The 71,028-nt window shown below is 44.3% G+C and overlaps 2 protein-coding genes and 2 long non-coding RNA genes across 9 annotated transcripts in view; 2 read left to right on the top strand and 2 right to left on the bottom strand.

Moving 5' to 3' along the window:
- LOC111755940 (transport and Golgi organization protein 1 homolog) overlaps positions 1–14,920 on the top strand; it is a 16,554-nt gene extending 1,634 nt beyond the window's left edge. The window contains 16 exon segments of the mRNA XM_063249757.1: positions 1,162–1,183; positions 1,847–1,935; positions 2,156–2,193; positions 2,195–2,231; positions 2,320–2,430; positions 7,185–7,287; positions 8,894–9,124; positions 9,241–9,379; positions 10,082–10,183; positions 10,726–10,786; positions 10,916–10,951; positions 11,029–11,098; positions 11,191–11,292; positions 11,374–13,199; positions 13,329–13,478; positions 14,647–14,920. Of these exon segments, the coding sequence (XP_063105827.1) occupies positions 1,162–1,183; positions 1,847–1,935; positions 2,156–2,193; positions 2,195–2,231; positions 2,320–2,430; positions 7,185–7,287; positions 8,894–9,124; positions 9,241–9,379; positions 10,082–10,183; positions 10,726–10,786; positions 10,916–10,951; positions 11,029–11,098; positions 11,191–11,204 (1,053 nt within the window). The 3' untranslated portion in view covers positions 11,205–11,292; positions 11,374–13,199; positions 13,329–13,478; positions 14,647–14,920.
- A 2,950-nt stretch (positions 14,921–17,870) lies between these two features.
- LOC100723911 (axin interactor, dorsalization-associated protein-like) lies at positions 17,871–56,003 on the bottom strand. Of its 5 annotated transcripts, XR_010048233.1 has the most exons (7): positions 55,773–56,003; positions 34,787–34,893; positions 31,510–31,761; positions 31,272–31,403; positions 19,763–19,885; positions 18,720–18,837; positions 17,871–18,596 (listed from the first exon to the last, which is right to left on the bottom strand). XR_010048233.1 is itself a non-coding variant. In XM_023563827.2 (5 exons), exons 3-5 carry the CDS (start codon positions 19,863–19,865, stop codon positions 18,452–18,454), a joined length of 366 nt encoding a protein of 121 aa, XP_023419595.2. In that variant the 5' UTR covers positions 19,866–19,885; positions 34,787–34,893; positions 55,773–55,989; the 3' UTR covers positions 17,871–18,451. The 5 variants fall into 5 exon arrangements, 2 of the variants coding, with proteins under 2 accessions (XP_023419595.2, XP_063107284.1); XR_010048234.1 differs by lacking the exon at positions 31,272–31,403; XR_010048235.1 differs by lacking the exons at positions 34,787–34,893; positions 55,773–56,003 and adding an exon at positions 33,495–34,768.
- A 1,534-nt stretch (positions 56,004–57,537) lies between these two features.
- On the top strand, positions 57,538–62,462 carry LOC134476280 (uncharacterized). Its single transcript, XR_010047861.1, has 4 exons — positions 57,538–58,046; positions 59,910–59,931; positions 60,593–60,975; positions 61,064–62,462. It is a non-coding gene; the product is annotated as an uncharacterized LOC134476280 (long non-coding RNA).
- Positions 62,463–70,944: 8,482 nt separating this feature from the next.
- LOC106027049 (uncharacterized) overlaps positions 70,945–71,028 on the bottom strand; it is a 24,809-nt gene continuing 24,725 nt past the window's right edge. For both annotated transcript variants that reach the window (XR_001200619.3, XR_010048236.1), the window contains one exon: positions 70,945–71,028. This exon is cut by the window's right edge and continues 13,825 nt beyond it. This is a non-coding gene — a long non-coding RNA (uncharacterized LOC106027049).

The raw sequence follows: 71,028 nt of genomic DNA, 5'->3' as shown, positions 1-71,028 counted from the left end.
CCGCCTGGGCAACTTGGTCACTTACCAAGAGCCTGTCTCCAGAATTAATGGGAAGGCTGAGAATGTAGTTCATTGTGAAGGCCCTGTCCCCGGTACCCAAAACAACCCCAAAACAGCACCTTATTAAAGATTCCTGTGAGGACTTCTCGAATCTCACTGAACAGCTTCTTACATGAAAGAATACCTGGAAAGGTAAGCAGAAGTGTGTGTGGGTGAAAACGTGCTGTTTCCCCTGCTCCCCTCCTTCTGCTCCCCTGCAGCTGCTCCCCAGCAGGGCTCTCAGGCTCAGCCCTGCAGCTTCACACCCTGCACCTGGGCTCACTTCCTCCCACTCCCTGAGGTCCAGTGGCTCTGAGGCACTACTCCTCATCCTGGAGAGGACACTCGTCCCCCCACCCCCCACCCCATGGCCTCTGCGCTCTGCTGTCCTACACTTTTCTTTATAGCACTCGGAAGAAGACAGAGTCTGTATTACAGAGAAGTTCAGTGATCGCTGCTGTGCTCTTTAGTTAGTTACAGTTTAGGATTTATGACCCCAGAAGTCACTGGGAGGAAGAACTGGGTCTGTGCTCTTCCTAGAAGCCATTAGCTGTCATTTCTCTGTGTTCTTCTGGTGTCTTCCCTTCCGCTTAGATTTATTACTGTTTTTGGGGCCTGGGGAAATCAGATGATGAGGTGTATTAGATTATTTCTTAATTGCATCAATAGATCACTTGAAATAGGGTTTCTGAGGTATCTTGCAGTGAGTGAGAGGTGTATCTTAGTGCAAAGGTTCTGCTGGTAATCTCGCTCGCCAGTCTTCCATATGGTCACCATTTCTAGACTGCATGCTTGCTGTTCAGGATTGTCAAGTAATTCTGAGTAAATAACAATGCATGTATTATAAAAACAAGCATTTCACTGTTGAAGACAAAGGCTCATCTCATAAGACTGGTGTTCACTTGGTACTGGCACATAAACCTGTGTGTAGCTGTGAAGTAAGACACACTCCTTATTGTTCTTCTGTATCAGAGGCTATTTATAATACATTTTTAATTGTATGGATTTATCCTGAACTAAACAGTTACTTCATTTGGTTATGATCCTGACTTGTGTTAGGAACTATGTATTTCTTTTAATCAAATGTTTGACATCAAATTTAATTCTCTCTTTCTCTTCTAGGTCAGGAAGAGAACATACCAAGGTAAATCTCTTCCTGTTGGTGTTTGGGAGGACTTTTAGGCAGGCTAAGAGAGACAGTGACTTTGGTGTCTGATTTGACTTACTTACTGCTCCACATTTTACTGTTGCTACTTACCATGGTATAGCGGGGAGGATGATGGTACTGGCTGAGATAGGAGATGTGGGGTCAGGGGGGTGACTGCTAACATGGAGCAGACGGAGCTTGGCTGGACCACCACAGGTGTGGAGAGAGGACAGTGTGTCTGTGCTAGGGACACCTCGGCCCCTATGGGTTTATCAGCACAGGAGCTCAAGAGACAGCAGTGTGGATCAGTAGCCTGAAGTTGCTGTTTCTCTTTGCAAATGACATTCATTTGAAGTGATTCCGTTGTCAGAGAACAAGTGCCTTTTGTGAAGTGAGCCTCTCCAACTATGTAACATTTTACTGTATCTCCTGCCTTTTCAGTAAATTGCTGTCTTGTCAAAACAAGTGCTACTATCCTTTTCTTAAAGTTTAATACTGCTCAGTGCACTGTTGTTGTTAGCTGTGGGTCTCTCTGGAAAGGCAGGTAGCTGTGCGAAGCTCTGTCTCTCACGGAGCCTCACACGAGTCCTTGCTGCTGAGACACTGTGCAGCTCACTTCCATTTAGTGCTCCTAATACTGGCTTTTTCCTCTTTTTATAGTCACTGAACAGCAGATTGCTGAGAAGGTGAAGAATACCACAAAGGACAATGCAGAACTTGTCCAAAAAGTGTCAAGTTATAAACAGAAGGTAGAACCTGTTTCACGGCCCCTCCTCTAGCGTGTCTGTGGTGTAACTCACTTATTACGGTATTTTGAAGGCCTATGTTCTCGCGTCATCATTTCCCCTGAGCCCTCCAGATCTTACGCACCATCATGTATAAAGCAAACGCTCTGCTGGCTTCCTTGGAACAAGGTTTTAGTAGCACAGTGACTTCTGTTACTTAGTTCTGAATGTGTTTTTTACATAGATCAAGGAATCAAAGAAGCTTATTCAGGAGACCAAGAAAAAATTCAATTCCCTGTCATCAAACAATTAAATACAAGGTAAAAATCCTTCTCTTTTTGGGATTATAGTCTAAAAACAGAAGCAGGCATTAATGCGTATTGTTACTTTTAATATCTTTTCTTGTAGGCTGAAATCAAGATGCTTGAAGAAAGCAATAAATTTCTGACTGATATTGCCAAAACTCTTTATGTTATATTCAAATCTGAGAGGAAATGAAACGTGCAAAATCAGGATTTGGTGAGTTCTGCTGCTGGGTGTTACTACAGTTGTATTTTTAGCTATTTCATAAATTAGCTGAACTGTTCCCATGCTGTTAACTCCTTAAGATTAGGAATAACAGAACAGAACATGCCTGTACCCATTTTGTGGGTGTTTTAGTACTAACCCAGTAGGACCTTTTTATAGGCATGGGAAGTGTTTTGATCCTGAATCTTGGATAATTTCATAGCTGTGTCCTCCAGAACACATAGAGTCACTAAGAAATTAAGTAGTTGAGAAGTTGTGTAAACTGGTTTTGTTTCACAGCAAACTCTGTGCCTTTCGAATAGTTTTAAAATCCGCTAAGTGGAAATGTAGTGAGGAGAGTGCTCATGCTTCCCGCCTCCTGTGTGGCCTGGTCCTTTGCTCAGCACAGACCTGGTAAATTGCCCATTTTCAGTCCTTTGTGCACCATGCTCTTTGGCAGGAAGTCATGACACACAACCTGAAGTTAAGAGAACGGTGGGTTAGAGTCACCCCTTGAACCAGGGTTGTCATAAATATTGAGAAATTCTGCACATGAGATTTTTCTGTTCCCCCAGAAACACTTTTTCTGTGTTGTTTTGTTTTGTTTTGTCTTTTTGAGACTGGCTTTTGTTATGCAGTTCAGGCTGGCTGTGAACTCACTTTGAAGCCTAGGCAGGCCTAAAAGTCTCCTCTCCTGCCTCAGCCTCCCAAGTGCTGGGATTACAAGCATCCACCACACCCAGCATTCTTACCATTCATACAAGAAAATGTCTAAAGTGATTTTGGAGCTTTTTTTTTTTTTGTGCCAGGGATCAAACTCATGACCCAGTGCTTGGTGGGCAGGCACTTATGCTGCTGAGCTAAATCTCCAGCCCTTTTGGCCTTTTTTGTTTTCATGCCACCAGAAAAGCTGTTCATTTTTTGTGAACATTTCTTTGTTCATGGTTTGCTTGAACATTTCTTTATACTATGTTGAGTGGTCACCCCAAAGCTTGAGGATACCATGAAATTCTTGACCTCAGTTTTTTCCCTCAGCTCTTTTTTTTTTTTAATTTAAAGAAAGACTAAACAAAACAGAAAATGGGTAGAAATGATACATGATTTCAAAGAAAAAAATAAACAATTAGAAATCACTAGTTGATGATTACAGATTGTCTCCTTACAATAGTTATTGAAGATAGTAAAGTGGAGCTTATAAAGTGGGGATTCAAACAGTGAGATTGCAACCAGTTCTGTTCAACTATCCAACAAAAACCTAGAAATATGGTTATCAACCCTACACACTTAAACATGCATTCAGTCATTAATCGCTTCAATTATGTTGAGATTGAATAAATCCAAGCAGGCTAATATCACTCTGAACAAAGAATAATACTATTGCTGGGATTCACATTATGACACTCCAGGATCAGCACTGGGTATTTTAGTGTCTCTTTTTCTTCAAAGTATCTGTTCATTACATCATGTGTCATATGTTCAGTTCTCATAAACTGTTTATAGATTCTACACATGCATGAGTATTAACATGTATTTCTATCCTTTCTAAATTAGAGGGAGAAACAAAACAAAGCAAGGCAAAACAAAACATATTCCTATAAACACATGAAACAAAAAAAATATAAGACCATTGTACAAATCATTACCATAATTTCTGTGTTGTCTCTTGTTGTCTCCAATAGAAACAGCTATATCATCAGACATAGTATGAATGAATATGTCAGTACGTAATAGTGTTAATAAAAACACAACTTTGTATATAGTATAGAACTTCAAAAACTGGCAGTTATAAAACCAGAATGTGTATCATTGAGTCTTGTCATCTTCAGGGTAGTTGCCTATACTCTCAGACTTGATACTATCAATCATATCAGTTTTGAATGAAATCTTCTCTGCCTCATTTCTGTTATGCTCTTTTTTTTTGCCATCCGTTGTCTGCTTATCTTTTCATTCTGTTTTCTGCTCCATTGATTGAGGCCTCTCTGCCACTGTTCCTGGAGTCCTAGTACTTTTCTCTCTCTCTAGAATGCCCTTGAGTATTCTCTGTAGAGTTGGATTGGTGATTGCAAATTTCCCAAGTTCCTCTTTGTCTTGGAAGCATCTTGTTTCTCCATTAATTTCTAGAGACAGTTTATCAGGGTACATCAATCTGGGTTGGAAGTTATTTTCTTTTAGGGCTTGGAATAATTTGCTCCAGGCTCTTCTTGACTTGATGGTTTATGTCGAGAAGTCTGCCGTTACTCTGATGGGCCTTCCTCTGTAGGTTATCTGTTTCTTGTCTCTAGCAGCTTTTAATATTCTGTTCTTATATTGAATTTCTGGAATCTTGATTATTATATGCCTGGATGTAGCTCTGTTTTGGTTGTAGGTGGCTGGAGTTCTGTATGCCTCATATATCAGAATATCATTTCGTTTTCTTATGTTTGGGAGTGTTCCTTAATTAATTCTGTGAATAACCTTTGTAATTCCTTTGTTTGTATCCCAGATTCTTCACTTACATTCTTTATTCTCAGGTTATAGATCCTTCTGTCATCTTCTAGCCTTTGTATTGTGACTGCTTGTTTCCTTGTTATTTTTAAAGTTTTCCCTTTCATACTCCCACATTGCAAAATTGTCCTCCAGTTTGGATAATCTATCCTTAGTTTCTTTCAAGCTGATTTGTCATCTTTCCATAGAGTTTTTAATTTCCTGGTGATCTCTTTGAATCTCCTTCATGTATTCTATATATTTTTTTATATTCTTCACCAAATGGGTCTCTCCTGTGTTTGAGTTCCTCCCTTCTTCTGTCTGTGTCTGCTTGAGGGGTGTTGGGTATCTCTTTTATTAATCTTCTTATATCTTGCTTTATTTGGTTAAACGTTTCACTTTTGAACTCGTCTATAAGGTCCCGAATATATCTCTTTATGTCCACTGGCACTGTGTCTGATATTGCATGTTTGCTGTTCTCATTCTCCTTTGTATTTACCTGTCCTGGGTCAGTGTTCTCAGGGTTGGGGCCTGGGGCTTTTTGTTGTTGCTTCATCTTCCCATTTCTTTTCCTTCTTCCAGGAGGCCCCAGTTTCCTTCTTTGTTGGTTACAATTTTTCTGAAGTGTGTTGGCTAGATGACCCTTCACACTGCAGTGTGCTAGCGAGTTGCAGACAGGGACAGCGTGTGCTGGCCCCGTCCCTCCAGATCAGTCAAGCTGCTGTGGCCTGCACTACTGTATTACTATGCGTGGCCCCCCTCCAGACCAGCCAAACCTCCGAGGCCCCACTGGGCCAGTGTGGTTAGAGTGCGACACTGCTGCAGGGACTTGACCTCAGATAACTTATTGGGTCTCAGCCGGTTCACAAGACCCAGACCTAGCTCACTCCACCAATCCCATTCCAGAAGGGGACAATGGACTGAAGTCACTGCTGACCCTTGTACTTGCCAGTCCCTGCCAGGTTCCAGAATGTCATCCGCCAGAGCCCTCGTATTTATGGAATGGCTCCACTCCTGTCACTCACCCCAGGTCGATGTAGGTTCCCCACCAACTCAGCTCTCCTTTCAGCTCGCTGACCCTCCAACTCAATATAATGGCGCCTCCAGTGAGTCAAAGCAGCGAGACCTCAGACGGCTTGGCAAGTCACAGCAGGACTCCAGCAAGAGGCAGTGGAATGCTGGCAAGGCATGATAGGGACCCGGCAAGGTGTGGTAGGGACCTGGCAAGGTGCGGCAGGACCCAGCAGGGCACGGAGGGACCCTGGTAAGTCGTGGCAGGACCCTGGCAGGGTGCGGCGGGACCCCGGCAAGTCACAGCATCAGCCAGTCACAGCGGGATCTCAGATGGTTGGCAAGTAACCTTAATTTCTTCTTGGGATGAGAGAATTCATCTCCCTCGGTTTGGGGCTCCCCACTCTGTATTTTGTTGAATTCTAAGTTGACTATCTCAGGGAGCTTCCATAGCCAGTTGTTATCTATCCACCATCTTTGCTCCAGGATCTCCCTCAGCTGTTTAACCTGATTTTTTTTCCCCTAGACTGCATTGAACCCCAATTTTACCTAAAACATAGTGGATGGCTTTGCTAAGCCTCCTCTGATAGTTACTGCCTCACATTGGCCATTGGAAGGTTAGATCAGGGATCTGGGTTCAACACACCCACAATGAGGCCAGAATTCCCATGGCTAGCTGCCGGCAGCTCCCATTTTTGAATGGGACACACATGTCCTCCTGCTAGGGGGAACACACAGGATAGTCCCATTAGGTGGTATGGACAGTCCTGCATGCCCTGCAGTGTTTCATGCCAGTGGGAATTTGTTAAGCCCCAGCAATACATGCCCACATGTGCCATCTGGAAGTCAGGCATTGGAGTCAGCAGGCATTTTTCAGAAGGACTTGATGGATGGGGTCAGCTTCCTTTGACAGCTCAGGGTGGAAGCCACGTTCCATGGTCCTGAACTAAATCTTAGCCTCTGCAATGGGACAAGGAGGAACACAACTCCTGCTTCCCCATCCCACTTGCATGGTCCTGTGTCTCTGTGGAGTCCCCAGTCCACAGGGATCCTTGCATGTGACTTTCAGCTACAGCAGGAAGCTGAAGTCTGGGAGAATTTGCATGCTGAACTCAGGGAGGAAATCAGGTCCTTAGAGAAGTCTCAGAGGCATCTGGAAGCCGCTCTCGATCATAAGGATGATAGAATCAGTGTAAGTTGTCCTGGCCAACCCAGCCTGTTCATGAACGCTCCGGAAACAAACTCATTGTGAGGATGGAGAGGCTCTTAACTGCCTCTCGCTTCTCCGCTAGGCTCTGACCAACTGCATCATGGAGCTGAATCATTTGGAGAGTGGATCAGAATCTGAGGGTCCAGGTCCAGGCAGATGTGAATTAGCTGATGGAGATGTGGGAGGTAAGACTGGCCCTAGCCCAAGGGCCTTTTTTTTCTTTTCTTTGAACCAGGGATCAAACTCATGACCTTGCACTAGCCACGCAGGTGCTTGTGCCACTGAGCTAAATCCTCAGCCCTTCAAGGGCCCTTTTTTTGTCTTCGTCTCTTTACTGTTATTTTAAACAAGGTCTCTATGTAGTGGCTGGTCTTGAAACCACTGTGTAGCCCACACTGGCCTCAAACCCACAGCAAATCTACCTCAGCCTCCTAAGCATTCTTGTCTTTAATTCCACACATAGATGCTGCTTCTCAGCTGACTTTCTTCTTGCCTGACCCATGCAGCTCTTTAGGTTCCTAGTGTGAAGGACCACGAGAGGATGAGAAAATAGACAGACAAATCAGAGGTCCTAGGGAGCCCTTACCCTCCTGATGGGAAGAAAGGAACTGATCCCTCACTTCAGGGGTGTTTATTTATACCTTTTAGCAACTTAATGTCACATGACACCCTGTTGTCCTAGCAGCCCACTGTTCAGATTGTCTTGGCGCTTAGTGTTCTCTGGGCTGAGGAAGCTTCTTCACATGGCAGCCCCAGGGGATCTTTGTTCTTGGGACAGCCATGCCCTGGCCCTGCACGTGTGGTCAGTTTCCAGCTTCAGTGGCTCCCAACATCTGAATGATTCATACTTATGTCTGGGTTGCTGGGGTGAAGTAGCAGCAGGCAAGCGGGGAAAGCTGCTTTTCCACCCCTTGAGAACCGGATGTATACGCTGGAGCCTTTTGCCTTTGTGTTGGCCTCTGTGCCAGCGTCTTAGTTACTTTTTACTCATTGAGGAGACAAAATATCTGAAGCCTAAAGTTGAGGAAGGAAAGGTTTATTTCTTACAGTTCTGGAGGTTTCAGTCCGTACTCAGTTGGCTCCAAGGCAGGGTAGCATGGCATAGCCACAGTTCATGGCGGCTGCAAACAGCAAGGCTGAAACTGGCAAAAGACCAAGACACACCACCCTCCGTCCATTACATCACATCCTGGCTCCACCCCTTTGTGGATGTAGCGCCGACACTATCAATCCAAGTACTAGATAATGAACCAATCGCAAATGTACAATGCAAACTCATGAGGCCTGGGGGCCACAGGCATAAACCATGACAGCCAGAGAAGAAACTTTCTCAGCTTCCTGCAGATGACACTTGGATCCACGCTCACGGCCTCTGCTATTCTGCGGTTCTCAGGCCCTTGGCCAAGGGTCACCTAGAGTATGGGGATGGGGGAGCCACAGTCCAGGCTGTGAGGACAGAGGCTGGAGAGCAGCAGGGTCTGAGATGAGGAAAGTGGTCAGGGCACTGCCCCAGCTGCAGAGGGTGCTCAGGGTCCCACGCCGGCCAGCTCTCCCTAGACCATCGTGTGGCAGAGCTAGGCCTGCTCAGCCACAGCCCAGGTGGCATGCTTTCTTGGCAGGAGCTCACAAAATCTAAGGGTGCAGCTCTCATAAAAGTCAGTGTGCCAGTTCTGTTGGTGAATTGTTTTTCTTTACAGTGTTTGACGAGCATTAGTTTAGTTTTTGTGGAAGTCAGGACAACAGTGTTAGAAACGGCACAGGAAGAAACAGCCACACTTGTTCTCTTTGTAGGTGAGGAGAGTAAGCTGAAGACTGGCATGAACCAGCTGATGGATATCTCCGGGGTGAGTCCTCTCACAGCGCACCCCCAGGGGCCCGTGAGTCCTGACTGTGCCTCACTTTCAAGCCTGTGCCTCTCCCTCACAATTTTCAGACACAAGCTAAAATACATGGTTCAGGAGGTTCTCAAACTCCTGCAAGTGAAGCTGAGACCCTCCCTCTCTGCCAACTGTGACCTGAAAGGTAGGTCCCTGAACACATGGTGGTCAGGCTGAGCGCAGGCATGGATGAGGCAGGGATGCTGGGAGCCTGGTTCTGTGTCTTTGGTGGTGCCCTTGGTGACGCATCTCACCTCCCAGACCAGATCAAGAAGCTGAATGAGGACTGTGGCACGCTGCAGGCAGCCAAGGCTGGGCTGGAGGAGGAGTGTAGGATGCTGCAGCAGAAGGTGGAGATCCTGAAGGAGCTGTACCAAGAGAACGAGATGGAGCTGCAGAAGTGAGTCCGAGACATTTTGCCCAGTGTCTCGTGCTGGCCATCCCTGTCCCTTCTGATTGCTTAGCAGCTTTGATGTGCAGTGATCATAGAGGAAACTTGGGCCCCAGAGTACTGTTGGCTTCGCAACCCGTGGCTGCTCCTGCCTGTCGGCCGTCACCATCATCCAGCTAGCAATTCAGCCTGGCATCCCTGCCTCTGTAGACTCAGCTCCACTGCTTATTTCTTAAAGCCTAGGGATTTGTCGAGGGCTCAGTTCGGCTTCTTTGGCATTGTCCTCAATGTGTGGGTGAAGGAGGGCAGCACTGGCCTCTGGGGCCCACAGGTCACTTTCTGGCTGGGGCCACAGGCTCCTGTCCACCCATTCATGGCCTAGGTCTAGAGGAACAGCTCTTCCCAGACAGCATGGAGGATGGGGGGGGGGGGCTCCGCCCATTGCTTTTCCAGCCAGCTCAGCTGGGCAATCCTGGCTTCCCTCAGGGTGCACTCATCTCCCACACAGGCAGCTAGTGCCTGGCGCATGCTGTGCTCTTAGCTTGTTCTGTTTGCTGATTAGAGAATTACAAGGAGAGGTAAGAGAATACAAGAACACAAGCAAATGGCCGGAGCCTGGAGCTTCACCTCCCTCCTGAGACCCTGTGGCTGCTGCTGGGTGGGGAAGTGGCCTGTGGGCTAGCTCACCCCTGGCAGCTGCCTTTCACCTAGGAAACTAAATGAGGAGGAATATGAGCTGCAGCAACAAGACCAGCAGCTATTGGCTGCAGATGAGAAGGTGGTGCTGGCCACAGAGGAAGTCAAAGTCTACAAGTGAGTGTGGTGTCTGAGGCAGAGGAACTGGGCAGAGTTGCTTTGTTACCTAGAAGAGATGGGCACAGAAGCATATGAACAGTCCAAGGATGGAATGCATTTAACGCACATGGGGCGGGGGTCTACCTTAACAGACGGAAGCTTAACATCGAAGCTCTTTTGCAGATGTGTCCTGTGCCCATCTTTAGGAAAGCGGCATGCTTCTGTCACACATCCATGGCCCCCAGAGTCTTGGTGCCCCAACAGGCCAGAGGCAGCATTTTGGATCATTCTTGTGGCTATAATTTGAGGGAAAAACCTTTATGGGGAAGGTACCCTTAGCCAGATTATTTTGAGAACGTTATTACAAGGACAGTTAAGGAAATTTATAAGTTGTCAACTCATAATCTCTAGCCATTAAATGAAAAATCAGGAAACTGAAGTTGTTCACACTGCGCTCATCACGTTTTGAAATGTTTCTGTATGATGAGGACTTTAAAGATCAGACATGGTCAGATTGTTTCAGATTTTATTTGGTTCTAACTGCTACGTATTATTTTTAGACAGAGAATTCATGAAATGGAGGAAGAATTACAGAAAACAGAGCACTCGTTTAAAAACCAGGTAAGGAATAGACAGCCATGTGGTGACAGCATCCATTAATCCGCCACACAGACATTGGAGGGCTGCAGTGGAGGGCTGCAGCCATGGTGTCACGTCCCTCAACCTGCGTCTTGCCTTGTTCTTTTGCAGCTTGCTACTCATGAGGAGAAAGCCCAGGAGAACTGGGTAAGAGCCGCCTCCTCGCCTGGCCCCCTTCAGCTTCACTCAGCCTCTGTGCTGAGCTGGCCCCTCTGTCTCCACAGCTCAAAGCCCGCCACACCAAGCGCCTGATTGCAGCAGATAAACAGGAGGCTGCCAGCCTGCACGGTACAGGTGAGCAGCCGCGTGGCGTGATGCGCGGTGCCCACATTTCAGCCCGCTCGGAGTGGCTATGGTCACCCCAGCCCCTCTCTGTCTGCGTGCAGGCTCATGGAGATGACCCAGAAGCTGGCCATGGGTCAAGAGGAGCCTGAGATCCTCAAGCAGATGCTGGACCGGCCAGGACCGGCAGAACGCGCCCCGCAGAGGTGGGCACTCTGTTTCGAGTGCCACTGGGGAACTTAACCACTGCAGAGAAGTGGTAACCAGCACGTGCGTTGTCGCCACAGGTGCCCTGAGCCAGAACAGCTCCTTTGGCCCATGCCCTGTGAGTGGCTGTGAGTGCTCCCTGCCCCCAGGCACAGAGCTCCCCGCAAGGCAGCCCTCTGCAAGCCTGAACTGCGCAGGCCGCTACATTCGGTGAGCCTCTTCGGGGCCTCTTCGCGGCCCAGACTCAGGCACACCGTGCCACCTGCCCTGGGCACGGTTCCCTGAGCTCTGGTACAGAGCCAGGGTACTCCGGGCTCGAGGTTTTCACTTAGCCCTGGGCCGTGTGCGGGCCCACCCCGATTGCAGTGCGCGAGTAGGGTCCTGGGAGCCGGCGACTGCCTCGTCACTCCCAACCGCCTCCGGCCTCGGCATGGTAGAGGCCCGCGGTGTCACCCTCTCCCTCTCTGCACAGTACTCCACGTGTGTGTGCACTTTCTTCACCCGGCCGCCAGGGGCCGCTCCTGAGCTCAGCGGTTCTGAGTGTTGCCGGTTCTGCCTGCTGCTACTGAAGCGCATGGTCGCCGGGTGCAGACTCCATCTTCCGCGTCCCTGTTTTCCTCCTACACAGCCTGGGACCGAAAGCCGCCTCTGCCTCTGGCTGGGGCTGCTGCGGCGCAGCCTTCCCAGCTCCCCAGGTCCACCAAGCGCTGGCCTGGTTGATCCTGCGCAGGCGCAGAGGCCGCCTTCGAGCCCCCCCTCCGCCCCTTTGACCCCTGCCCAGTGAGCCTGGCGAGGCTGGCTCCCGTGCCTGGGATCCGTGGCCTCGCGCCTCCCATGGGCCTTGCAGCAGCCCGGTCAGAGCCGGTCAAGCCTCAGCTCCCTCCAGGGCCAGTGGAGGGGGCTCTGCCTTGTCCCCGAGCGTCCCCGAGGGCACTTCCAAGAGTGTGCGCGCGGCCTCTTCCGTCCACGTCCTGGGAGAGTCCCCTGAGTGCCTTCTCTGCCCCCAGATCCCGGTCCCGGGCCTGTGGCCTACAGCGACTCCCGCGGCTCCTCCCTGGCAAAGGGCATGGACGACGGCAAGGCGAGCCTGGGAGCCTCGCCCAAGCCACTCAATGTGCCCTCGGTTTCCTCTCTGTTCTTCAGCGGGCCTGGGCATAGAGACCCCAGGCTGACTCAGCTGTCGCCATCTGACTCGGGCCTTCGCTATGGCTTGGGGTCCAGGGCACGTGCTGAGTGCTGGGGCAAAGCACGCCTCACACCCTGGGCAGCCCGTGCCTTGTGTCTTTTGCTTGTTACTTATTTTGAGTCAGAGTTTCCTTATGCAGCTCAAGCTGGTCTTGACCTCACAGTACCCAGAGCTGACCTCCAGTTCCCTAGCAGTCCTCCCGCCTCAGCCTCCAGAGTGCCGGGATGACGGGTGTGTATGACCACACTCACTTTTTCTTGTTTTTTTGGGGAGCAGCTGTGAGGGTCCTCGGGGTCTGTGCTAGGCCCACCCCTTGGAATGATCGGAATGAGGTGGGTGTCAGCTCTGGTGGGAGTGGGATGCTAGTTCCAGGGACCATGAATCCAGCCCCAGGTGGCCCAGGCTGCTGTGGCTCCTGGGTCCTGACACTGCTGCCTCAGCAGCCTTCACACCACAGGGGGCCGCCTGTGATGGTCAGAGCTCTGTGGCCTGCCTTCTGGTCAGCGCAGGCACAGGCACCTCAACCAGCCACTCCCTATGCAGTGTCACTGGCCGAGGCAGCTCCCTGTTCTCCCCAGGGATCCCTGGCCCCCGGGAGCCCTTTCGTTGCCCCTGTCATGCCCAGGGCCGCGCTCGTGCTGACAGAAGTGACGCGAGCTGGTGCAGCGCTCGCTGGCCCTTCTGAAGCTCATCTCTCCACACCAGAGTGGGAACAGCGTGGTAGGCGTGCTCGCTGCGTGGCATGCTGCTGACGTAGGAGCTGGCAGGGGCCGGGATCCCTTGACTCCTCTCGGAATGGGCACCCAGGGTCACTGCCGAGCTGGGAACTGGGCCTGCTTCTGTTCGCAGGTGAGCATGGCCGAGAAGGGGCCCCCAGCCTATCCAGGGTCCCCGTTCCTGGGAGGCCCCATGACGCACCCCATGGACTGTGGGCCTCCGCCACCACCAACATTCAGGCCTTGGCCAATGCCTCCGCCGCCACCACTGACATTCCGTACGGTAGGACACTGGGGCTGGCACCACCACCTGCCCTGTCCTCTCCTCTCCTGTCCTGATCGGCAGCTGCAGCCCTGCAGACTCGCAGCACGAGGTCCAGCACTCTGAGCTGAGTGCAGCCTCCACAGCTACTCGCACTGGAAGGGTCCTTCCTGCAGAGCCGAAGTGCCAGTCCCACCGGGTTGTTCACCCAGGCCATCATGGGCCTATGGCAGCGGGAGAAGGAAGGGTCAGGCTGTAGTTGAGCCATACTGAGCCTCAGTTTCCCTTATCTGTGAAGTCCAATGCATCACTCGGCTTCCTAGCTTAGGGGAAGGGAAACACTTTGAGCAGACTTGGGCTGCTCCTCAGGACGTGTCTGCGTGTGCCTCTTGCTTTCCAGTCCCACGCATGGGCCCACCACTGGGCTTAAGAGAGTAGGCGCCTGGCATCCTGCTTGGATGCCGCGACCTGCTGCTGCACTCCTGCCAGTTCTTGCCCGGACTTGTGCCATTCAGGCTTCCAGGCCCGCTCGGCCCCCAAGAGTACTTCATTTCTGCTCCTGGAATGTCACCACCGCCCGCTGGGCTCCAGGACTACCCACAGATGCCTGCCACAGGGGGGCCCCTGCTCTCGGAGCCCAAAGAGGCCCCAGCCTCACCACAGAGCAGCCGGGAACCTGCCCCCAGCTTGAGGCAGAGCCCTTAATGGCCCCACTACTCAGAGAGCCAAGGTTTTTATGGGCTTTGGAATTCATTTTAAAAGGAAGTTCATTTTAGTAGGTTTTTAGTACTAAGCTCCCTTGAGCAGTGCGCATTTTTGAGCCAAACAATTCAGAAGTCTCATCTTCCTCTCTAAAATTGCCTCTTAAGCTACAGTGACATTCCAACTTTAAAATGTGCAATAATGATCCCTGAGTTTTAGTTAATATAGCATAGGTATGTGTAAAATGATTCAGAATGTAATAAAAATGACTATTTCCTCTGGAAATGCTTGAAGAACACATATTTCCATGACCATTGTTTAGTGTACCAGCTGAATACAGAGCCATGGTGTTTATAAGCTTCGCCCCATCCTGGTCGAAAAGACTTACTTAAAGATGTTTATTCAAAGATCACCCCTTATTCCCTCCCACCCCGCTGATGTCCTTTGTAGTAATAGCTAATAAAAACTTGTTTGTTAATACTCCCAGCCTCCACTGGCTCATTCCTTGCTGTGAGAGCTGTTGGAACTCTGGCTCCCTGGACTGGAGGTGCCAAGGCTTGCAGGCTGCGTCACTCCGGAGGAAGCCCGTGACCCCTGACCCACGGGTGACTTCTGGGCTCCAAGAGTGAGAGTTTACAATACAAATAACAATTGTTTGACATCAGGCTCTATTATTTTTCTTTTACCGTGATTGCATTAAGGAGTGTAAAAGAAGTAAAGCTGTGTCATGATTGTAAAAATAAATTTCATTATAAAATGCATGTCTTCTCTTTCTCACATCCTACAACTGACTTTCAAGGAATAGGAACCAAAAACTGGGAAGAATATAATAGCATAATCTGAGAAAAAGTGAATGAGGAGCATGAGGCTTCTACCCTGCTTGCGGTCAGCTACGCAGCTGTGGGCTGAGTTCTGTTTTGTCCTGGCAGGTTCTGCCCTGAGGTCGGTGTCAGCTTCAACCCCTGATGTCTCTGAAGCTGCAAGTGGGCCTGCCACACCATTCAGGGACCTGTCACTACACTGTCTGCACACTTTTCTGAGGCTTCGCTCTGCAAACACTAAGCACAGCAATTTTTAAAAGAACTTTCTGAATCAATTTTGCTGGTTTGTTTTCTGACCTAAGAGCAAGCCTAGAAAATAGCTTACAATTTATCAGATAGTGAGCTGATTCTAAACTTTGGCCATAAGATGCTCAAAGCCTTGCAGTCATTTCTGAGCTATAAAACAATATACTAAAAAGAAAAAGAAAACCAAAAAAACACTAATATACTGCTTTTACTTTTTGCTTCAGAGACTTATTTTCATGTCAAAAGGGAAGGGTAAGAATCCATCTGATCTCTAATGATAGGAGGTACTTTTTTTTTTTGGTACCGGGGACTGAACTCTCAACCTCCTGCTTGCCAGGCAAGAGCTTATACACTGAGTTATAAATCCCCGGCCCAGAAGGCGCTTTTTGTAAACAAAAGAAATTTATGTTTCTTTGCAACTCACAGTGAACCCTCCACAGGGTGCTATTTTCTGTCTGGTTCCCCAGTGGCACTTGATGGGAATGCCAGGTGTGGGGAACCACAGTCTTCAATGTTTCTCCTGCTGTTGGTTTTTCTGAGAATTTAAAAAGAGATCTAAGCTGGATGTGGTGGCACACACCTGTAATCCCAGTTCGGGAAGCTGAGGCAGGAGTGAGTTCAAGGCCAGCCTATGCTACCACATTGAGTCTAGACCTGCATAAACAATATAATGACACACCATCTCAAAAAAATTTTTTCTGATTCAAAACGCTTGTGGAGCACAGTAGCGTAAACCGCACATTTAATGTTAAGGTTAGGCTCCAGGGGAAGCTGGGATTATACAAGGCTCCTTGAGCTTTGGTTTACTGCGACACTCTCCTTTCCCTTCCTTTGTTTTGGGATGACCTTGGGGAGCCCAGAGCCTGGCCTCGCAGCTCTCTCGGTGTGGGATGGACCTCTGCCTCATGTACACACACACACGTATATTCACACTGCCTGAGATAGTACTTGGAAAGGTGAGGCCCCTGAAGTCAGGGAGACTCAGCTCAAAGGTGATTAAGGAATCCTTCATGAAAAGAACTCCATCCACCAGCCTCCATCTCAATTCATGTCAGGAGACCACGGACACCAGCAACACCATTGGCCATCTTCAACTCGAGCACAGCAGCACAGTATCACCAATGCGCCCTCTGGATATGATCTGTCAACCTCTTTGGTACCCACAGTCCACTTCCACTTCTAGATGGCCTGTTAGTAGTATGCAACCAGGAAGCAAGCACGGAAATTTTTTTCAAAACATGTCAATTGGGGTAAATCTACATTTTTATTCAGAATTACCCTCCTGTGCAAAGCCCTATGGGTACTTCATCCTGCCTCCTACTGGCAGCCAGGTCTGGAGGCCCCAGAAGGCCCAGCAGTCAGGGCCAGCCTGTCATCATCGCTCCCTTCACCCACCCCACCCCTGCATGGCCAAGGATGCCAGGGTAGGCAAAGCAGGATGGGCCAAGCAACCCACCCTCAGCAGTGCCTCCTCAGGACCTGAGAAGTCAGTTCCTGGCTGCTCCGGGGTTTCCCTGCTACCTTGCCTCGTTGAGGGTGCTCCCTGGGCTGGCTGCCCTCGCTAGAGCACCAGTTTTGGTGCCCGGTGGTGCGTGCTAACTTCCTGCCACCTCGCTGTCTGCACCCCAGCTCTGCTTAATACATGCTGCCCCCACCCTGCCTGCATGTACAGCTGTGCAGGACCCAGCCTTGCACTGCTGCAGGACCCAGCCCTGCAATGTGCCTTGCATCCCACAATGAAGGAGCATGACACGGCCATTTGGCTACATTTTAATAGTGGGTTTCCAAGCTTATGTTTTTAGGTCTCAGGAACATCAAACCAAAGGAAGTGAGGACCCCACAGGGCAGGACCCCACCACGCTCCTCAGAGGGTGTGTGGAGACAACACAGATGGCTCTTGCCCCACCCCAAGGGGCCCACAGCCTGGAATTAGACACTTGAGAGTTTAAGAACTGAGTGGAAAAAAGCAACTTATTAAGGCCAGTTGTTCATCCCCTGGAGGTACTGTGGTCTGAATTGCTGTGGTAGTTCCCATTTATCCAGGCAAGATGAAAGGCAAGGCTGAAGTGGGCTAAGAATTCTGTCAGGCCCTCCATTTGGTCAGCATCACCCAGTGAGCGGAGGGGCCTCAAGGGCACCAGAGTAGAGCAGAACTCTGAGGCACGTGGGCCACGGTCACCTCAGTCAGAGGCAAACACACTGAACTGCGTAACCAGGGCCAGGACATGAGCTTCAAACAGGCAGGAACCAGCAGTGCACCCTTATGCACCATGGGTTTAAAATAGTGAATATCAAAATCTCAATGTGGTATGTATCTAGTATTTACTTCGTGTGTGCTATAAAGTTTCATTTATGCCTCTTAAGTCAAAAGTAATGTAAACTATCAAAACTGTAAAATATTGATGACCTATGCATTTTTGAATGGATGAATACCAATATATCTAAACAGGAAATAAATGGCAATCCTAGCTACTTATATTAAAAAAAATTAAAATGTCTACTGATTTTCCATACTCATCACTAAGAAAATGTATACAGGTTTGAAGTTTCACAATCACTTGTCAGATAAACAGCGTTTATTCCTGCAGTATCTCATTTGTACTGGACACAGTTATTTTCAGATGACAAGACTTAAGACACTGTAAACCCATCTAAAAAGGTGTGTTTATTGAGATGCTTCCAATATTAACTCTAAAATCATCAGAAAAAATAACAATGTGATGTAAAACAGGTAATCAACTCGATTAAAATATGTCACTGTCAGGAAAATAATCTGGTTATCTGGGAAAAAAATCACAGCCACCACTTGGGGACACTGATTTAGGCAAGGCATACTATTCCACATGGGACATCAGAGCCGGAAGTCCAGCAGCCCATCCCACTCGGGGGGCCTATAGCCCGGCCCCAGGGAGCAGGTGTGTAAACTCAAGCACATTCTTGTTGCTGTGTGGGGTCTGAAGATGAGCACGCCTCCCACAACAGTACTGTTCTGGGAAGCCAGGTAGGGGCAGAGGCGAATTATAAAACATACTACGGATCGCACAATTAACAGAGAAGAGCATGGTCCGGCACCTACAGTAAGCCTAGGTCCAAAGGGGACTTGCTCTGCAACACGCCAGACTCGGTTCCAAATTGCAGCCGTGCCAGGTACTCACTGGTCTGCTGGGTGGGCACAGCCCACTTCTTGCCCAAGAGAGTAAAGATCCTACAGAGCTGTGGCATGTGCTACTGGCTGGTAAGATTCACAGGAGTTCCAGGGTATTCAGGTGAGGATAGGTCCTTGTGCAAAGTTTGATGCAGGTGAAGATAAAGTGGTTTCTTGGTCAATAACTGTAATTTTTTTCTTTTAAAGTCAGTGGGTTTCTTGTAGCTGTAACCACAAAAGAGAGCATTGTTTAGAATACCTGGTGACTGATCTGCAAGGTCATCCAACAGGGAAGCGGGGCTGGGAGGACACCTGAGATCAGTGCTCAGCCGTCCACATGCCACTTACAGTTCAATCACAGTTGGCCCGGGTTTGAGCTCATCCATCTCCATGAAGGTGAAGCACTTGGTGCTGGCGAACCTCTTCTTGGGCTTGTAGTGCTTGAATTCAAAGAAGATGGCTGCACCTGAGGGGGGAAACACACAAGCTGGTGAACCATGGCCAGCTTGTCCTCCTGGATCCACGTGTTCTCACTGACCACTGCAGGGAACAGAGGGACAGGCAGGATTTGACAAAATGACCTGTGTCCAGTGTGGTGCGGGGCTGCGACTCTAACCCAGTGTAGCAGCCCCCAAACTGCTGGGTCCAAGCGCTGCTTCTGATCATACCGCCTTGCTGTACAAGCACAACACAGGTCTCTTGAGCCAGGCTGAGTCAGTTACTTGCCTAAGCACAGTCACTGAGGAGTATAGACGTCAAATACAAGAAGAGGAACACAAAGGCATCACAGATGAGCAGAGCCCAAAGCACTGTGTACCACACACAACAGGCATTAGAGAGTTTCTTACACTGAAGCATCTCTTCCCCTCAAACAAAATTCTCCAAATTCAATATTTTTGAGGCAGGGATTCAAACTTTTTATCCCATTCTAATTTTTCCAAGTAAACATGAGTCTGTCCAGCAGCAGCACTGCACTCTAGTGAACACTGAACACGGAAATGTAATCTGGGTGCTTCAGAAATGTGTGCTGTCTTTGCTCAGCTTCCCACCAATGACCTGCCAGGGCCAGGAGCCCTAGGACAGGCCAGTGAGGCCGTGGGGACCTGCAGAAGTACCCTCTACCCCGCTGTCAACATGAGGAGACCTCCCACTCTGCTGCAGAAGGCAATGAAATCTCACACCAAAGAGCATTTCCAGGGTGTTTCCTGGATCACGTGATTCCTAGTTCCCACGTTTTTACAAAGTACTCACAGATTCAAATTTCTCAAGTCAGTGTCTCCTGACACCCATGGAACACAGCTCTGCCAGACACAACCTGTGCCACACCACACCACACTGTGCTCATACACCATGGTGTGCCAGCCGGCCAAACCCCTGCATCCCAGAGATACCTTTGGTCAGCTTCTCCACATGCTTCTGGAGCTTGATGTCCACATTGAAATGGACGTATGTGTCCTCCTTTCTTGAAGCCACAGGCATGTCCTGCACAGGCATCAGATCTATGCTGTTCAGATCTAAAGAGAAACAGGTTTCTATGTCAGGACGCTTTCAGGCACACACTGAGGAGTGTCAAGAAACCACAGAGGCCTGCAGGGCTCCTGGAGAACAGACTCCCACTTGCTGCTGGTGGGCAGGAAACTGCATGGGTCAGGGCAGGAGACTTCTGGAGTAAGGAGCACAGCCTGCCTGGCCCAATGAGTGCAGAGCAGGTGGCAGACATGGCGTGGTCTGCACGGTTAGGAGCTCATGCCCCTACAGAACAGCCCACCACTTCTGGTGCAATAAAAACCTGCAGTGCAAATGATTTGTGAAAATGTAGCTCTGTCCCTAATTTCTAATATTGATCATGTGCATGACTTGGAAAGAGCTTGAACATTTTCAGAATTTTCTTGTTATATTTCAGTCAAGAACCAAAAATGGACATGAGAACCTCCAACAGAACCTTTCATCAATAAGTAAAATGTCATGGGCAGGCATGGTGCCTCATGCCTGTAAACCCAGCACTCAGGAGGCTGAGGCAGGAGGATCATTATGAGTTTGAAACCAGTCTAGGCTACAAAGTGAGCTCAAGGCCAGCCTGAACTGCACAGAGAGACCCTGTCTCAAAAAGACAAAAAAAAAAAAAAGTCATGTACACCACCTAAGTTCTGGTTACAGTTACCATAACATTTAAAACCACAACAAGGACACTAACTCATCATGTAGGTTATAATGTTCAGGATCAGGAATCCCAGTTAATCAATATACAGTCTCCCTTCAAGACTGCTGGGTGTTCATACATTGTTTGTTACATAGGTGTCTCAGGGCACCTAAGTTACTCCACTGGCCTATTTCAGCCCTCCCAGGCATGGTCCAGTTCAGCATCTGTGCAAAAGCAGCTCGGCATGCACTACGTCACCATGAAGTGCTCCTGTGTGCTACAGCACACATTTCCAACTGGGTTACATGGCTCTGCCAAAGGCCAGCTGAGAGCACGGAGCCGAGCGTGTTCCACAGTGTCCATCCAAGCCAAGAGGCAATGCCAGAAGTCAGCATCGCGGCACAGTAGAGTCACGTCTGCTCTATGGCTGAACTCCTTTTTCTCCTGTGAGTCTGTGCTTATTTCTATGACTGATACAAGTTCTCTCCAGTTAACTTCAGCCCTGATGTTTCTCTGATTTGCCTCCAACTATAGATTAAAGTAATTCACTTGTACTGAGCAGTTATTTCTGGATAATGGAATTACTTGTTTTGTTTTTTAAAATTTTGGCATCAGGTTTCACTGTCTTTCCTAGGCCAGTCTCTCAAACCCCTGGGCTCAAATGATCCTGCTGCTTTAGCTGCCTAAGCAGCTGGGATTACAATTCTGGGAACAAGTAACTATTTGTTAAAAAACTTAAGTGATGTACAAATATGTTCAGCAGCAACAAAAGAGTGTAACCGCTGGCCTCTCTCTTCTGGGATAAGAGCACTGCTGCACCAGAGAGGGGAAGGGCAAGTACCAAGCAGATGCCTGTCACCTCCTCAGTACGGCAGTGGTGCCCAGGGCCCACGTGGCCTGGATGCTGCTGGGCTGCACCTGCTTCCCTGTCCACACTAAAGATGCCCTGAAGGCCTGGTGCTCCCACGGGCCTGGGGTCAGAGGCCTCAGGGACAGGAGGGTGGGAAGACAGAGCACAGGGTTCAGCCAAGGAGGGAAGGGCTCAACAACCTTCACAGGGCAGAAGCCCTTGGCAGGGAGACTGTGTGGTTCTGGTCAGCACCCCAGAGTCAGAAGAACAGCAAGGTGAGCTAGAGGCTGGGGTGGGGAGACCGGGGGGGGGGGGGGGGGGAGGGCAGAGAGAGAACAGAGCCTTGTCTCTCTCTCTCTCTCTCTCTCTCTCTCTCTCTCTCTCACACACACACACACACACACACACACACACACACACCCAGAGACCAGCTCCTGGCAAGGAAGGGAACTGCCTCATATGGCAGACAGGGCTCATGAAAGTGTATGTGCCAAAGAAAAAAACTGTCACAGTAAATTTGAAGAGAACAAAAGTCAGACACAAGCCAATCTCCAAAGCAAGGGTTCAAATTACAAAAAAGGAAAAGGAAACTATTTTCAGTAAACTTGTCAAAAAAGGTTAGTGATGGAGCGATATTTCTTGCAGAAATTCTGCCTCATTGTAAAGTGAATTAAAATGAGTTACCATAGATGAAATGTCTTTGCCCTAGATGGGACACTGTAGCTGATAAAGCCTTGGAGGCAGAATCAAGGATCTCTATCGTGAGGTCACCTTTCCCCACCCCTAGGCAATTTACCTGAGGCCGAAATCAGTACAATGGGCTACCTGTGCATCACTAATGCCCCTTAGGCACCACCCAGAACCTAAGCTACATGTATGCCCCCACACCTCGTGTCTGGCGGAGAGGATGTCAGACCCTGGAGGGTCAAGGGGTCTCTCCCCACATTCTTAAAATAAAGCCTATTTTTATTTCATACTTCTTGTCTTCCTCACCACATCAAATCCTATCAGATGGTTCTGTTTCATGACGAAAATTCTATCACTAATTACAAGACATGCCTCAAAAAAGTGCAGCAAGTTAGAAGTAATGTGAAAGAGGGAAAACCCGACTCATTACCCTTTATGCTGTGTTAGAGACCACTACAAAGTGGCTCTGGGCAGGATTTAAATTTTACTACTTGGCTTTCTATGTTTATCTGTGAGTCTGTCCTAGGCCTAGCCCCCTTGCCTGGCGATGGGAGCTGATTCATAGGAAGTGGACCTCTATGAATCACTGGTCCTGGCTGAGGCCTGTAGTGGCCTGTGAGGCCAGAGATACCTCAAAGGGCAAGATAAGGCCACAGCTGCGGACACTTGGCTCCAACCACAATTAACTAGGGAGAGACTGCAGTGCGAAGATTACTGCTACAGTCTCACTTCTACCATGTCTTCATGATAGGACAGTGCTACTGAAGTGACTTGATTCAAGGTCCTGCTCATTGCCTGCATTTTCATCAGTTTCTCCGCCCTTTGTCCTTGGTCCTAATATAAGTAGACTGAAAATCTACTTATACCAGAAAATCCTTTGTATTTTCCCTCGAAGCCTCAAGCTTAATTAAAGGGTTTTGACTCGCCTGGAGCCCTGTAAAGCATACGATTTGTCTTTCTTTTTTTTTTTTTTTATTTAACCTCTGCCATACACCCGTTTGGGAGATCGGGGATCTAGGACAGGACCCGATAATGCTGACTGTAATGTAAGGATCGATGCATTGCCCAGCATCCTTCAGGCCAATCTTCTCGATTCTGATGGTGAGCAATGTCATGCCCGGCTCTAAGGGCAGCCGTGGTAATAAAGTACCTGGCAACAAGAAAGCCCCGGTAAAAGCCAGCTCTGCCAACAGTTTCACAGTAAATACTGTCAGCAAACATGGAAATAGTCTACCCGCTCTCAACTCTTAACCAGACAAGCACAATGCACTCTGGCCTGCAAGCCTCCTGCATGCTGCTCTTCTTTGCAGATGTATTTTATACACAATACTGACGTACACTTCCACATCTCATCACCCTAAAGCAGACATTAATTCAAGTTCCATCAAGGAAAAGTCAGGTTAAAACTTGCAGTAGGTCAAGGAAGTCAGTTATAAATGACCACAGAATAACTATGGTGTCCTCTTGGCATGCACCTGTGGATATGTGATAGGCTTTACATCTCAGCACTTAGTAGGGTAAGGAAGATGCTTTTTAAATAGTTTGCTGTCCTGAAGTCTCAGAAATTCAGTCAGATCAACACATCCTTTAGTTGCTATGATAAAGAACGTAATTTGAAGTTTACCAGTTACATATTTAGTTAGGCCTATTCAGTCCCATTTCTCTTCTCTTTCTATGTCCTCTTCTGTCTGACGGAGCTCACAGAAGTTCCTGCCACAGATAATGTCACAGGACACCACAAAGGCAGTTTGCGTGTTTCAGATCTTTGGATAGCTGTGCAAATTCAGATGCTAGCAAGATTACAGACTGGATCAGGAAAATCTCCACAAACCAGGGACTATTTTCCAGAACAGGTGGTTAGCTCAGCACATGTATCAAGGTAGTTTACATTAGCAGATGAAGGGAAAAATTTTTGTAATCTTGTCCACAGATGCAGAAAAATCTTCAATTAAGTTTTGAACCCAGTCTTGATTTAAAACATTCTTAGCAAGTTTTGTTTCGCTTTGTTGTTTTTTGAGACAAGGTCCCGCTGTGTAGTCCAGGGTGGCCTCAAACACATGGTAATACAGGCAATAAAAAAGTCATTATCCTAGAACCAAACTGCATAATAATGTGGGCACAGCTTAGTCATCACTGAAACCCTGAGTCCCCCCTCAGAGAAACAAACTTTTCCTCTGTATGATTAAGTTAAAGGTTACATGTTCTCTTGCTGTGCGATGTCATTTCTGTTCTGTTTTTTTAAGTGTTTATGGATACATCAGTGCTGTACACAGTACACTCATCATGGCAGCTGGCACACTACCAAAGAAGCTGATTCCTCTTCAGTCTTCCCTGCCCTCCCTCCTGATGTCACTTTAATGATTAGAATTTTACAAGTTTGTTTTCAGTAACTCTTTCAGCCCTGGACAGCAGGGTTCCAAACCAAGTGCAGTCAATTAAACTACGCATTCTCATTCTTACTCTGAGAGGAGAAAAAATTCACACTAAAAGGGTTCAGTGAGCTTCTTGCATCTCTAAAAGCAAACAGCAAATACTTTACCAGAGCACAAAAATCTCAACTGAGCTTGCATTTAACTGTATACAGCCAGTGGATTTAATTCAAATTCAATTCGGCAGCCCCAGCCACATACAGAGCACACCTCTGCGTCTCATGATTACAAAAATTTTTCCCTTCATCTGCTCTGCTGCTCTAAGGGCTGCATTTGCCATGGAGCCAGGGCAAGGAGGCAAACAGCTAGGCACGTGGGAGTTTACACAGCTGCAGCTGCAAGCACTGCCATACAGGCAGCAAAGTCAGTAAAGACCTCCTAGTCAGGAAAGCATCCCAGTTATTTATTTCCGTGCCTCAAGGGCAACAGCCCATAAGCATAAGAAGCTGCCTAGGAGACAGCACTGCCCTCTCCAGAGGTGCCAGGTTTGGTCCGCCCCAGGGACTCCAGTTTCCTCTGGACTCCAGCCCTGTGCCTTTCCTTTGCTGATTGTGTTCTTCTGAGCTCCTTCTGTAACAGCTCTTAACAGTCACTACAATTTACAACTCCTCCTCAGGTATCTCTGAGTAAGCCTATTGCTTAGACTCCCTTGACAAAGACAGAAAGGTACTTTCACACTACAGCTACTGCAAACTGTAATCCACAGAAAGCTACACAGAACCGGCATGGGCTCTGGAGGGGTTATTCCCCAGCAAGAATCCAAGGTAAGTTCCAAGCACCCTGCTCCTGGATTAAATAGTGTATTCTTCCCATGAGCTACCTATCAGGGACTCTAGCAGGAAAGGAATCTTGAGACTCAGCTCCAGCGCCACCCTCTTCCTGATCTTCTTCAAATTCTAAATTCTCTTCTTCACTAGGTGCTAAACTTCTTCTACATGAAAAAGGACAGGAGAATTAGTGAGCAACCAGTTTAATATACTAGTGAAGTGTCACAGATTCTCATTTCTCAAGGCATGATGGTGATTATTTTTTTAAAAAGCCAATATATTGATACCCATGTTGATATCAATGATATCGTTGCTACCAATGATACTAGTCACACCAATGACACCAACACTGACATACAAAAACAAGAGTCTGAATGCAGGCATAAAATAGCAAAGCAAGGAGTAAAATATGGATGGTTTTAAAAATTTTTACCTTAATGGGACAGGCTGAACATCAAATGGAAATTCTTTATTATATGTAAGAATACTCTTTCGGACTAGAATAGAAAGATAAGGAGACATGAATTCTCCGGCAAATAAAATCCAAGTTATTTTATTTTAAATGGATCTGAAATGGCTAATCTTTAATCATGTTCACTACACACATGTTTTTAGATTCCCTGCCTTACTATCAACCGGAATCATTGTGGATTTGTTCACAATGGTCTTAACAAAGATGGGGTTACAGAGAGAATGAGCAGCTCTTCCCTACAGTGCTCTCATTAATGAAAGACTAGTATCAAAAATGACCAATTAGTGAGAAACAGGGGCACATCTTACTCTGCACCGAACAGATTTCCTCTGAACACCATAAACTGGTAAGGTTTGTAACTAAAAGCTTTCAATTCTCATATAATCACAAACCTATAAACATATATGTGCACTTACATGTACACTCACACATACAGTGAACTCTATGCCCAAGAGAAGTCTCCAGACAATACGGCAGGACTTCCTGCATCCTGCCTATGGCTGCCTGACATCTCCGTGATGTACACTGGAACACCAGCTCAGAGAGACAGTCTTAAACCCTACCGATACCTGGACAGGCACTGTGAGTATGCAATGCCATTTCTTTTCTGGTCTTACGGATTGCTTGCAGCCATCTGCAGTTACATCAAAGTGAACTCACCGCATTAACTGGGCAACCAAAACTCCCATGATTTTGTACTCAACTTAATCAGCCTTTAATTTGAGAGTTTTGCAGTTAGCACTAAGAGGTGGAACAGGTTGGTATCTTTTATTCCAACAGGAGTTCAATTTGCTTATCAAAATTATCTCCCCCTCTCTCTCCGGTCCTTCCAGCCGTACCAGGAAGGAGCCTAGGGCTTTTACACTGAGCACATCTCCAGTCCTTTTCTGTTATTTTTTATTTTGAGATAGGATCTTACTAAGTTGCCCCAGGCTGGGGTCAATTTGTGATCTTCCTGCCTCGCCTCCCAGAGTGCAGAGATTGTAGGTGTGAGCCATCAAGTCCTGCTTTATCAGGCCTTTCTATGTTTTCTACTAAAGCACCCAGTGAAAGGAAGCTAGAAACTTGAGTCTCAGTCTTCACTCTCCCTCTTCTGTCACAGCTCCTCCCTTAACAAATGTGGACTGAGTGCCAAAATGCCCCGGACATTTCTTTAGGTCTGAAAACTAGAGTGATCAAGAACTGAAGTCCAAACATTAGACCCAGTAGAGGAAAAGCAGACAATACATATACCCACAAATAAACAATGTATTAGTGTAAGATGCAGAAGTGTTATGAAGGATACAGGCCGGATGGGATGTAAATGCAGTAGCACAGCCAAGCAGGACATGGGAATCCTTCAAACCTAACTTGTTAGCAGATGAGAAGAATCACCCGAGCAGCCCCAGATGAAGAAGAGCAGCCACAGCTGGGCCCGCTGGAGGCCTGGCATGCATAGCGGGCTGAGGTCTGTCAAACACGGGGGAGCGCAGCAGATGAGCAGATCAGCCCCTCTGCTGGTGCCTGAGATGAGAATATTCGCAGAGCCGCTCTGAGTCTCGGGCTCCCCAGTTCTAAAATGGGGATGTCACGCCTTCAGACTGCTAAGAGAATTCAAGTGAAATAACAGATACAAAACCACATGGACACATTTAAAATACCGTGTGTGGATGCTGACACTGTTACACAGTAAACTCATTCTCTCCGTAGGTTCCCTGTCTAGCTGCCTTGAATCCCAATAGTCCATATCTCACTAGCAAGTATTATTTTTAGAGTATAAGAACATCCTTTCTAAACTTACTGCATGGCATTATTAGTAAGCTGTTAATTCAGCTCAGAAAATACCAATAAACCACTGCATGATGCTAAGAAGGAGAAGGAGCCAAAAGAGACCAGGGTCATGGATATCAGAAACAAGACAGAAAAAGTCATGCTTTAATAATAATAAGATGAATTATGTTTTAATAATAATACAGTGGGAAAATATCCTATAAAGTACATAGAAAATAACATCAATTTTTTAAAACTGAAAACTATATGACTTATGTTGTATTTGCATAGTAATAGGATATTTTCTTAAGTATCAATGCTTTGAAAATGAAATGTTTGCACATTAGATATCTCCACTATTTATAGCAATAGCTTTGGAAGGAAAACAAAGACCCTTCTTACTGCCTCTAACACTAGGACAGGCTTCCATTTTCACCGGCTATGGAATAATGGACTCTAGTGTTCTTTTAAATCTGAGCTCTTCCTTACATTTTCTAATAAGTTTTCTCCCACCAATCCAGTACTGAGGTATTAGGAAGAGGTGGAGAAGAGAAGAGAGCACTGTTTGCGACTCCACAGCAAGCTCTCATACCCACTCACAGCAGGGCCAAAGCGGTCCTCTGCTGGGGACATGCGGGATGCTGTGGAGTGCAGTCTGCCGCAACCCTGACACTCACACCACAGGGATGACGTGCACACAAACATCAAGAAGTGTTCTGCGTTTGTGGCTGACGTGCTTCATTTTTGTGGTAGGCAAATTGGGCAATGCTTCCACTCTCAATGGTTGTTTTTCAAATTATGGGAGAAGATTCCCTCAAGACATTCACATCTGCACAACCCAGCATAAACCTGCCTAGTGCAGACTGCATGGGCTCTGCAGGAAAATACAAGGGTATTCCTGATTTCTTTGAGAAGGGAAACAAATACACATGACAATCATACAGGGCAGAATTGGACTCTGGATATAAAAAATGCTCCTCTGAGGGACAGAACACAATTAGGCTGGAGGAAGCAGGGGAAGGAAGGGCTTCTGTGCAGCCTTGAAGGATAAATTAACAGAAGGGAATTTTACAGTGTGGGGGTGGGAAGATAGGCATGAGAAAAAAAGCAGTATATCAGTAAGGACTTAACACAAGAACACTGACTAGTGCTTTCCCAGTCACTGTTTTAGTATACATTTCAAACAGGAGTTTCAAGAGATTTGCAAAGTAAACCAGCTAAGTTTAACACACTGAAAGCTATACTCATTAATTTTCCTTAGAAAAGGCTTGACCAAGGGCAAGCTGTACTAAGAACATCTCATCTGAAACATAATCTGGTATCAGCTTTAGAAGCAGTCTAATTCCTGATAAAGTAATTAACTCAAAAAGCACTCAGCTCTGATAAACTTAACACTCAAGCATGCACACACACACACACACACACACACACACACACACACACACACAAGCACACATGCAGACTATTCTCCAATCTTCCACTAACATATGAATTGATAACCTCGCAAGAGCTCCATCAGAGAAGCACAGCGCCCAGGGCTAGATCTGCCCTGTGCACACCCTGTGCAGTTAGCACAGTTAGCGAGCTGCTGCAGCGGGAGGACTTCTTATCTGGATGCTCCGAGCTATTACTCTAAGGACAGCACCCAGCAAAAGATCTCCCTGAGCAAGCTTTTAAGAAAAGATAAGAAAGGGCAAACAGTTCAGTCTTCAGGGTCATCCTGTGCAATGCTAAGCTTCCCAAATATTCCTTGGAAACAAAAGCAAAAGAAAAGTAGTAATTAAATTAAGAAGCCAAAATCCTACTGTAATTATTTTATCATTAAAAATGGAATGTAATACTTTTCTTTATAACCACCATACAACAAATACCCTAATTAGTGTTGTAATCTTTTATTTAATTCATCAATGTGTTTTCTTTCCTCAAAATAATCTTAAACACAGCTGCTAACCAAAGACAATAAATTATAGGATTCTACATACATGAGATGCCAGAATAGATGAATTAAATTAAGGATGGCCCAGGGCCAGGAATGGCAGGGGTGGGAAGGGGAGAAAGCAGTGACTGCTGTAGACACAAGGTTTCTTTTATATGATGAAAATGTCCTAAAATTCATGGTGGTGGTGGGTGCACATGTGTCAGGGTGCTGAGAAACACTGAAATGTACACTTTACATTGGTGAATTGCTTGCTGTGGACCAGCTGGGACCCCTGGAGATGGGCTGTCACCCAAGTCCAAGATCCTGAGGTTGGGCAGGTTCTGGGTCAGTGCCAATGGTCAAGGGAGTTAACTTGGACTCGAGTTCCAGCAGCTGGAGCTGCTCCAGGAAGGGGAACGAGAAGTCAGTGAACTTCCTGATGTAGTTGAAACTCAGCAAGAGGTTCCTGGTGGTGCTGGGGACTGGGAGGACCTGTTTAAGGTTGCAGAAATGAAACAAGGCTATCTGGCCATCAGAGGAGCACGACTGGACTCTGAGCACAGGGCTGGCTGCCAGCACCACACCTACCAGGAGGCCAAGTGGACCAACCATGGTCCTGTGGAGGAAGATGGGACAAGGCACTCAGCTCAAGTCAGTGCCCATGGGCCCAGAGCTTTGGGATCCCCTAGTCTCTGCTTTCCTGCAGGCCCTTTTGCCCCTCTGATCTGGTGAGTGGGCTTCAGGCAGAGGCTGCTGGGAAGACAAAGCTGTTACCGTCAGCCATGACACTTCATGCTGCAGTGTCTCCATGCTGGTCACCACTCCAGGGATCTAAAGGACACTGTGCCGGGCTAGGGATGTAGTTCAGCTGTGACAGCGCTTGCCCAGCATGCCTGGGTCCTATGTTCCATCCCTAGTACCACAAACAAGATGAAACAAAACCAACAGAACCTTACCTATTCTTTAAATTAACTGTCTTTGTTCATTCCTTCAAAATTTGCTGAGGAAAATTGCAGGAAGAGACAGAATGTTGCTTCCTCTCAGCCAGAGGGTCCCTTCCAGCCCCAAAAGCTCACCTGAGGACTGGCAAACACTCCACTGTCCCTGTCTCTGCCCTGGCCTCCAGACCGCCTCCAGGGGTCCCAGCTGGTCCACAGCCACCACAGGGAATTGGTGCACTCTGTGTGGCCTCTCCAGCACCTGACTGGGTCAGTGTCATGGGATGCACTGGGAGCCCTGCACAGGCTGATATCTGTGTGTGTGAGAGCCTGACAGTGGCCTGTCCACCCACCGACGTCCCCAGGGAAGCTGACCGATCTTGGTGTGGGTGTCTGCATAGTGTGAGTCACGGCAGAGCAAGTGTTGTGTGCATGTGTCCCAAGTACTGTGCGGGGTCCTGTGAGAACAGAGGGAGACTGCAGGGCCCCATCCTCAAATCTGCCACCATGCACCTCCTCCAGGCCTGCTGCTGGGGTTGCATTCCATTTGCCCACCTTCATGTTCCTGTACGGATCACCCATCTCTGGTTAGATGCAGCATCTCAGGCATCTCACAGGGCACATCTCGGGCGAGCTGAGGGAGCAGTGGTTGTTGACAGGGACAGGGCTCCTGAGGAGCATTTCTTCATCTACAGCCACTTAGGCCCATTGGGTCCTCATGGGGAGGGAACAGGCACACCCCAGGGGCAGGGGCCCTGGCGTCACAACAGCCCTGTGCCTTGAAGGGCCAGCCGGCATCACTCAGCACTAGGATGCCCTCCACTGTTCCCAAAGGCCAAGCACTTGATCCAGGGCCCCTCGGAAGTGGACTGGGCATCACCTGTGTGGTTACCCACTGGATCTTCAGGGGCGAACCTGCCTGTCAGGCTGGGAGACTCAACCTGGCTCACCTGGACTCTACACAGCATGTCTCCACACTCAGGGTCACGTTTCCGTGGCCAGGCTCTTCGGGAATCAGGAACAGGATTTCTTGGTCGCCTGGGTGACAGCCACTCATGTGCAAGCAAATTCATGGGGTTTTCCTTTCAGCATATTAGGGTAATTTAAAAGGTATTCGTTAAATATTACTTTATTTCACTGAAATCCAAATTTGCTCTTTCTAACCAATCGGTCTGAGTGCCCACCTACCTCTTTTTGTCTTCCAGTGTCACAGTACCAAGCACACACATGAAAATACACATCAGACCACAAAGCCTTTCCTTTTTCTCTCCCAGCTGGTGTATGGTATTGATTTATTCAGGATTCTGTGCAAGGCAGAAGGTGCTGTGCTGGTGGATTTCACATGGGGGTTGCTCAAACACCTGCTCTGGAGGGCCTCGCCTGATGCCGGGCACTCTGGGGCCAAGGCTCTTGTTCCCCACTCAGAGTTCTTACAGGGACCTGAAACAGAAACCAGGATTCCTCTGGATGCTACGTACTCTCCCCATACAACCTGTGATGGTTTCATTTGTGAGTGGCCACACTGCCCTGAGGGTGAGATTAAATGTACATCAGCCTCTTTAGCTGCCACATCAGCCACATTGTTTCCCCTGGTAATGGGATCATTCCTTTTCTGTGGGCCTTGCAATGTATTATGGCCACTTTCTCAGGTAGCCAAATTGCTGCCAACAGGTCTAGTATTTGGGGGGCATTTTTTATTTTATCTCCTGCTGAGGTCAATAGTCCTCTTGCCTGACAAACTGCCCCATGTACGTGAAGGGTTGCAAAAGCATATCTGCTATCGGTAGAGATGTTAATCTGCTTAACTTCAGCGAGCTTTAGGGCTTCTGTCAAGGCGCTGAGTTCAGCTCACTGAGCAGAAGTGCCAGAGTCCAGCCCCTTTGCCCACAAAATCTGGGTCTTGGAGGTCACTTCTGCCCCTGCAACTCATTTAGCTTGGTGCATGTAGCAGCTTCCATCCGAGAAGAGTGATGATACACCCTCTAAAGGTTGGTCAGTCAGGTCGGGTCTGAGGCTTTGGTAGCTGTCGATCATGGTGGCGCATTCATGATACGGGGCTGAAGAATCCTCATATGGCAACAGTGTGGCTGGACTCAGGGCTGCCAAAGACTTGAAGGCAATAGAGTCAGGATCTAAAAGTAATGCTTGGTAGTGCATTTGACAACCTTGCATTTGACAGCCATCAGTCAGGAGGTCAGATAAGAGTCTCAAGTGAGTGAGAGGTTACCACAGTGACCTTCTGGTCAAAGGTAAGCTTCTTAGCTTCCTTTATCAGCATAGCCACGGCAGCTATGATCTTTAAACATGGTGGCCAACTATCAGCCACTGCATCCAACCTTTCGGAGAAATAAGCTCTTGGTCTCTGCCATGGCTCCAGTTCTTGAGTTATTACTCCTTTTGCAATTCTTCTCAGTTCATCCACACACAGGAAAAATGTCTTATATATGTTAGGGAGTCCCAGTGTGTGGGCATCTGTTAAGGCCTGCCTCAATTGTTGGAAGGCTATCTCTTGCATTTCTGTCCATTCTAGTGGGCCTTGTGTTTGTCCCTTTAAAGAGTCATATAGCAGCTGGGCTATCTCAGCAAAGTTTAATATCCAGAGCCTACAATATCCCACTGCACCAGGAAACTTCCGGACTTGCTTCTTGGTCTTTCTTACTGGTGTTTGTAGGATAGCTCGAACCCTTTTACTTGAAAGGGTCCTCTTTCTACCTTGCAATTGACAGCCCAGGTAGGTCACTGTCGGCTGGCATATTTGGGCCTTTTTTGCTGATACCTTATATCCCAAATCATGTAAGTCACTAACAGAGCCCTGGTGGCCTCTTTGCAATCCTCAAAGGTTTTAGTGGCCACTAACAGGCCATCAACATATTGCAAAAGTATGACCTCTGGATGATCTTCTCCATACCCCATCAGGTCCCTAGCTAAGTCCTCATCAAATAATGTGGGAACATTTTTAAAACTTTGTGGTAAACGAGTCCAAGTCAATTGTCCAGTTATCCCAATCCCTGGATCAGTCCATTCAAAAAAAAAATGGGTTGACTTCCAGGGCCACCGGGAGGGTGAAGAAAGCATCTTTCAAGTCCAGGACAGAATACAAGATGTGATCTGGGCTCAGAAGACTCAGCAAAGTGTAGGGATGAGGGACAGTAGGATGCAGGGTGACCACTCACCTGTTGACTTCCTGGAGATCTTGCACTGGCCGGTAATCTTGGGTCCAACAACTTACAGACTGGGAGCAATGGTGTATTCCAGGGAGAGATGCAAGGTACAAGAATCTTATTATCCTTTAAACTAGCAATATGTTTTGCAATTCCTTGGCGGGCCTGTAAACTTATTGGATACTGTCTACGGCAGATGGCAGATACCTGGGTAACAACTCTATTACCAGAGGAACTTGGTTTATCGCCAGACCGGGAGAGTTATTTTCAGCCCAGACTCCTGGTATTTGCCTTTGCCACCCCTGTAGGACATTTCTGTCAGTCTCTGGAGTGGGATCATCTCCCAGTGGGAGATGATTTTCCCCTTCAGGAAGGAAGGCAAGTACCTTCATTTGTTCCCCAGGTGTTGTTCCCAGAGTCAGTTGTGGTGTCTCCGCCTGAAAACTCAATTGGACCTTTACCTTATGAAGGAGGTCTCTTCCTAGCAGTGGATCAAGGCATTCCGGAACCCATAGAAATTCATGCATAGTGGTCTTTTGCCCAGGGCGAGTTAACTGGACCACCACCTTCGGGTATGATTTTCACCCTCTGGTGGCGCCGACCATGTTTACTTTGTTATCAGTCAGAGTTCCCAACAGTTGAGTTAGAATAGAATAGTTGCGCCCCTGTCCACCAAGAAATTTACTGGTTTCCCCCCACTTGCAGAGTTATCCCGGGCTGGGGGGGGCACCTGAGCCCTGACACCCTCCTTGTTGTTTCAATAAGGTCTTCGCATCTCTCTCCATTTTGGCCTTTAATTTGGGGCAGTCCTTTCACCACTGCCTCATTTCTGTACAATAGGCACATTGAGTTTTCTCAAGCGGGGGGCGCTTTTTCTCCTTGTCTTCTGACTTCCCTTTTTGTTTCTGCTTGTTTCTTTTTTGCATAACAGTTCCAGCACCTTAGTGACTTTTTTATGATTTACCTCTTGCCAGTTCTCTCTGTTGTCAAATACACTATGTGCTAACTCTACCAAGTGACTTAGGGGAATTCCCTCAAGCCCCTCCAGTTTCTGTAATTTCTTTCTAATGTCTGGGGCTGACTGAAACACCAAGGCAATGGTATAGCCCTTGCCTTGTCATGCACAACCGGACCAATTGGAGTATAAAGCCTCTAGGCCTCCAGGAGGCGCTCCAGGAATGCAGAAGGGGATTCATCAGCCAATTGTCTTACCCCTGATACCTTGGACAAATTTGTGGGCTTCTTAGCTGCTCCATGGAGTGCTGCCAGAAACAGTTGGTGATATTGGGTCAAAGCCTCCTTACCCCTGCATGTGTTGGGATCCCAGACAGGATGGGATAAAGGAAACAAGCATCCAGTCGTTCCGGGTCAGCTCTGGTGGTCCCATTCAGGTCCAAGACACATTTTCGCCCTAGAACACAGATGCGAGTTCGCTCTTCAGAGGTGAAGAGGACCCTTAGAATCTGCTGACAGTCGTCCCAGGTGGGACGATGGGTGGAAAAAATAGACACAAATAGACTAATCAGGCTTTCAGGGACCTTGTAGAATGGGGGGTTTTGGCCCTTCCAATTGAACAGGTCAGAAATTGCAAAAGGGGTACAGAAAAAGATCGAGTCCACAGGATCCCTAGGGTTGGGAACCTCCCCAAGTGGGCAGAACACTGACTCCTCCATAAAGTAGTCAGGTGAATTTGGCTGTTGCCTACTCCGGGTCCAGACTGGACTGTGGGGTGGGAGGAAGTGTCAGGTGAGCGGTCCCCAGAAAGGGGATACGGGGGAGGAAGGAGCACATCTTCCAGAGGGTCCTCCTCAGAGTGTAAGACTGGAGCAGAGGGCTGGGAATCAGAGGCAGGCGATATTGGTTTCGTTTTTAACGCTGCCACCACCTCCACTCATGGGGAACGATGATGAATCCACGGTGGGGAATCGTAGATGACATCTATCCAAATCTGAATGTAAACAATCTGGTCTTGTTGAGAAGGAGGTCCAAATACATACCAACGGATGGCCTGAGCTGTTTCTATGTTAAATGACCCCGTTGGGGGCCAAATAACATTTGTCCCTACCAGCCATTCCTGAGGAACAAAAACCATTAACTCCCCTTGAAAATGAGCTCCCATAATCTCTTTTTTTAAAATTTTATTTAAGAGAAAAAAGAGAAAAACACAAAACAATACAAAGCGGTATAAGGGTGCACGTAATACAGAACTACAAAAAAAAAAAAAACAGTAAGAAATCACCTCTTAATAGATTACATATTATCAACTTAGAAATAGTTGCTCAAATCACAGTATCAAAGAATACAAAGTGGACATTCAGACAGAGAGACTGCAAACAGCTGTGTTCAATGATCCAAAAACATTAATATAGTCAGCTATTTAACACCCCTAAACACACTTGCTGTTATATCCATTAGAGCTCTTTCCCCCCCCCCTCTCCTTTTTACAACAAAATTTACACATTGTGGATTTTATTACTCCTTAGTTCTTGTTACTTTTTTGGGGGAAGAGAATAAAGTCAAATATGGCAAAACAAAGCTGTCAGTCAAAACCAAGGATAGACATAGCACATGATGTAAAACAGAGTACAAGGTTATCAACAATGGTTATCAACGTTGTCTCTTGTTTCCTTAAAAAGAATTGTCTATCTCATTAGATATTATAAAGTGGGACAGGGGACTCTGGATTTCTGTGCCCAGACTGCTGGAGTTCCCTCAGGCTTCCAGGTGCAGTGAAGGAGAGAGGTGGGTTTGAGGCTTCCACATCAGCCTCCCCATTCCCGGCTTCATTTGGAGACCTGCTGAGCTCCCGATAGGTGGGCTGGCCCACACTACCAGCCTAGCCCAGCCTGTTTAGCTGCCGCGCCTGGCCATAGGTCTGCAGAGGAGGAGCTGGGCAGATCTGGGGTGCCCTCACTGGCCTCTCTGCGTGTCTGGAGGACTCTGGATTTCTGCGCCCAGACCGCTGGAGTTCCCTCAGGCTTCCAGGTGCAGTGAAGGAGAGAGGTGGGTTTGAGGCTTCCACATCAGCCTCCCCATTCCCGGCTTCATTTGGAGACCTGCTGAGCTCCCGATAGGTGGGCTGGCCCACACTACCAACCTAGCCCAGCCTGTTTAGCTGCCGCGCCTGGCCATAGGTCTGCAGAGGAGGAGCTGGGAAGATCTGGGGTGCCCTCACTGGCCTCTCTGCATGTCTGGAGGACTCTGGATATCTCTGCAACCAGGGAGGGTCCACAGGTTCCTGAAGCACTGCGGCCTGTGGTGAGTACCCTAACCCGGCTGCGATTGAAGAACTGTGGAGCTTCCAAGGGGCAGGTGGGCGCACAGTGTCCCTGAGGCCCAGCTTGTCTGGAACTGCGGAGTTCTGAGCAGGCAGAGGAGGGCCACTGGTTCTGTAGGCCTAATGGCTTGGAGTAGCGCGGCGCCAGAGTCCCAGTAGCTCCAAACATAGAAGGGGATTTTCAACAGATCCTGAGGAAGCTTTCAAGTAACACTTGAAACACAGAAATATAGGAAAATGACAAAACGAAAGACCAAATTACAACCTCAAACCTCCAGCCCATCTCAAGAAACCCTAGGAGCGATGTATATAGAAGAAAATATATCCCATCCACCTCATATATCGGACACAATAGCCACTGAAATTGACAAGCAAATCCAGGAAGCTTTAAAGAAATTCAAACTCGAAATAATCTCCCAGATAAAAGAAGAAATGATAAAAGAAATGAAAGAGATTCTAAATATATCTAAAGAAAACACAGATAAAAAATTGGAGGAACTAAACAAAAAGATAGAATCCCTAGACGAACAATATAAGAAACAAACAAAATACATAATGCAGATGCACAGAGATATACAGGAAATAAAAAACTCCACTGAAAGTTGTAAAAACCGCCTTAATGAAAGTGAAGATAGAATTTCAGACCTTGAAGACAGGATTGCAGCTAGTGAACAGGAAAGGAAAGATCTTTTGAAAATAACAAGGAACCAGGAAACAACAATTCAACAACTGCAAGACGATGCAAAGAAGAATAACATAAGAATGATAGGGATTAATGAAAGAGAGGGAGACAACATGAAGGATGTCAAGAGGATATTTAGAGAAGTAATAGCTGAAAATTTCCCAAGCATGAGATCAGAAAAGGACATCAGGATCAGTGAAGCATATAGAACTCCAAACAGTCATAACCAAAATAAAACTACACCCAGACATATAATAGTCACCATCCCAGAAATCCAACACAAGAATAGATTATTAAAAGCTGTCAGAGAGAAAAGACAAATACTTATAAAGGAAAACCTATCAGAATCACAGCAGACTTCTCAGCACAAACAATAAAGTCAAGAAGAGCATGGAGTGAAGTATTCCAGATCCTAAAGCAAAATGATTTCCAACCAAGACTGATATATCCTGCAAAACTATCATTCAAAATAGATGGTGCAATACGATACTTCCATGACAAAGAACAGCTGAAGAACTTCATGAACACCAAACCAACCCTGCAAAAAATATTGAAAGACAGTTTAGATACACAAAGGGAAAAACCACTAAGCAAAGCAAATAATTAAACAGAACCGAAAGATAAAGATGCAACAGCAGAGAGATAACATTCCTACAATTAACCAGCATTTAACAGTAATAACCATTAATGTAAATGGTCTCAATGCACCAATCAAAAGAAACAGACTAGCAGAATGGATCAAGAAACAAAATCCAACCATATGCTGTTTACAGAAAACCCATCTGACCCAGAAGGATACTCACAGACTGAAAGTCAAAGGATGGAAAACAATTCTTCATGCAGCAGGAATCCAAAAAAAGGCAGGAGTAGCCATTCTGTTTGCAGACAACGTGAACTTTAAACCAACAATGACCATAAAGGACAAAGAAGGTCACTACATACTCGTGAGGGGAAAACTCCAAGAGGAAGAGATAACTATCTTAAATATATACGCACCAAACTCCAGAGCACCCAGTTATATAAAACAATTATTAACAGAAATGAAAACTCAAATTATCAGTAACACAATTGTAACAGGAGACCTTAATACACCACTGACACCAAGGGACAGATCAACCAGACAGAAAATGAGCAAAGAAATAACAGAACTGAATCACACCTGTGAACAAATGGGTTTGATAGACATATACAGAATGTTCCACCCAACAACATCAGAATACACATTCTTCTCAGCAGTACATGGATCATTTTCTAAAATAGACCATATATTAGCTCACAGAACATATTTAAGCAAATGCAAAAGAGTTGAAATCATCCCTTGCATATTATCGGATCATAGCGCTCTGAAATTAGAAATTAATGACAAAGGATACTGCAAAAATTCCGCAAACACATGGAAACTAAATAACACACTCTTGAGTAATCAGTGGGTCACAGAAGAAATTAAAGAAGAAATTAAACAATACCTAAAAGAAAATGAAAATGCAGATACAACTTACCGGAATCTGTGGGATGCAATGAAAGCCGTTCTGAGAGGAAAATTTATTGCACTGAGTTCCCACATCAGGAAAACAGAACGAATACAAATAAATAACTTGATGCTACACCTCAAACAGCTAGAAAAAGAAGAGCAAGTCAAGCCCAAAGCCAAAAGAAGAGAGGAAATTATAAAAATCAGAGCAGAAATCAATGCAATAGAGACTAAGAAAACAATCCAAAGAATCAACGAATCAAAGAGTTGGTTCTTTGAAAGAATAAATAAAATCGATAAGCCCCTAGCCAACCTTATTAAAAAAAGGAAAGAAAAAGCTCAAATTCATGCAATAAGAAATGAAAAAGGAGAAATCACTACAGACCCAATAGAAATACAGAGGATCATCAACACCTATTTCGTAAACCTCTACTCTCAAAAGTTTGATAACACAGAAGAAATAGACAGATTCTTAGAAGCATATGAAGTACCAAAGCTAGATCAAGAGGATATAAAACTGTTGAATAACCCAATCTCTGCTAATGAAATTGAGAATGTAATTGGGTCCTTGCCCACCAAGAAGAGCCCAGGCCCAGATGGATTCACTGCAGAATTCTACAAGAAATATAAAGAAGACCTAATGCCGACACTCCTCAAACTATTCAATGAAATTGAAAGGGAAGCAATCCTTCCTAAGTCATTCCTGGAAGCAAATATTACTCTAGTACCAAAACCTGAGAAAGACCCAACTATAAAAGAGAACTATAGACCGATCTCCCTAATGAACACAGATGCAAAAATCCTCAATAAAATATTGGCAAATAGGATCCAGCAAATCATCAAGAAGATTATACACCATGACCAGGTGGGATTCATCCCAGGAATGCAAGGATGGTTCAACATACGCAAATCAATAAATGTAATCCACCATATCAATAAAGCCAAAAATAAGAATCACATGATCATCTCTATAGATGCAGAAAAAGCCTTCGATAAGGTCCAACACTTATTCATGATAAGAACTTTACAGAAAATTGGAATAAATGGTCTTTACCTCAATATAACAAAGGCCATTTATGACAAACCAACAGCCAGCATCATACTAAATGGCCAAAAATTGAAAGCCTTTACTTTAAAGTCGGGTGCAAGACAAGGATGTCCTTTATCACCACTGCTATTTAATATAGTACTGGAAGTACTAGCCAGAGCAATTAGGCAAGAAAGAGAAATAAAAGGGGTAAAGATAGGAAAAGAAGAAGTTAAATTATCATTGTTTGCAGATGACATGATACTCTGCATAGAAGACCCCCTAAACTCCATTGAAATACTCTTAGATACAATAAATAAATTCAGCAATGTGGCTGGATACAAAATCAATACTCAGAAATCAATAGCATTCCTATACACGAACAACAAAATTACAGAGAGGGAAATAAGAGAAACTGGACTATTCACATTAGCAAGCAAAAAAATGAAATATTTAGGAATTACTCTTACGAAAGAAGTGAAAGACTTATACAGTGAAAATTATAATACACTGAAAAAGGAAATTGAAGATGATCTCAGAAAATGGAAAGACATCCCTTGCTCATGGATAGGAAGAACAAACATTGTGAAAATGGCCATTCTCCCAAAACTGTTATACAGATTCAATGCAATCCCAATAGAAATACCATCAACATACCTTATAGATCTAGAGAAATCACTCCTAAATTTCATCTGGAACCAGAAGAGACCTAGAATCGCAAAGGCAATTCTAAGCAGCAAAGACAAAGCAGGAGGCATCACAATCCCTGACTTGAAATTATTCTACAAAGCAACAGTAGTAAAATCAACATGGTATTGGAATCAACACAGAGCTGAAGATCAGTGGAATAGATTAGAAGATACAACCACAACTACGAACACACTCAACCACCTTATTTTTGATAAAGGAGCCAAGCAGGTTCACTGGAAGAACGACAGTCTCTTTAATAAATGGTGCTGGAAAAACTGGCTCTCCATTTGCTGAAAACTAAAGCTAGACCCATGTCTATCATCATGTACTAAATTAAAATCTAAATGGGTCAAAGATCTGAATATTAAAACAGAAACACTAAATCTATTGGAAGACAAAATAGGTAGAAACCTTGGAGACATAGGAGTAGGTAAAGAATTCATGAACAGGACTCAAACCGCACGGGAAATACTTCCCAGAATCAATAACTGGGACCACTTCTTATTAAAAAGTTTCTGCATGTCAAAAGAAATCTCCAGCATAGTGAAAAGAAAACCCACAAACTGGGAAAAGATTTTAGTGAACTGTCTCTCAGACAAGGGCCTCTTGTCTAAAACATACAAAGAATTAAAGAAACTCAGACCTCCGAAATTCAAAGATCCAATCCAAAAATGGGCATCTGAGATGAATATGCAATTCTCAGATGAAGAAATGCAAATGGAAAATAAATACATGAAAAAATGCTCATCATCATTGGTCATTAGAGAAATGCAAATTAAAACCACACTGAGATACCATCTCACTCCTGAAAGAATGGCCAGGATCAAGAAAACCGACAACAAATGCTGGAGAGGCTGTGGGGAAAAAGGAACTCTCCTGCACTGCTGGTGGGAGTGTAGACTGGTACAGCCTTTGTGGAGATCTGTCTGGAGATTTCTCAAAAAGTTGGGACTGGAAATCCCATTTATTCCAGCTATTCCACTTCTAGGCATATTCCCAGAAGAACTGAAAGCATCATACCACAGTGATTTATGTGCACCTATGTTTATAGCAGCACAATTTGTAATCGCCAGATCTTGGAAACAACCCAAGTGCCCATCAACTGAGGAATGGATAAAAAAGTTGTGGTATTTCTATACAATGGAGTATTATTCAGCTATAAAGAAGGATCACATTGAGATATTTATCAATAAATGGGCGCAGCTTGAGACCATACTCATAAGTGAAATAAATCAATCTCGCATGTGTGAATACCGAATAGTTTCCCTAATGTAAGTAATGATTCAAATATATAAAAATATGTGGTAATCATGATTCCCCATTAGGTGGCCTTGAAGCCTTATAAAGTTTTCACTCATTAATTAGAAAGGCTTTATTCTGGGCTTCTTGATATGAAAATATTTGAAGCTAGAGTATATGAAGTTTTACCCAAATATTTCAAGGAAAAAGACACTATGGTAACTACTATTAAGTCAGGTTATAAGGTGGTGAAGTACTAGGTTATTGAAACAGTCATGCTGTGACCTCTATTGTTATATTGTTATGTCCTGTTTTATCTCAATCTCCCCCTTATTGTTTCAAAAAAAATTATTTAGTCATTTCTTATGTTTGTCTTAATTAAAGAAAAAATTCAAAAAAATTAGGATATATAAATAGTAACTCTTTTCGATTTCCTATTAACTTGTTTTGAAGTCCTGTAATACTCCCCCGATCTTGTTTTGACTGATTAGACTCTGTTCCATTCTATATGATAGTATCAAGTTTGAAGACATAGGCAACTACTTTGAAGACAATAAGATTCACTAAGATACCCATTCTGGTTTGACTATTGTCTTCTTTGGAAGTCCTGTAATGTTTACAATGCCTAAGTTTTATTGGTCTTGTTCTCTACTGTTTTGTCCAACTTTATAATATCTAATAAGATAGACAATTCTTTTTAAGGAAACAAGGGACAACGTTGATAACCATTGTTGATAAACTTGTACTCTGTTCTACACCATGTGCTATGTCTATCCTTGGTATTGACTGACAGCTTTGTTTTGCCATATTTGACTGTATTCTTCCCCCCCCCCCCAAAGAAAGTAATAAGCACTAAGGAGTAATAAATTCCAAGATGTGTAAATTTTGTTGTAAAAAAGAGAGGGAAAAAAAAAAAAAAGAAAAAGAGCTCTAACGGATATAACAGCAAGTGTGTTTGGGGGTGTTAAATAGCTGACTTTATCAATGTTTTTGGAACATTGAACACAGCTGTTTGCAGTCTCCCTGTTTGAATGTCCACCTTGTGTTCTTTGATACTGTGATTTGAGGAACTATTTTCAAGAAAATAGTGTGTAATCTACTAGCAGGTAATTTCTTACTGTTATGGTTTTTTGTTTTGTTTTGTTTTGTTTTGTAGTTCTGTATTGCGTGTACCCTTACGCCGCTTTGGTTTGTTTTGTGTTTTTCTCTTTTTCCTCTTAAATAAAAAAAAAAATAAAGTGGGACAAAACAGTAGAGAACAAGACCAATAAAACTTAGGCATTGTAAACATTACAGGACTTCCAAAGGAGACAATAGTCAAACCAGAATGGGCATCTTAGTGAATCTTATTGCCTTCAAAGTAGTTGCCTGTACCCTCAAACTTGATACTATCATACAGAATGGAACAGAGTCTAATCAGTCAAAACAAGATCGGGGGAGTATTACAGGACTTCAAAACAAGTTAATAGGAAATCAAAAAGAGTTACTGTTATATATCCTAATTTTTTAAATTTTTTAAATTTTTCCCCTTAATTAAGACAAACATAAGAAATAACTAAATAATTTTTTTAAAGAATAAGGGAGAGATTGAGATAAAACAGGACATAACAATATAACAATACAGGTCAAAGCATGACTGTTTCAGCAACCTAGTGCTTCACCATCAAATAACCCAACTTACTAGTAGTTACCATAGTGTCTGTCTTTTTCCTTGAAATATTCGGATAAAACTTCATATACTGTAGCTTCAAATATTTCCATATTAAGAAGCCCAGAATAAAGCCTTTCTAATTAATAAGTGAAAACTTTATAAGGCTTCAAGGCCACATAATGGGGAATCATGATTACCACATATTTTTATATATTTGAATCATTACTTACATTAGGGAAACTATTCGGTATTCACACATGCAAGATTGATTTATTTCACTTATGAGTATGGTCTCAAGCTGCGCCCATTTATTGATAAATATCTCAATGTGATCCTTCTTTATAGCTGAATAATACTCCATTGTATAGAAATACCACAACTTTTTTATCCATTCCTCAGTTGATGGACACTTGGGTTGTTTCCAAGATCTGGCGATTACAAATTGTGCTGCTATAAACATAGGTGCACATATATCACTGTGGTATGATGCTTTCAGTTCTTCTGGGAATATGCCTAGAAGTGGAATAGCTGGAATAAATGGGATTTCCAATCCCAACTTTTTGAGAAATCTCCAGACAGATCTCCACAAAGGCTGTACCAGTCTACACTCCCACTAAAAGTGCAGGAGAGTTCCTTTTCCCCCATAGCCTTTCCAGCATTTGTTGTTGTTGGTTTTCTTGATCCTGGCCATTCTTTCAGGAGTGAGATGGTATCTCAGTGTGGTTTTAATTTGCATTTCTCTAATGACCAATGATGATGAGCATTTTTTCATGTATTTATTTTCCATTTGCATTTCTTCATCTGAGAATTGCGTATTCATCTCAGATGCCCATTTTTGGATTGGATCTTTGAATTTTGGAGGTCCGAGTTTTTTTAATTCTTTATATATTTTAGACAAGAGTCCCTTGTCTGAGAGAGAGTTCACTAAAATCTTTTACCAGTTTGTGGGTTTTCTTTTCACTATGCTGGAGATTTCTTTTGACATGCAGAAACTTTTTAATAAGAAGTGGTCCCAATATTGATTCTGGGAAGTATTTCCTGTACGGTTTGAGTCCTGTTCATGAATTCTCTACCTACTCCTATGTCTCCATGGTTTCTACCTAATTTGTCTTCCAATAGATTTAGTGTTTCTGTTTTAATATTCAGATTTTTGACCCATTTAGATTTTAATTTAGTACATGATGATAGACATGGGTCTAGCTTTAGTTTTCAGCAAATGGAGAGCCAGTTTTTCCAGCACCATTTATTAAAGAGACTGTCATTCTTCCAGTGAACCTGCTTGGCTCCTTTATCAAAGACAAGGTGGTTGAGTGTGGTTGTAGTTGTGGTTGTATCTTCTAATCTATTCCACTGATCTTCAGCTCTGTGTTGATTCCAATACCATGTTGATTTTACTACTGTTGTTTTGTAGTATAACTTCAAGTCAGGGATTGTGATGCCTCCTGCTTTGTCTTTGCTGCTTAGAATTGCCTTTGCAATTCTAGGTCTCTTCTGGTTCCAGATGAAATTTAGGAGTGATTTCTCTAGATCTATAAGGTATGTTGATGGTATTTCTATTGGGATTGCATTGAATCCGTATAACAGTTTTGGGAGAATGGCCATCTTCACAATGTTTGTACTTCCTATCCATGAGCAAGGGATGTCTTTCCATTTTCTGAGATCATCCTCAATTTCCTTTTTCAGTGCATTATAATTTTCACTGTATAAGTCTTTCACCTCTTTAGTAAGAGTAATTCGTAAATATTTCATTTTTTTGCTTGCTAATGTGAATAGTCCAGTTTCTCTTATTTCCCTCTCTGTGATTTTGTTGTTCGTGTATAGGAATGCTATTGATTTCTGAGTATTGATTTTGTATCCAGCCACATTACTGAATTTTTGATTGTATCTAAGAGTCTTTCAATGGAGTTTAGGGGGCCTTCTATGTAGAGTATCATGTCATCTGCAAACAATGATAATTTAACTTCTTCTTTTCCTGTCTTTACCCCTTTTATTTCTCTTTCTTGCCTAATTGCTCTGGCTAGTACTTCCAGTACTATATTAAATAGGAGTGGTGATAAAGGACATCCTTGTCTTGTGCCTGATTTTAAAGTAAAGACTTTCAATTTTTGGCCATTTATTATGATGCTGGCTGTTGGTTTGTCATAAATGGCCTCTATTATATTGAGGTAAAGACCATTTATTCCAATTTTCTGTAAAGTTCTTATCATGAATAAATGTTGGACCTTATCGAAGGCTTTTTCTACATCTATAGAAATGATCATGTGATTCTTATTTTTGGCTTTATTGATATGGTGGATTACATTTATTGATTTGTGTATGTTGAACCATCCTTGCATTCCTGGGATGAATCCCACTTGGTCATGGTGTATAATCTTCTTGATGATTTGCTGGATCCTATTTGCCAATATTTCATTGAGAATTTTTGCATCTGTGTTCATTAGGGAGATCGGTCTATAGTTCTCTTTTTTAGTTGGGTCTTTCTCAGGTTTTGGTACTAGAGTAATATTTGCTTCCAGGAATGACTTAGGAAGGATTGCTTCCCTTTCAATTTCATTGAATAGTTTGAGGAGTGTCGGCATTAGGTCTTCTTGGTATTTCTTGTAGAATTCTGCAGTGAATCCATCTGGGCCTGGACTCTTCTTGGTGGGTAAGGACTTAATTACATTTTCAATTTCATTTACAGAGATTGGAGTATTCAACAGTTTTACATCCTCTTGATCTAGCTTTGGTACTTCATATGCTTCTAAGAATCTGTCTATTTCTTCTGTGTTATCAAACTTTTGAGAGTAGAGGTTTTGAAAATAGGTGTTGATGATCTTCTGTATTTCTATTGGGTCTGTAGTGATTTCACCTTTTTCATTTCTTATTGCATGAATTTGAAATTTTTCTTCCCTTTTTTAAATAAGGGTGGCTAGGGGCTTATCGATTTTATTTATTCTTTCAAAGAACCAACTCTTTGATTCATTGATTCTTTGGATTGTTTTCTTAGTCTCTATTGCATTGATTTCTGCCCTGATTTTTATAATTTCCTCTCTTCTTTTGGCTTTGGGCTTGACTTGCTCTTCTTTTTCTAGCTGTTTGAGGTGTAGCATCAAGTTATTTATTTGTATTCGTTCTGCTTTCCTGATGTGGGAACTCAGTGCAATAAATTTTCCTCTCAGGACGGCTTTCATTGCACCCCACAGATTCCGCTAAGTTGTATCTGCATTTTCATTTTCTTTTAGGTATTGTTTAATTTCTTCTTTAATTTCTTCTGTGACCCACTGATTACTCAAGAGTGTGTTATTCAGTTTCCATGTGTTTGTGGGATTTTTGCAGTATCTTTTATCATTAATTTATAATTTCAGAGCGCTATGATCCGATAAAATGCAAGGGATGATTTTAACTCTTATGCATTTGTTTAAATATGTTCTGTGAGCCAATGTATGGTCTATTTTGGAGAATGATCCATGTACTGCTGAGAAGAATGTGTATTCTGATGTTGTTGGGTGGAACATTCTGTATATGTCTATCAAACCCATTTGTTCACAGGTGTGATTCAGTTCTGTTATTTCTTTGCTCATTTTCGGTCTGGTTGATCTGTCCCTTGGTGTCAATGGCATATTAAGGTCTCCTGTTACAATTGTTTTACTGATAATTTGAGTTTTCATTTCTGTTAATAATTGTTTTATATAACTGGGTGCTCTGGAGTTTGGTGCGTATATATTTAAGATAGTTATCTCTTCCTCTTGGAGTTTTCCCCTCACGAGTATGTAATGACCTTCTTTGTCCTTTATGGTCATTGTTGGTTTAAAGTTCACGTTGTCTGCAAACAGAATGGCTATTCCTGCCTTTTTTTGGATTCCTGCTGCATGAAGAATTGTTTTCCATCCTTTGACTTTCAGTCTGTGAGCATCCTTCTGGGTTAGATGGGTTTTCTGTAAACAGCATATGGTTGGATTTTGTTTCTTCATCCATTCTGCTTGTCAGTTTCTTTTGATTGGTGCATTGAGACCATTTACATTAATGGTTATTACTGTTAAATGCTGGTTTATTGTAGGAATGTTATCTCTCTGCTGTTGCATTTTATCTTTCTGTTCTGTTTAATTATTTGCTTTGCTTAGTGGTTTTTTCCTTTGTGTACCTACACTGTCTTTCAATATTTTTTGCAGGGTTGGTTTGGTGTTCATGAAGTTCTTCAGCTGTTCTTTGTCATGGAAGTATTGTATTTCACCATCTATTTTGAATGATAGTTTTGCAGGATATATCAGTCTTGGTTGGAAATCATTTTGCTTTAGGATCTGGAATACTTCACTCCATGCTCTTCTTGACTTTATTGTTTGTGATGAGAAGTCTGCTGTGATTCTGATAGGTTTTCCTTTATAAGTGATCTGTCTTTTCTCTCTGACAGCTTTTAATAACCTATTCTTGTATTAGATTTCTGGGATGGTGATTATTATATGTCTGGGTGTAGTTTTATTTTGGTTATGACTATTTGGAGTTCTACATGCTTCACTGATCCTGATGTCAGTTTCTGATCTCATGCTTGGGAAATTTTCAGCTATTACTTCTCTAAATATCCTCTTGACATCCTTTATGTTGTCTCCTTCTTTTTCATTAATCTCTATCATTCTTATGTTATTCTTCTTTGCATCATCCTGAAGTTGTTGAATTGTTGTTTCCTGATTCCTTGTTATTTTTAAAAGATTTTTCCTTTCCTGTTCACTAGCTGCAATCCTGTCTTCAAGGTCTGAAATTCTATCTTCACTTTCATTAAGGCAGTTTGTACAACTTTCAGTGGAATTTTTTATTTCCTGTATATCTCTGTGCATCTGCATTATGTATTTTGTTTGCTTCTTATATTGCTCGTCTAGGGATTCTATCTTTTTGCTTAGTTCCTCCAATTTTTTATCTGTGTTTTCTTTAGATATATTCAGACTCTCTTTCATTTCTTTTATCATTTCTTCTTTTATCTGGGAGATTATTTCGAGTTTGAATTTCTTTAAAGTTTCCTGGAGTTGCTTGTCAATTTCAGTATCTATTGTGTCCGATATTTGAGGTGGATGGCATATATTTTCTTCTATATACATTGCTCCTAACGTTTCTTCAGATGGGCTGGAGGTTTGAGGTTGTAATTTGGTCTTTTGTTTTGTCATTTTCCTATATTTCTGTGTTTCAAGTGTTATTTGAAAGCTTCCTCAGGATCTGTTGAAAATCCCCTTCTATGTTTGCAGCTACTGAGACTCCGGCACCACGCTACCCCAAGCCATTGGGCCTGGAGAACCAATGGCCCTCCTCTGCCTGCTGAGAACTCCACAATTCCTGACAAGCTGGGCCTCAGGGACACTGTGTGCCCACCTGCCCCTTGGAAGCTCCACAGCTCTTCAATCGCACCCGTGTTAGGGTACTCACCACAGGCCGCGGTGCCTCAGGAACCTGTGATACCTGTCTGCTTGCAGAGATATCCACAGTCCTCCAGACACACGGAGAGGCTGATATAGGCACCCCAGATCCTCCCAGCTCCTGCTCTGCACACTGATGGCTAGGCGCGGCAGCGAAACAGGCTGGGCTCCGGGGATAGAGTGGGCCCGCCTACCCGTCGAAACTCAGCAGTTCTCCAAGTGCAGCCGGGATGGGGAGGGGGATGTAGAGGCCTCAAACCCACCTCTCCCCTTCACTGCACCTGGAAGCCTGGAGGGACCCAAACAGTCTGGCCCGAGATATCCATAGTCATCCAGACACACGGAGAGGCCAATGCAGGCACCCCAGATCCGCACAGCTCCTCCTCTGCCCTTCCAGAATCTCTTTCAGCCGGTTTCTTTTTTTTTTTTTTTGAAAGTATACAACAGAACAAGTCAGAATAAAGCCAACTAATATTGTATAGTGAAATTGGTACAAAACTTCACAGCAGGTTACCGGGATAACAATAATAAGTATCATCGTATATTTTGTTATCTTTATAATAGTTGTTCTTTCAATCACATATATCAAAATGAGATGAAATATAGAACACTATAGAACTTATCAAAATAGAATGTTGAATAGAGCAGTACCATTAATCAGAAGAGACCGAAACAGTAATAAAAATATTTGCCTTCAAGGAAATGGTAGAAGGAAGTCCCCCTTATTTACTATGGTCAACCACCCAGGAGATACTCAGATTTCTGGTTTCCATTTCTTAATGGGTGCGGTTAGTGGGGGGAGAAGAAGGAAGATAGGGGAAGTGGAGTATTTGACTCCAGGCCATGTAGCAGTAGGTTCACTATAGCTAAGCAGGGAGGCAGGATGGTCATTTGCTTTCACAGCATCTTCAGTTCCAACATGGCGTGGATCTCAGGAGACACTGCTGGTTCTCCCCCAGGAGGGGCTGCAGTGGGCCACCCTGCCTCTGCTTACCAGGGACGGGAGGTGCTTGCTTGGCTTCCCAGAGTCCTAAGTTCCAACCTGGCATGGATCTTAGGAGACACTGCTGGTTCTTCCCCTGGAAGGGCTGCAGTGGGCCACCCGGCCTCCGCTTACCAGGGAGTTGGCCCGTTTCTTAAATTGCTTAAAATGATTTAGGAGAAGACTAAGGGGTGTGACACGGAGCAATTTTCATGCCAGACTGTCCCATTTTTGCCTGCTGTGGTTCCCTGTGAGAAGAGAAACTCAAGAGAAAAGATCAGTGAATACAGGAAGAGACAGAACAATAGGGAGAGAATCACAGAGCTCAGGATTCTCTTTGCTTGATCAGGGGGTCATCTGGGGTTTAAAAGAATACTGTCAGTACCTTCAGAGTGACCAAACACATGGCAGTCAGCCTAAGGGAACATGTGACCTCTCAGGTTAAAGGCGTCCTGGAAGGGAAAAGTTGAAACAAAAAGACAAGTGACGAGACAGAACTACACAAAACAAAGACACAAAACCACTAGTACAGCTAAAAGTCAAAACAGTTTTTCTCTGGCAAAATAAATGAATTGAGTCTGGAGGCTTCCCTTCAAATTCTGATATCAAAGTGGAGTGCGGCCCTACAGGGGTCCAAGATCCAAATGAGTCAAAAGACTCAAAAATCCAAAACCAATGATCTAGGATTCCCAGCAATGATTCGACCTCCCAAGGATGAGGGCATGCCTTCCTAAATAAAGTTAAGACTTTGTGATATCACTTTAAATGAAATGGGAGTCTCCAGTACTTACTTTATAGCGAATCAGTCCTCAGTATTTGAGTCAGTGGACTGTTATCCCATCCCAGATGAGCCCCCAATTGTGGTAGCCCATTTCCTGAGGTAAGGAGGCACCAGAGAAAACAATTTGGAAAAAGATTATTTATTAAAGCACAGGCCTGGCGACACAGCCTTCTGGGGCCAAAATGGAAGACTGGGAGCCTTACAGCTAAGGGGCAGGGTTTTTATCTCATGAAACCACAACATCTGTCAGTTTCACAATGTGGGGGGTATCACCGGCCCATTACAGACCAGGAACACGGTGATTACATTCCTCAAAAAGAAGCAGGGTTCAAGCAAGGCTTAGGTAAACAAGCAAGTCAACACTAGGTAAACATCCTCCCAGGATCTACATGTTGCATGGTTTCCAGCATTATCTAGAACCTTCTTTGGTTCCAGGGAATTTTTATGAGTCTAGAGGTTTTTACAAGTTTCAACACCAACCAATGAATCAAAAAGTAAAAAACAAAAGAAGAACAAAATAGCCAGGTATGCTAGTGCATGCCTCTCATCTCAGCACTCAGGAAGCCGAGGCCTCCAACCCTAAGTTGGAGGCCAGCTTGGGCTGCAGAATGACTTCAAGATCAGCCTGAATTAGCGAGACCCTGTCGCAAATCACTAACAAAACTGATATCCTCAGAGATTCCCTGTGGATCTTAATATCCTTGAAGTGTGCCACAGCATCACTCTGATTAGAAAACCATAAGTAGCTGGATGTGGTGGCACATAAGCATAATCCTAGGATTCTGGAGGCTGAGGAAGGAGGATCATAAATTTGAGCACAGCGTGGACACTCAGTGAGACTCCGTTTTAAAATTAAAAACAACAACAACAAACACAATACCAAACAGGGCTTGGGATATAGCTCAGTGCAAAGGCCCTGCGTTCATCTGGTAGTACCACACGTGCACAGGTACGTATACACAGAGACACACAGACGGGCAGGAAGAAACAGAGATACAGAGACAGATACAGACAGAGAAACATATTTGTTAAATACTAACATAATTAGCAAAGGAAAACTGGGAAAGTATTCTAATTCATGGAGAAACACTACTGCCCCAAGCAGGATCCCACTGATCATTCTCCTTTATGAACAAACACACAGCACTCTTATAACTAAGTATCTCAAATATTCATAAACCAAAGTTAGTAGGATATTGAAAGAAGAACAGATGCAGTGGTCCACCTCTGTAATCCCAGCACTCTTGTTGGCTGGGCCAGCAAGAGTATGGAGTTCACGCCCACAACACAGAATGCAGCCACCGAGCAAGAACTAATCTCCAACTAAGAAATAAAAATAAAAAAGGGCTGGAGACAGCTCATCACAAACTCCCTGGGTTCAAGCCCCATTACCACAAGACAAATAAAAGAGACACAGCCACACAAAGAGGTTTTATATCAGATCCACAGGACCAAAGTACATAAAGCATATGAAAAACAAACCATTTCATATAGATGGAAAAAGGATCGATCACTTCACAAGGTTGCCTAAATTAGCTCTCCAGTAGGAAGAAGGAAAAAACACTTCCTAAGTATGTGCGTGTGCACGCATCACCCTTGCTCAGGGTAAATCATCCTGGTTTTTTAAAAATCAGATAATGTATTCAGAGGTAAATCTAAGTCACGTGCAGAAAAATACAAATGAAAAAATTATGTTTGATAGGACTCTCTAAGCATGTTACTCAAGTCAGAATTAAACACAAAATTTGACTAGGTCATATTCAGAAATCTTCCCAAAGCAGAAAACCTCATAAAGTAAAGTTCTGGAAAAGTGGAAAGATACTTGTAATGCACAGAGTTGGCTGCAGCCTGTATAACCAAATATATATACAAAGCACCAGTAGGACTAAGACTATGATTTTGTTTAGTTTCATTTTGTATCTGTTTTGTTGAGGCAGGATGTCCTCTTGCTCAGGCTACTCTCCAACTCCTCAGCTCAAGGTGCCCTCTTCCTTTGGTCTCCCAAGTAGCTGGGACTCCAGACCCACAACCATGCCTAGCTCAACAGCATGGATTTTTTTTTTTTGGTCTTCTTCTTTGTTTGAGGGTCTCACTATGTGGTTCAGGCTGCCCTTGAGCTCACTTTGTAGCCCAGGCTGGTCTCGAACTTGCAACGATCCTCCTGTTTCAGCTTCCTGAAGGCTGAGATTATAGGCATGAACCGCCACACCTGGCTAACAATATGGATTCCGATGCTAGAAGGAACTCAGAACAACACCTGGTCTACAGTAAGTGTAATACACATCAGCTGGTGTTTCTGATGCTTAAAAAGCATAGACTATGGTGAATAAGTACTCAAAAGAAGCCCAAATGAAAAGTAGTTGAAAAGCTGGGTGAGATGATGCACATCTACAATTCCAGCTACTTAGCCTGTCAAGACCAGAGGATCAAGAATTTGAGGCCAGCTTGGGAAACTTAACAAGATCCCATTTCAAAATTAAACTTCAGAAAGCCCCAAGGATAGCTCGGTAGTACAGGGCTGGTCCAACATTAGCAAGGGCCTAGTTTCAATCCCCACTACTACTACTACTACTACTACTACTACTACTACTGCTAGTACCACACACACACACACACACACACACACACACACACACACAGAAGTGGCAAAAGATACACATTCATGCTCACAGCAGTATTGTTTCCAATCTTTCTCTCTCTCTTTTTTATCGGTACTGCATATGGAACTCACAATCTGCTTGCAAGGCAGGTGCTTATGCCACTGAGCTAAATCCCCAGCCCCTGTTTGCAATCTCTTGACAGACAGAAACAACAAAATGTCCATCCAAAGACTAATGGATAAACAAAATGTGGACTTGTGCTTGGCCTGAAGGCCAGTCAAATAATCTCTTGACTCAGCATGGGTCAAGATCTGGATTGGAGCCTCAGCACCACAAAGACAAAAAATGAATGTGGCAATGAGTACATCAGAGTACAATTCAGTCATAAAAAGAAAGGAAATTCTGAAGCCAGCTACAACAGCCATGAATCTTGAGGAAATTATGTCAGGTGAAAAACACCAGTCACAGAAAATTACACACATGGCTTAGAGAGCTCAAGCTCATGGAACATAGAACAGAGCGGTGCTTGCCATGGCCCGAGAGAAGAACTGCACTACACGTCTCAACAGAGAAAGAATGATGAGGAAGATTATATTAGGGAGCAAGTCAAAGATGAAAAACCTTAATGAAACTTAGCTGGGCAGCTACGGAATCAACTAGTTTCCTATCACTCCACTGCTCACAAAACAAAATTCAAAGTGTGATTGGCTCACCAGGTTTGAACAAACCCAAGAGCTTCTGCTGACTTGCCACACATCCTCTCCTACCCCCAGTATCTGGTGGCTTTATGTGAGTCCCACCCAGAAACTGCACGAGAATGAGACTCATAGCGTACATGATCTTAGCCAAAAGACCAAGAAGCAAGTATCATACTGTTAAGTCAAGCAATGTAGGCATAGAAACCATAATTTGAACCGTCCTATAAGAGCTTCCCTGACCTACCAGGCTGGGAAGAAATAGGTAGCCAGAAGTACTAAGAAAGCATTCTAGGTGGCCTGGCATTGAGGCACAACAAGCCTTGAATCCCAGCTACTCACAAGACTGTGATTGGGCAAGTCCCAGGCCAGCCTGGGCACATTGGCCAGACCCTGCAAGATAAAGGGCTCATGAGGGAGTGGTGCGTGGTAGGGCGCCCCTTGCTTGATTCCACCTTTCTTTTGAGGTGTCTCTCCCCCTCAAAAAAAGACGACCTGGGGTTGAATGGTGGCTTCAGGTCAACTAAGGTCTGGACTGGTGGCACTTCGAGGAGCATCTGAAAGGAGTGGCAATTGCTACCCTGCCCAGCACACATCGTGGCCATCCTCAGGACTCAAGGGGCTCTGATTTGCAACCTTTCAGTAATTTTCAACCAGGAAGAACCTGCAAGGCTAAGAACTAAGAACATTCACCCAAGGGGGTAGGGAGGGAGGGAGCCACTTCCCCAGAGCCATCACCCTGACCAGGCCAGGAAGCACTGGAGACACCTTGCAAACCGCCTCCCAAGGGCCAGAGAGCAAACCAGAACTAGACCCCACCGGGGCACATTTGTGAGGCACTGACCTGCTGGCTCCAAGACGCCTTCTCCACTCTGCACCTCAACAGGAAAGAGTCCAACCCAGGTCTCTCAAGACTCAGGGAACCCAGGGCAGCTCCCGGCTGGGTGGTTCCTTGCTTACTTTGCCAGCTGCTTCTCAGGTGAGGCCTGCTGTGAAGCACCTAGGGTCCCAGAGGCCTCCATGCTGCATCCTGGCGGCAGGAAGGCGTGCATGGGTGCAGGGAATGCACATTAACAGCCCTCCTTGTGGCTTTGGGGAGAGGTGAGAATTGACCCACAATCCCCCGCGAGAGCACGAAGGCAGGAAGGCAGGGAGGGTAGAGGGATGGCTGGAGAGAACAGTCCAGAGAGTGGAACCTGAGTGCACTTTGCAGTGCAGATTTGTAATGCCACCACGGGGGCCCCAGCAGGAGGGCGAATTGTGGGCCAACCCTGTCTAAATAATGAGTTTGATCCCAGTCCGGGCTACATAGTGTGTTTGAAACCAGCTTCCATAAAGTAGTGTGCTCGAGGCGCTCTAGGCAACAGGCCCTTCTTCATCTCGATGTCTCACACAGGGCTAGAATGTGTCCGGATCATGCTTAGGTGAGCTGTTTTCTATTACTGCGCGCACACACACACACACACACACACACACCACACATTGTAAATACATGATAGAAACCATCGGTTTATGCGGCTGCAAACAAAACCACTATGACAAGGATCGCCACAAATCAGGCATCACTCCTCCAGGATGCTGTGTCTCAATTCGCTGCACCCTTAGGCTGCACACACAGGTGGCAGCATGAACGCGGCTCCCAAGGCGATTGCTGCCTTCGCCCCAGGCCGCTTCCTCAGGACAGCCCGCCCCTCTGCCGTCCACACCGCGCTCCTGCCTGCTGGTCGGGTACGGCTCTTCCGAGGGGACCCACAGCCCGACTCCCACCAGAGGGCAACCTGCGCCCCTTGCCTGGCCCTGGTTCCCGGCCTCACCTTCAGCAGCCTGGCTTCCAGGGCCGCGTACAGCATCTGCAGAGGCTGCAGCAGCTTGGGAAAGCCCCAGGACAAGGTGACCCTGAGCCCAGTGGCTGACACCGCGTATATCCCAAAGGACCGCTCCCTGCGGACTGGCCGGAAGTGCCAGACTAACAGTGGCAAGCACTGTCCTTCCCAGAGGCGGCAGGGGGCGGGACTGCACAGCTACACCCTCCCCTTCCAGCTGTGCTATGAGCAGTTAACACAAGGTCTCCAGTGAGATGGGGCCGCGCGCCTGCAGAGAGGGGCGGGGCCAAACCTGGGCACCCCGGGGTCCGGGGCGGAGCGCCCAATGAACGAGGCCGGGGGCGGGGTCCCGTGGCCGCAGAGCAACGCCCACCGGATAGCCGCGCTAAGGGCACAAGGCACTGGTGCCTTTGCCTCTGGACCTGGGCGCCAGGCCTCGCGTGCGCTGCTCTGTGGCTGCGGGCCTGGCTGGCACCTTCCTCAGGTTGGGCGGGGCCACGCGTCAAAGTGCAGGATATAGACCCCTGGCCGCGGCGGGTCACCTCAGAGCCCGTGAACGCAGGGGGCAAGCGGGCTGCGGGGCTTCAGCGCACCGTGGCTGGCCGCTTGGCAGGTGGCGAGCATCCTAGGTGACAGAGCCTCCCCACGTTATTCACTGTGTGGACTAAAAGGGGCTGGGGATTTAGCTCAGTGGCATAAGCGCCTGCTTTTGCAAGCAGACAGTCGTGAGTTCGATCCCCGGTTTTTGAGTCATAATCAGGAAACACCAGTTGAGTACATTGAAAAAAATCACCCAACGCTTTTTTGATATAGGCGTTTGTTTCTGCCATCAGTTGCTGATCCTTTTTTTTTTTCTTCGTCTTTTTTCCTTTTGATCAGTACCGAGGATAGAATTCATGACCGTCTGCTTGCAAGGCAGGTGCTTATGCCGCTGAGCTAAATCCCTAGTATCCTGAACTTTGACCCGTGCCCCGCCCAACCCGGCAAAGGTGCCAGCCAGGCCCGCAGCCACAGAGCAGCACGCTCGAGGCCAGGCGCCCAGGTCCAGCGGTAAAGGGGCCAGAGCCTCGTGCCCTTAGCGCGGCTACATGGCAGGCATTGCTATGAGGCAACGGGACCCCGCTCCCGGCCTCGCTCATTGGGCGCTCCCCCGAACCCCCACGGTGCCCAGGTTTGGCCCCGCCCCTCCCTGCTGGCGCGCGGCCCCATCCATGTGTTAACGGCTCATAGCGCAGCTGGAAGGGGAGGGTGTAGCTGTGCAGTCCCGCCCCCTGCCGCTTCTGGGAAGGACAGTGCTTGCCACTGTTAGTCTGGCCCTTCCGGCCAGTCCGCAGGGAGCGGTCCTTTGCGATGGACGCGGTGTCAGCCACTGGGCTCGGGGTTACCGTGTCCCGGGGCTTTGCCAAGCTGCTGCGGCCCCTGAAGCTGCTGTACTCGGCCCTCGAAACCCGGCTGCTGAGGGTGAGGCCGGGAACCAGGGCCGGGCGAGGGGCGCGGGTCGCCCTTCGGTGGTAGCCAGGCTGTGGGTCCCCTCGGAAGAGCCGTACCCGACCAGCAGGCAGGAGCGCGGTGTGGACGGCAGAGGGGCGGACTGTCCTGAGGAAGCGGCGTGGGACGAAGGCAGCGATCGCCTTGGGAGCTGAGTTCATGCTGCCACCTGTGTGTGCAGCCTAAGGGTGCAGCGAATTGAGACACAGCATCCTGGAGGAGTGATGCCTGATTTGTGGCGATCCTTGTCATAGTGGTTTTGTTTACAGCCGCATAAACCGATGGTTTCTATCATGTATTTACAAAGTGTTGGGTGTGTGTGTTTGCGCGCGCGCGCGTCTGTGCAGTAATAGAAAACAGCTCACCTAAGCATGATCCGGACACATTGTGGCCATGTGTGAGACACTGCGATGAAGAAGGGCCTGTTGCCAACCTGGAAATAGGCTCAACTCACTCCCTATGTTTAGAGACTCCACATACCTGAAAAGAACGCGAGCCTGCCTGTATCCCCTTTCCTGCAGTTTCATCAAGGCACATGGAAGTTGGTTTAGACTTGAGAAGAGATTGAGAGTATCTGTGAAGATCCTTTGTGATTGCTCTGCCAGTTCTGTTAACGTTTCCATTATTTGTGCCCGCCCTTTTCAGCTGGTTGCTACCTTGCCTGAGCATGTTCAGCCCGGGCCTGACTTTTATGGGCTCCCCTGGAAGCCTGTGTTGTTCACTGCCTGTTTGGGAATCGTTTCGTTGGCCATTTTCTTCTGGAGGACGGTCCTTGCTGTGAGTGAATTAACTTGTTCTTTGACTTCTGAATACATCGAGCATTCTATTATCATTGGCCATTTCAGTTATTAACATAAACAAATCAGTAGTTATAATTCAAGCCAGTTTTCTGAAATAATTTAATGTAACTTTGGTATTGGCAAGGACTTAAGAGCAAGCTAAGCATATCCACTTGTTAGTAGAGTTGGGGACTCGTACAGCCATCCTGAAAAGCCTTTAATAATTCTATATATCACAAGCCTTTAAAATGGGATACAAAACAGGATAAGAAATATACATTGTTTTCATATGGTATGATAATATCAGTACACGATCTTAAAGAAATAAATTACATGTTAAGATTTTATACAAAGGTGTTAGATGAAATAGTATTTAATAGAGTAATAACTGGGCGAAACCTAAATGATCTGTATTAGGGAATATCATGTTTCATCTTATTTATATCCACAGAACAGAATAATTAGGCTGCTGTGTGTATTTCAAAGGCAGGGGGCAAAGAAGTTGTTTACAATTTAATGTGAAGTGGGAAAAGTGGAAACGGACCGTGAGGTGTTGATAAACTGTGCTGTAGAAACACACAGGGCAAGAAACACAGTATGATGGTAGAAACGTCGAGGCAAGATCAGGCATAGTGGTGTGTGTGTTCCTGCAGCCCTGGTGGAGAGGGAGGCTGAGGCAGGAGAAGTGCAAGTTTGAGCCCAGCCTGGGCAACTTGGTCACTTACCAAGAGCCTGTCTCAAGAATTAATGGGAAGGCTGAGAATGTAGTTCATTGTGAAGGCCCTGTCCCCGGTGCCAAAAAACAACTCCAAAACAGCACCTTATTAAAGATTCCTGTGAGGACTTCTCGAATCTCACTGAACAGCTTCTTGCATGAAAGAACACCTGGAAGGGTAAGCAGAAGTGTGTGTGGGTGAAAACGTGCTGTTTCCCCTGCTCCTCTCCATTGCTCCCCTGCAGCTGCTCCCCAGCAGGGCTCTCAGGCTCAGCCCTGCAGCTTCACACCCTGCACCTGGGCTCACTTCCTCCCGCTCCCTGAGGTTGAGTGGCTCTGAGGCACTACTCCTCATCCTGGAGAGGACAGTCGTCCCCCTCAACCCCATGGCCACTGCGCTCTGCTGTCCTACACTTTTCTTTATAGCACTCGGAAGAAGACAGAGTCTGTATTACAGAGAAGTGCAGTAATCGCTGCTGTGGTCTTTAGTTAGTTACAGTTTAGGATTTATGACCCCAGAAGTCACTGAGAGGAAGAACTGGGTCTGTGCTCTTCCTAGAAGCCGTTAGCTGTCATTTCTCTGTGTTCTTCTGGTGTCTTCCCTTTTGCTTAGATTTATTATTGATTTTGGGGTCTGGGGAAATCAGATGATGAGGTGTATTAGATTATTTCTTAATTGCATCAATAGATCACTTGAAATAGGGTTTCTGAGGTATCTTCCAGTGAGTGAGAGGTGTATCTTAGTGCAAAGATTATGCTGGTAATCTTGCTCGCCAGTCTTCCATATGGTCACCATTTCGAGACTGCATGCTTGCTGTTCGGGATTGTCAAGTAATTCTGAGTAAATAATAATGCGTGTATTATAAAAACAAGCATTTCACTGTTGAAGACAAAGGCTCATCTCGTAAGCTTGGTGTTCACTTGGTACGGCACATAAACCTGTGTGTAGCTATGAAGTAAGACACACTCCTTACTGTTCTTCTGTATCAGAGGCTATTTATAATACATTTTTAATTGTATGGATTTATCCTGAACTAAACAGTTGCTAAATTTTCATTTGGTTATGATCCTGACTTGTCTTAGGAACTATGTATTTCTTTTAATCAAATTTTTGACATCAAATTTAATTCTCTCTTTCTCTTCTAGGTCAGGAAGAGAACATACCAAGGTAAATCTCTTCCTGTTGGTGTTTGGGAGGACTTTTAGGCAGGCTAGGAGAGACAGTGACTTTGGTGTCTGATATGACTTACTAACTGCTCCACATTTTACTGTTGCTACTTACCATGGTATAGCAGGGAGGATGATGGTATTGGCTGAGATAGGAGATGTGGGGGTAGGGGGGTGACTGCTTACATGGAGCAGATGGAGCGTGGCTGGACCACACAGGTGTGGAGAGAGGACAGTGTGTCTGTGCTAGGGACACCTCGGCCCCTATAGGTTTATCAGCACAGGAGCTCGAAAGACAGCAGTGTGGATCAGTAGCCTGAAGTTGCTGTTTCTCTTTGCAAATGACATTCATTTCAAGTGATTCCATTGTCAGAGAACAAGTGTCTTTGTGAAGTGAGCCTCTCCAACTATGTAACATTTTACTATATCTCCTGCCTTTGCGGTAAATTGCTATCTCATCAAAACAAATGTTACTATTGTTTTCTTAAAGTTTAACAGTGTCCTGTGCACTGTTGCTGTTAGCTGCGGGTCTCTCTGGAAAGGCAGATAGCTGTGCGAAGCTCTGTCTCTCATGGAGCCTCACACGAGTCCTTGCTGCTGAGACACTGTGCAACTCAGTTCCATTTAGTGCTCCTAACACTGGCTTTTTCCTCTATTTATAGTCACTGAACAGCAGATTGCTGAGAAGCTGAAGAATACCATAAAGGACAATGCAGAACTTGTCCAAAAAGTATCAAGTTATAAACAGAAGGTAGAACCTGTTTCACAGCCCCTCCTCTAGGGTGTCTGTGGTGTAGCTCAGTTATTATGGTATTTTGAAGACCTATGTTCTCACTTCATCATTTCCCCCTGAGCCCTCCAGATCTTACGCACCATCCTGTATAAAGTGAACATTCTGCTCGCTTCCTTGGAACAAGGTTTCTTTTGGTAGCACAGTGACTTCTGTTACTTAGTTCTGCATGTGTTTTTTACATAGATCGAGGAATTAAAGAAGCTTATTCTGGAGACAAAGGAAAAAAATTCTCCTCAAACAATTAAATACAAGGTAAAAGTCCTTCTCTTTTTGGGATTATAGTCTAAAAACAGAAGCAGGGATTAATGTGTATTGTTACTTTTAATATCTTTTCGAATAGGCTGAAATCAAGGTGCTTGAAGAAAGAAATAAATTTCTGACGGGTATTGCCAAAACTGTTGGTGTTATATTCAAATCTGAGAGGAAACCTAACATGCAAAATCAGGATTTGGTGAGTTCTGCTGCTGCATGTTACTACAGTTGTATTTTTAGCTATTTCATAAATTAGCTGAATTGTTCCCATGCTGTTAACTCCTTAAGATTAGGAATAACAGAACAGAACATGCCTGTACCCATTTTGAGGGTGTTTTAGTACTAACCCAGTAGGACCTTTTTATAGGCATGGGAAGTGTTTTGATCCTGAAATTTGGATAATTTCATAGCTGAGTCCTCCAGAACAGACAGAGTCACTAAGAAACTGGTCCAGTTGAGTAGTCTGTGTAAACTGGTTTTATTTCACAGTAGACTCTGTGCCTTTCGAATAGTTTTAAAATCCCCTAAGTGGAAATGTAGTGAGGAGAGTTCTCATGCTTCCCGCCTCCTGTGTGGCCTGATCCTTTGCTCAGCACAGACCAGGTAAGTTGCCCATTTTCAGTCCTTTGTGCACCATGCTCTTTGGCGGGAAGTCATGACACAAAACCTGCAGTTAATCCCCGGTACCAATGAAAAGGAAAAAGACAAAAGACAAAAAAAAAAAAAAAAAAAAAAAAGAACGGTGGCTTAGGGTCACCCCTTGAGCCTGGATTGTCATAAATATTGAGAAATTCTGCACATGAGACACTATCCCCCGAGCCCAGCCACGCCTAGCCATCGGTGTGCAGAGGAGGAGCTGGGCGGATCTGGAGTGCCTGCAGAAGCCCCTTAATTTGTCTGGAGAACTGAATATCTCTGCAAGCAGGAGGGATCGCAGGTTCCTGAGGCACCTCGGCCTGTGGTGAGTGCTCAGCACACTCTGCCCAAATCTCAGACTGTTCCGGACCCCCCAGGCTTCCGGGTGCAGTGAAGTGGAGCAGCAAGTTAGAGACCACTACATCGGCCTCCCCATCCTGGATGCACTTGGAGGTCTGCTGAGCTTCCAATGGGTGGGCGGGCCCACACTATCCCCAGAGCCCAGCCTGTTTTGCTGCTGCGTCTTCCTTTGTCTGGAGGACTGTAGATATCTCTGCAAGCAGGGAGGGATCACAAGCTCCTGAGGCACCGCGGCCTGTGGTGAGTACCCTAACCCAGCTGCGATTGAAGAGCTGTGGAGCTTCCAAGGGGCAGGTGGGCGCACAGTGTCCCTGAGGCCCAGCTTGTCTGGAACTGCGGAGTTCTGAACAAGCAGAGGAGGGCCACTGGTTCTGTAGGCCCAATGGCTTGGGGTAGCACGGTGTCAGAGTCTCAGTAGCTCCAAACATAGAAGGGGATTTTCAAAAGATACTGAGGAAGCTTTCAAATAACACTTGAAACACAGAAATATAGGAAAATGACAAAACGAAAGACCACATTACAACCTCAAACCTCCAGCCCATCTCAGGAAACCCTAGGAGGAATGTATTTAGAAGAAAATATATCCCATCCACCTCATATATCAGACACAATAGCTACTGAAATTGACAAGCAACTCCAGGAAGCTTTAAAGAAATTCAAACTCGAAATAATCTCCCAGATAAAAGAAGAAATGATAAAAGAAATGAAAGAGATTCTAAATATATCTAAAGAAAACACAGATAAAAAATTGGAGGAACTAAACAAAAAGATAGAATCCCTAGACGAGCAATATAAGAAACAAACAGAATACATAATGCAGATGCACAGAGATATACAGGAAATAAAAAACTCCACTGAAAGTTGTAAAAACCTCCTTAATGAAAGTGAAGATAGAATTTCAGACTTGAAGACAGGATTGCAACTAGTGAACAGGAAAGGAAAGATCTTTTAAAAATAACAAGGAATCAGGAAACAACAATTCAACAACTGCAAGACGATGCAAAGAAGAATAACATAAGAATGATAGGGATTAATGAAAAAGAAGGAGACAACATAAAGGACGTCAAGAGGATATTTAGAGAAGTAATAGCTGAAAATTTCCCAAGCATGAGATCAGCAACTGACATCAGGATCAGTGAAGCATATAGAACTCCAAATAGTCATAACCAAAATAAAACTACACCCAGACATATAATAATCACCATCCCAGAAATCCAACACAAAAATAGATTATTAAAAGCTGTCAGAGAGAAAAGACAGATCACTTATAAAGGAAAACCTATCAGAATCACAGCAGACTTCTCATCACAAACAATAAAGTCAAGAAGAGCATGGAGTGAAGTATTCCAGATCCTAAAGCAAAATGATTTCCAACCTAGACTGATATATCCTGAAAAACTATCATTCAAAATAGATGGTGAAATACGATACTTCCATGACAAAGAACAGCTGAAGAACTTCATGAGCACCAAACCAACCCTGCAAAAAATATTGAAAGACAGTTTAGATACACAAAGGAAAAAACCACTAAGCAAAGCAAACAATTAAACAGAACAGAAAGATAAAGATGCAACAGCAGAGAGATAACATTCCTACAATTAACCAGCATTTAACAGTAATAACCATTAATGTAAATGGTCTCAATGCACCAATCAAAAGAAACTGACTAGCAGAATGGATCAAGAAACAAAATCCAACCATATGCTGTTTACAGGAAACCCATCTAACCCAGAAGGATACTCACAGACTGAAAGTCAAAGGATGGAAAACAATTCTTCATGCAGCAGGAATCCAAAAAAAGGCAGGAGTAGCCATTCTGTTTGCAGACAACGTGAACTTTAAACCAACAATGACCATAAAGGATAAAGAAGGTCACTACATACTCGTAAGGGGAAAACTCCAAGAGGAAGAGATAACTATCTTAAATATATACGCACCAAACTCCAGAGCACCCAGTTATATAAAACAATTATTAACAGAAATGAAAACTCAAATTATCAGTAACACAATTGTAACAGGAGACCTTAATACACCATTGACACCAAGGGACAGATCAACCAGACAGAAAATGAGCAAAGAAATAACAGAACTGAATCATACCTGTGAACAAATGGGTTTGATAGACATATACAGAATGTTCCACCCAACAACATCAGAATACACATTCTTCTCAGCAGTACATGGATCATTTTCTAAAGTAGACCATATATTAGCTCACAGAACATATTTAAACAAGTGCAAAAGAGCTGAAATCATCCCTTGCATTTTATCGGATCATAGCGCTCTGAAATTAGAAATTAATGATAAAAGATACTGCAAAAACCCCACAAACACATGGAAACTGAATAACACACTCTTGAGTAATCAGTGGGTCACAGAAGAAATTAAAGAAGAAATTAAACAATACCTAAAAGAAAATGAAAATGCAGATACAACTTAGCGGAATCTGTGGGGTGCAATGAAAGCCGTCCTGAGAGGAAAATTTATTGCACTGAGTTCCCACATCAGGAAAGCAGAACGAATACAAATAAATAACTTGATGCTACACCTCAAACAGCTAGAAAAAGAAGAGCAAGTCAAGCCCAAAGCCAAAAGAAGAGAGGAAATTATAAAAATCAGAGCAGAAATCAATGCAATAGAGACTAAGAAAACAATCCAAAGAATCAACGAATCAAAGAGTTGGTTCTTTGAAAGAATAAATAAAATCGATAAGCCCCTAGCCAACCTTATTTTAAAAAGGGAAGAAAAAGCTCAAATTCATGCAATCAGAAATGAAAAAGGTGAAATCACTACAGACCCAATAGAAATACAGAAGATCATCAACACCTATTTTGAAAACCTCTACTCTCAAATGTTTGATAACACAGAAGAAATAGACAGATTCTTAGAAGCATATGAAGTGCCAAGGCTAGATCAAGAGGATGTAAAACTGTTGAATAACCCAATCTGTGTTACTGAAATTGGAAATGTAATTAAGTCCTTACCCACCAAGAAGAGTCCAGGCCCAGATGGATTCACTGCACAGTTCTACAAGAAATACAAAGAAGACCTAATGCCGACACTCCTCAAACTATTCAATGAAATTGAAAGGGAAGCAATCCTTCCTAAGTCATTCCTGCAAGCAAATATTACTCTAGTACCAAAACCTGAGAAAGACCCCAACTATAAAAGAGAACTATAGACCGATTTCCCTAATGAACACAGATGCAAAAATCCTCAATAAAATATTGGCAAATAGGATCCAGCAAATGATCAAGAAGATTATACACCATGACCAAGTGGGATTCATCCCAGGAATGCAAGGATGGTTCAACATACGCAAATCAATAAATGTAATCCACCATATCAATAAAGCCAAAAATAAGAATCACATGATCATTTCTATAGATGCAGAAAAAGCCTTCAATAAGGTCCAACATTTATTCATGATAAAAACTTTACAGAAAATTGGAATAGATGGTCTTTACCTCAATATAATAAAGGCCATTTATGACAAACCAACAGCCAGCATCATACTAAATGGCCAAAAATTGAAAGCCTTTACGTTAAAATCAGGCACAAGACAAGGATGTCCTTTATCACCACTCCTATTTAATATAGTACTGGAAGTACTAGCCAGAGCAATTAGGCAAGAAAGAGAAATAAAAGGGGTAAAGATAGGAAAAGAAGAAGTTAAATTATCATTGTTTGCAGATGACATGATACTCTACATAGAAGACCCCCTAAACTCCATTGAAAGACTCTTAGATACAATCAATAAATTCAGTAATGTGGCTGGATACAGAATCAATACTCAGAAATCAATAGCATTCCTATACACAAACAACAAAATCACAGAGAGGGAAATAAGAGAAACTGGACTATTCACATTGGCAAGCAGAAAAATGAAATACTTAGGAATTACTCTTACGAAAGAAGTGAAAGACTTATACAGTGAAAACTATAATACACTGAAAAAGGAAATTGAACATGATCTCAGAAAATGGAAAGACATCCCTTGCTCATGGATAGGAAGAACAAACATTGTGAAGATGGCCATTCTCCCAAAACTGTTATATAGATTCAATGCAATCCCAATAGAAATATCATCAGCATACCTTATAGATCTAGAGAAATCACTCCTAAATTTCATCTGGAACCAGAAGAGACCTAGAATCACAAAGGCAATTCTAAGCAGCAAAGACAAAGCAGGAGGCATCACAATCCCTGACTTGAAATTATTCTACAAAGCAACAGTAGTAAAATCAACATGGTATTGGAATCAAAACAGAGCTGAAGATCAATGGAATAGATTAGAAGATACAACCACAACTACAAACACACCCAACCATCTTATCTTTGATAAAGGAGCCAAGCAGGTTCACTGGAAGAACGACAGTCTCTTTAATAAATGGTGCTGGAAAAACTGGCTCTCCATTTGCCGAAAACTAAAGCTAGACCCATGTCTATCACCATGTACTAAATTAAAATCTAAATGGGTCAAAGATCTGAATATTAAAACAGAAACACTAAATCTATTGCAAGACAAATTGGGTAGAAACCTTGGAGACATAGGAGTAGGTAAAGAATTCATGAACAGGACTCAAACCGCACGGGAAATACTTCCCATAATCAATAACTGGGACCACTTCTTATTAAAAACTTTCTGCATGTCAAAAAGAAATCTCCAGCATAGTGAAAAGAAAACCCACAAACAGGGAAAAGATTTTAGTGAACTCTCTCTCAGACAAGGGACTCTTGTCTAAAACATATGAAGAATTAAAAAAACTCAGACCTCCAAAATTCAAAGATCCAATCCAAAAATGGGCATCTGAGACGAATACGCAATTCTCAGATGAAGAAATGCAAATGGCAAATAAATACATGAAAAAATGCTCATCATCATTGGTCATTAGAGAAATGCAAATTAAAACCACACTGAGATACCATCTCACTCCTGAAAGAATGGCCAGGATCAAGAAAACCAACAACAAATGCTGGAGAGGCTGTGGGGAAAAAGGAACTCTCCTGCACTGTTGGTGGGAGTGTAGACTGGTACAGCCTTTGTGGAGATCTGTCTGGAGATTTCTCAAAAAGTTGGGATTGGAAATCTCATTTATTCCAGCTATTCCACTTCTAGGCATATTCCCAGAAGAACTGAAAGCATCATACCACAGTGATATATGTGCACCTATATTTATAGCAGCACAATTTGTAATCGTCAGATCTTGGAAACAACCCAAGTGTCCATCAACTGAGGAATGGATAAAAAAGTTGTGGTATTTCTATACAATGAAGTATTATTCAGCTATAAGGAAGGATCACATTGAGATATTTATCGATAAATGGGCGCAGCTTGAGACCATACTCATAAGTGAAATAAATCAATCTCGCATGTATGAATACCGAATAGTTTCCCTAATGTAAGTAATGATTCAAATATATAAAAATATGTGGTAATCATGATTCCCCATTATGTGGCCTTGAAGCCTTATAAAATTTTCACTTAGTAATTAGAAAGGATTTATTCTGGGCTTCTTGATATGGAAATATTTGAAGCTATAGTATATGAAGTTTTATCCAAATATTTCAAGGAAAAAGACAGACACTATGGTAACTACTATTAAATCGGGTTATTTGGTGATGAAGCACGAGGTTGCTGAAACAGTCATGCTTTGACCTCTATTGTTATATTGTTATGTCCTGTTTTAACTCAATCTCTCCCTTATTCTTTAAAAAAATTATTTAGTTATTTCTTATGTTTATTTTAATTAAGGGGAAAAATTTAAAAAATTAGGATATATAACAGTAACTCTTTTTGATTTCCTATTAACTTGTTTTGAAGTCCTGTAATACTCCCACGATCTTGTTTTGACTGATTAGACTCTGTTCCATTCTGTGTGATAGTATCAAGTTTGAGGGTCTAGGCAACTACTTTGAAGGCAATAAGATTCACTAAGATGCCCATTCTGGTTTGACTATTGTCTCCTTTGGAAGTCCTGTAATGTTTACAATGCCTCAGTTTTATTGGTCTTGTTCTCTACTGTTTTGTCCAACTTTATAATATCTAATGAGATAGACAATTCTTTTTAAGGAAACAAGAGACAACATTGATAACCATTGTTGATAACCTTGTACTCTGTTCTACATCATGTGCTATGTCTATCCTTGGTTTTGACTGACAGCTTTGTTTTGCCATATTTGACTTTATTCTCTCCCCCCCCAAGAAACTAATAAGAACTAAGGAGTAATAAAATCCAAAATGTGTAAATTTTCTTGTATAAAAGAGAGGGAGGAAAAAAAAAAGAGCTCTAACGGATATAATAGCAAGTGTGTTTAGGGGTGTTAAATAGCTGGCTATATTAATGTTTTTGGATCATTGAACACAGCTGTTTGCAGTCTCTCTGTTTGAATGTCCACTTTGTATTCTTTGATACTGTGATTTGAGCAAGTATTTCCAAGATGATAATATGTAATCTATTAACAGGTGATTTCTTACTCTTATTTTTTTTTGTAGTTCTGTATTATGTGTAACCTTACACCACTTTGTTTTGTTTTGTGTTTTTCTCTTTTTCCTCTTAAATAAAATTTAAAAAAAATTCTGCACATGAGATTTTTCTGTTCCCCCAGAAACACTTTTTTTTGTGTTTTTTTTTTTCCTTTGGTTTAGTCTTCTTGAGACTGGCTTTTGTTATGCAGTTCAGGCTGGCTGTGAACCCACTTTGAAGCCTAGGCATTCCTAAAACTCTCCTCTCCTGCCTCAGCCTCCCAAGTGCTAGGATTACAAGAGTCCACCATACCCAGCATTCTTACCATTCATACAAGAAATCCTCTAAAGTGATTTTTGAGTTTTATTGGGGGGGGGGAAGGGATCGAACTCATGACCCAGTGCTTGGCGGGCAGGCACTTATGCTGCTGAGCTAAATCTCCAGCCCTTTGGGGGCTTTTTTCTCTTCATGCCACCAGAAAAGCTGTTCATTTTCCGTGGTTTGCTTGAACATTTATTCATACTATGTTGTGTGGTCACTCCAAAGCTTGAGGGTACCATGAAACTGTTCACTTCAGTTTTTTTCCTCAACTCTTTTTTTTTTATTTAAAGAAAGACTAAACAAAACAGAAAATGGATAGAAATAATACATAATTTAAAAGAAAAAAATAAACAGTAAGAAATCACTAGTTGATGATTACAGATTGTCTCCTTACAAATAGTTATTGAAGATAGTAAAGTGGAGCTTATAAAGTGGGGATTCAAACAGTGAGATTGCAACCAGCTCTGTCCAACTATCCAACAGAAACTTAGAAATATGGTCATCAACCCTACACACTTACACATACATGCAGTTATCCATCTCTTCAATTATGTTGAGATTGAATAAACCCAAGCAGGCTAATATCACTCTGAACAAAGAATAATACTATTGCTGTGTTTCACATTATGACACTCCAGGATCAGCACTGGGTATTTTAGTGTGTCTTTTTCCTCAAAGTATCTGTTCATTACATCATGTGTCATATGTTCAGTTCTCATAAACCGTTTATAGATTCTACACATGCATGAGTATTAACATGTATTTCTATCCTTTCTAAATTAGAGGGAGAAACAAAACAAAGCAAAGCAAAACAAAACATATTCCTATAAACACATGAAATGAAAAAAGATAAGACCATTGTACAAATCATTCTACCATAGTTTCTGTGTTGTCTCTTGTTATCTCCAATCGAAATGGCTATATCATCAGACAGAGTATGATTGAATATGTCAATACATAACACTTGTGTTAGTAAAAACACAACATTGTATATAGTATAGAACTTCAAAAACTGGCAGTTATCAAACCAGAATGTGTATCATTCAGTCTTGTCATCTTCAGTGTAATTGCCTATACTCTCAGACTTGATACTATCAATCATATCAGTTTTGAATAAAATCTTCTCTGCCTCATTTCTATTATGCTCTTTTTTGCCATCTCGTGTCTGCTTATCTTTTCATTCTGTTTTCTGCTCCTTTCATTGAGGCCTCTCTGCCACTGTTCCTGGAGTCCTAACACTTTTCGCTCTCTCTCGAATGCCCTGGAGTATTCTCTGTAGAGTTGGATTGGTGGTTGCAAATTTCCCAAGTTCTTGTTTGTCTTGGAAGCATCTTGTTTCTCCATTAATTTCTAGAGACAGTTTATCAGGGTATATCAATCTGGGTTGGAAGTTATTTTTTTCAGGGCTTGGAATAATTTGCTCCAGGCTCTTCCTGACTTGATGGTTTATGTCGAGAAGTCTGCCATTATTCTGATGGGCCTTCCTCTGTAGGTTATCTGTTTCTTGTCTCTAACAGCTTTTAATATTCTGTTCTTATATTGAGTTACTGGAATCTTGATCATTATATGCCTGGGTGTAGCTCTGTTTTGGTTGTAGGTGGCTGGAGTTCTATATGTCTCATATATCAGAATATCATTCCTTTTCCTATGTTTGGGGAGTTTTCCTTAATTATTTCTGTGAATAACCTTTGTAGTTCCTTTGTTTGTATCCCAGATTCTTCACTTACATTCTTTATTCTCAAGTTATAGATCCTTTTGTCATCTTCTAGCCTTTGTATTGCTACTGCTTGTTTCCTTGTTATTTTAAAAAAGTTTTCCCTTTCATAGTCCCACATTGCAAAATTGTCCTCCACTTTGGATAATCTATCCTTAGTTTCTTTCAAGCTGCTTTGCCATCTTTCCATAGAGTTTTTAAATTCCTGGTGATCTCTTTGAATCTGCTTCATGTATTTTATATTTTTTTTTATATTCTTCACTAAATGGTTCTCTCCTGTGTTTGAGTTCCTCCCTTCTTCTGTCTGTGTCTGCTTGAGGGGTGCTGGGTATCTCTTTTACTAATCTTCTTATATCTTGCTTTATTTGGCTAAGCGTTTCACTTTTGAACTCATCTATGAGGTCCCAAATATATCTCTTTATGTCCACTGGTGCTGTGTCTGATATAGCATGTTTGCTGTTCTCATTCTCCTTTGTATTTACCTGTCCTGGGTCAGTGTTCTCAGGGTTGGGGCCTGGGGCTTTTTGTTATTGCTTCATCTTCCCATCTTTTTTG

This window comes from Cavia porcellus, unplaced genomic scaffold, assembly GCF_034190915.1.
Source record: "Cavia porcellus strain 051 isolate PalLab524CR breed Dunkin Hartley unplaced genomic scaffold, mCavPor4.1 scaffold_6, whole genome shotgun sequence".
NCBI lineage: Eukaryota > Metazoa > Chordata > Mammalia > Rodentia > Caviidae > Cavia > Cavia porcellus.
This window is presented reverse-complemented; position numbering and strand designations above follow the sequence as displayed.

Excerpts from the sequence above, each read along its gene's own strand:
- LOC100723911 (XM_063251214.1), bottom strand. The coding sequence starts at position 26,316 with ATGGCATTGCATACTCACAGTGCCTGTCCAG. Across the intron at positions 18,838-19,762 it reads TGTGGAGAAGCTGACCAAAG|GTGCAGCCATCTTCTTTGAA; the intron begins GTATCTCTGGGA and ends TTCCCCCCTCAG. Across the intron at positions 18,597-18,719 it reads GGGCCAACTGTGATTGAACT|CTACAAGAAACCCACTGACT; the intron begins GTAAGTGGCATG and ends TTGTGGTTACAG.